The sequence below is a fragment of the Doryrhamphus excisus genome, chromosome 2 (genome assembly GCF_030265055.1).
Source record: "Doryrhamphus excisus isolate RoL2022-K1 chromosome 2, RoL_Dexc_1.0, whole genome shotgun sequence".
Classification (NCBI taxonomy): domain Eukaryota; kingdom Metazoa; phylum Chordata; class Actinopteri; order Syngnathiformes; family Syngnathidae; genus Doryrhamphus; species Doryrhamphus excisus.
Window position 1 is genome coordinate 19,781,251 of NC_080467.1, and position 59,319 is coordinate 19,840,569.

Below are 59,319 nucleotides of genomic sequence, written 5' to 3' on the forward strand. Positions count from 1 at the left end.
TTCAATAACCAGACTTCTGTTGATCAAAAAACATGAACTGAATCTTTATCATTCATCAGGGTGCTTTCTTTAAAGTTAAAACAATTCCAAGTTTCCGTAGGATCAATTCAAGGAGGAAGGATGCACTAGAAGGGTAGATGATGCCTCAGAGATTCATTTCAGGGTTCTTTTCCAATGCTTTTCCTCAACTTTTGCTCTCAAATTGATTTGGGCAGCAAAACCAGCAGAGTCCCTTATCCCCCCTCCAAAAGTGTTATCTCCAAGTTGCCTGACAGAACCTCAGGTGAAGATGACAAACCACAGGCAGCAGTACAATGGGTCGGTACTGGGTACAATGGTACTGGGTTATTTGTTTCCAACACATGAAGGAACATTATTTTCTGAGATTGAGTTCCTTGGTCAATCCGTTCTATAATTTTACTCCATATAGCAGGGGTCTCAAACACGCGACCCGCGGGCCAAATGTGGCCCGCAGGACACTAGTTTGAGGCCCCCGCCTTGATATGAAAGTTTGTTAGTGCGGCCCGTGCAAGTTTGATATGGATGCTGTATGGTATCATGTACCCAGAAAAAAATATTACGTTTGATTAATGTTCATGTTAAAGGTTAAATAACTGTTAATAGTTATCCTCCCTATCCGTGTGGAAGTGGTAAGTTTTTGGCTATTTAAGTTGAAAGGAAATAACTTGAAGGCTACCGTTTAGGTTGCTAGATCTCTAGTATGCGAGTTAGCATGTGTCTTAAGACCCTGCAGTTGCGCAATATGTTGTAAATAAAAAGTATAAATGTGACTATAGTCGTGTTTTGTCATGTCTACAGGGCTCTAATAATGCTTTGTTCATTTTAATCTGAAAAAAATCATTTGTCTACCCACCAACTATATGTGGTTTCTTATATATTTATTTATATATACTTATATTTATTTATTACTGATTGATTGATTTTCTTTATTCTTGATTTGTTTATTTATTTTTCATCTTATTTTGTGTAGAAAAATAAAAATTAAGATATTTGAGAACAGTGGAATGTTTTATCAGAGCTTTTCTTGTAGAAAATCTGAACCAAAGCACTGAAAAAGTTTGTATATTTTTCAGTTTTTAATAAATGCGTTTTTTGTTTTGTTTTGTTTTTGTAAAACCTGATGTGGCCCAGTCTCACCCAGACCCTAGCTCCAGTGGCCCCCAAGTAAATTGAGTTTGAGACCCCTGCCATATAGTGATGTTGGTGACTCTTGTTATGCAATTAATACACTATTTATCCTGCTTATCCTGGTTCCAGTCCCCGACCACCTCCCCCACTTCCACCGGAAGGACACTGAGGCATTCCCAGGGCAGCTGTGAGACATGATCCCCTCGGCGTGCCCGAGGTCTGCCCTGGGGCACCCTTCTGGCTGGGCATGCCCGGAACACCTCACCAGGGAGACATTTAAGAGGCATCAGGACTGGATGCCCGAGCCACTTCATCTGACGGGGGCTTTACTCTGAGCTCCTTCCGGATGACTGAGCTCCTCACCCTCGCTCTTAGTGCGAGTCCATCCGCTCTGCAAAGGAAACTCATTTCCAGAGCTCATGACCATAGATGAGGGTGGGGACATAGATGGACCGGTAAATTAGCTCTCTCTTCACCGTGAGGGTCTAGGACAGCAACCGCAATACTGCAGATGCCGTCTGTGGCTCTCAGACTCCAGCCTTCCATCGTACTCCCAACCCAAAGGTGGTTTGCACATGCATTGTTTTTCACATGTAAAACTGTTTTAAGCTAACATATTTTGAGTATAATTCACACAATTCGGTTTTAGACAATGGCGAAAATCAAGGCAGCGCTGTATGCTAATCCAACATCTGACCAGAAGGTCAACAAGGAAGCATTTTGGCCCAGAAGTCAAATCATAGTTCAGCTCCATTGCTTCTCTCGTAGGGATTTCACTCATTAATTTGTGCGAGTGGATAAACAATGACAGCGAACAAGACTGTGGTTGACAGCAGAGTGTCTGGAAGATGAAAGATGTGGAGGAAAATAATCCTTTAATGAGGAACCGTGATTTATAATCCCTCCACTCAAAGTGGCATGAGTGATTCTGATCTAATGACATCATAACAAAAACAACACAGCTCGTGGTCCACTTTGGATTATATACTGCTCATTTGCAGTCAAACTTTTCTTCTTTAACAACAACAACAAAGCAAGATGTATCGTTTGGGTAGCTATTTGTTGGAACGATTATATCAAAACTACCAAAACAACAGAAATCAATGCATAATAATTATAAGCGATTACTGGAAAGAGGACAAGTTAATTGGCAGTCGCATTAGTTTGTTAGGTGCAATACTGTACAAAAACCAGGGCAAAACGTTGGAGAAAATGTTCAATGTAAATCAAATCATGAAAACTGGGGCAGATGAAAACCAAGTTTTGACTTGTCTCTTACTTTTGTGTACATATAAACGATACAGCGGTGAGAATAACCGTGTACAACCGTGAACGGCAGTTATTTTATTCCAGACAACAATTCTTATGTACAGTAATGCCTCACTTAACACAATTATTTGGTTCCAGACACGACAGTGATAAGTGAATTTCTGGGAAGTAGGATTCCTTATTTATCAATTGAATAGTTTTATAAATGGGGCATAAAAAACCTGTTTACAACCTTCTAAATACCCATACATCCATTCATTTTCGATGCCGCTTATCCTCACTGGGGTCACGGGTATGCTGGAGCCTATCCCAGCTGTCTTCGGGCGAGAGGCGGGGTATACCGTGAATTGGTCGAACCTTCTAAATGCATTTTTTTGTGTATTATTAGGAACCTCTATACATGAAATAACACCCCTATAGTCACCTTTACGCCCGTATTACCCGAAAAAGTAGATATAATAACATAAAATAAGACATTTAAGACATAAATAAGACAGAATATTGAGTCATAGGTTAGCATTGGGAGAGTTCTTTGTTGCTATTACTTCCTATAGCGGCTACTGTCTCATTAGTGTAACATTACTGACACCAAGAGACCAGTGTAGAAGACTACACATCATCACTGTAGTGGCTATTTGTCCTTCTCCAAAACAATAAACGTAACCTATAATCAAACGGCCACTGATGCACCATGGGTTTGTTTCACGCAGGCAAAAGAGTCAGTCCAAACAATCCTGTTCCGTTTCTTCTTTCCTTTTATTACCAAGCAAGCAAACGAATAAAAAAGGAACAAGGGCCTTTTCCTATTGCCTCTCTTGCTCTGGTACAAAACCATAGGCCCACCCCGGTGCATGCTGGTCCCGTGAGCACCGCCCACCCAAATATATTGCAGGTGCCCAGGGTGCCATCCAATGAAACAAACCCACAAATCAACCACCAATTAACCCCAACAAAATATGATAGACAAACAAAATAAATAAATAACCAACAAGAAAATACCATCAAGGAATCCAAACAAAACAACAACAACAAAAAATAAATCAACAGATATCAAAAACCTAGGAACACACCAATAAATAGCTCCTACAATCACAATGTCCTTGAATGTGTCTTCTGAATGCCTTGTATTAGTATTATATGCTTGAAAATGCTTATTAGTGAAAAAAATTCAAACAATTAGCTTGCGTATGTATACTTTTTGACTCATAAGGCCGCATTCAACAAAGAAACAGCATGATTTTAATTTGGATACTTTTTAAAAAGCTGTGATAGAGTGAAGCCAACGCAAAGTTTAAAATGCATTGTGGTTTTATTAATAATTGCGAGCATAGTAGGATGGTAGGATGCAGATAGTGCAGGTAAGAAGCCTTTAATGAGCTCAGACAGGGTGTCTGTGCAAAGCAGAGTAACATAAACACCGAGGTCAAAATGCAAAAAAGTTCTGTGGGAGTACTAGTCACATAAATCACAAGGCCCATAAACATAACACCATGCAATGCATGCAATGAACCGATGTCAGTTAAACGACGAGACCTCCAATGCTAAACACCAAGTGGGATACTTCCTGCTTCTTACATGGACAAACATTTTTGCTAACAGTTTGCTAACCTTGGAGTTGTGCTATTCTACAAGATCCTAAAGTCACCTTGGCAATCCTGCATCATACACACCAGCACATTAAAGTAAGACTTACTGAAATGATGTCCTCTTCCTCAACCATTTCATATTATTTGAAGATGAGGTATCTTGTTGAAACGTGTTGCCAAACAAACATATTGGACAGTGCACTACTGCCCCTGAGTGGTCAGAAGCGGCATTGCAGTTATCGTGTGCCATTACAAGCAGTCTGTTTGCGACAGAATTAAGACAATTTGTATGTTCGTTTTAATTATGAATATAATTTAACAAGAAAACAAAACATAAATCAACAAAATTGGAAAATTAGCAGTCATTTTAGTAATTAGTTTTACATTAGTGTTATCTATCCAGATTGATGTTACACGTGTGTAAATAATGAATTTTCCCATAAACTGCTTTACTGCTGGGAACTCCATCACGCCCCATTTCGTTTATGGACGTTTTCATTGATGCTCATTTCAAATCACCGCACCAGCAGATCTGGAAGGATTTGTGGTGTTTGCGGTTTGGATTTGCTGGAATGAAACCGCGATATGATGTAACATCCGCGTTGGTTCCACAAATCCACAGCGAAATGACAGCAAGGCAGGTACAAATCCATTTGGAAGTTATTTTCAGGTGAAGTCATTCATTTCACGCTTGACCGCGACAGCGAATCCAATGCTTCCTCAAGCTGCCAAATCCTCCTTTAAACCTCAAGTCCACTGGAGGTGACATAGTGTACGTTTCTAGCAAGCTAATGGTTAGCAAAAGTTAGGAAGATAGTCACACTTTCAGGTTGTTACATAGCAATTCATACCACTTTGCAACCATGCTAACAGACAGCCCAGGGACCGTCTACAAAGGTTTTCTTCTTCTTCGGTATTATTTTGATAAAAGCTGGTGTTGTAGCTGTTTGTGTTGCCGTGTTTGGAAAGAGGTACGATGCTATGTAATAACCATTTATTTGGGAGCTAAGTTCGAATTTGTGAACATGTTTCTAACTACTGGGTAGTGTGTCCTAAAAGAGGTCAATATTGACGATATATCATTTTACCTGTTGTTGTCAGAGCAGCTTGTGTTTATCAGATAATCTGTAATGATAAAACGAAATTATAAAGCAGAATTATATACATACGTATAGAACAGAATTTTCTGCCATTAACGTCAACGTCATTAAAGTTAATGATCAGAGGAATGGCGTCTGCTAACTAAAGCAGTACCTCCAGTGGCGGCCAGAGGGCAGCATTTCACACAATTGAACACAACAGTTTCACCATTAAAGGTAGATAAGATTTATTAATATTTAAAAAAGGAATAATTTACAGATGTTATAATTGTTGTGGCCAAATTTGTAAGTACATACAAGTTTGATTTACGTAGCAGTGTCTTTTGAGAAGAAATACTGTTGGAAAAAAATGTTGCTGAAGACCCTTAAGTGGATTTTAAAGGTTAAAAGGTTGCAAATACTTGCCTTATTTCATGTACCCTGTAGCTGTATTATCTTGTATTGAGGTTAAGTCCCAAAATAATTTTGCTGTAACTTTTTAAACCATACCCCCAGTCGTAAAACAAGGTATTCGTAATATTTTCAACGACTCTTCCTTTAAAGTCTATAAATGCTTTGAACTCTGTAAGAGTGTTCCTGTTGTTTTGAGTGTAAGGAGTAGTTTTTCACCGAGGAGGAGGCTTTGTGGGCACCCTACCATTTCTTTGGGGCACCCAGCAGGACTCGACTTACCCTTAAACTTTCCCGACACATAAAACGTGATATAGGGCTCATTTAATTGTGTGTAGAAAGAATGAAAGGCATGTCAAATATTGGTGTCGGGTAGAGTTCACAGCCCAGATTTGACTTAAGATGGAAGAAAAATAATAACCTGGATGGTCCTGACGGCTTCCAGCATTGACAAGGAGATCCTTCAATGGAACAATGGCTTATCAGATTGTGCAGGGGCGTCAAATGGCAGGTGGATCTGTGGAGTTGTTGCAGGGGTTTTGCAACACTGCAGGCTGAGAAAGGACTTCTTCCAGAGGAATAACCTCACTCTTCCCCTGATGTTATACCAATTTAGAACATTTGGGGATGGATGGGGGGCGGCACGGCAGTCTAGTGGTTAGCGCGCAGACCTCACAGCTAGGAGACCAGGGTTCAATTCCACCCTCGGCCATCTCTGTGTGGCGTTTGCATGTTCTCCCCGTGCATGTGTGGGTTTTCTCCGGGTACTCCGGTTTCCTCCCACATTCCAAAAACATGCTAGGTTAATTAGCGACTCCAAATTGTCCATAGGTATGAATGTGAGTGTGAATGGTTGTTTGTCTATATGTGCCCTGTGATTGGCTGGCCACCAGTCCAGGGTGTACCCTGCCTCTCGCCCAAAGAGCACCCCTCACGACCCTTATGAGGAAAAAGCAGTAGAAAATGAATGAATGAATGGGGATGGATGGGAAGGGAAGTTTTACAAAAATGGACATGAGTTCCAAACAGTGGACATGAAGCCATCTTAATAAGGGAAAGTATAAAATAATCAAGTGTAAAATAATCAAGTATGCACAAAACGATCCTTGAAATTTTTCACTTCATTTTAACTGGTCTTAAAATTTTGATCAGGAGTGTATAAAACCCGAGAACATAAGAGATCTTCAGACAAATCAACAGCTCCCTCTGGTAAAGCTGGAAGGCGGGCTGCTAATATATCTAACCCCTAGGAGATCTCCTATGTAAATATACGGAGCAGCACTTATTACATGGGTCTCAGTGACTGATGTACTGATAATAGCCATGCTTCGACACACACTGAGCAGAGCTACACTTTGAAAAATAAACCAAAGTCATTTTAACAGTGTGCCTCTACCAGCCGGAGGGACTGGATCTTTAAGGTGCTGTACTAAATCACATGTTGGAGTAGATTAGCAATCATCAGCAAAAACAAAATCCATCCACGTGAGGATGGAATTAATAACAGGAAATCATTAAAGTTGTTAAAAGCAGAAACAGTCAATGTATTACCGACTCTATCTTCCTATAAATGAAGCCATTCATTCTTAGGGAGGTTTTTAACCAGGGTGACAAAGCATAGCAATATTTTTGGAAAGACTCCAGCATCATTAAGAGATCACATTCCCCCCCCCGAAATGAAGAATTGTAATATGCACTATTAGATGCCACGTCTTGGTTAAAGCCACCCCACAGGAAACAGACGTCTGAGGGGACATCTGCTTTCGATTCCTGCAGGTTGACGTTGTCCACTCCTCTACTCTTTCTCCAATCCCATTTTCAGATATTTCTCATATTGTGCTTTCAATGGAGTAGTTTTGTTTTGGAATATAAAAAATATGGACAAAATGCTTTTTTAAAAAAAACAAACATTTTTTTATGCATACTGTATGCCGGAGCCTATCGCAGGTGACTTTGGGCGAAGGTGGGGTAGACCCTGGACTGGTCGCCACCCAATTACAGGGCACATATAGACAAACAACCATTCACACTCACATTCATACAGATTTAGATTTGCCAGTTCGTCATCATGAGAAATGTCTCCATATCGGAATGATACGTTGACTGTGTTTAAGTTCATTCATTCATTTTGTACCACTTATCGGTCGCGGGGGTGCTGGAGCCTATCCCAGCTGTCTTTGAGAAGCGGGGTACACCCTGGACTGGTGGCCAGCCAATCACAGGGCACATATAGACAAACAACCATTCCCACTCACATTCATACCTATGGACAATTTGGAGTGGCCAATTAACCTAGCATGTTTTTGGAATGTGGGAGGAAACCGGAGTACCCGGAGAAAACCCACGCATGCACGGGGAGAACATGCAAACTCCACACAGAGATGGCCGAGGGTGGAATTGAACTCTGGTCACCTAGCTGTGAGACCTGCGCACTAACCACTCGACCGCCGTGGAAAAAAAGTGAAACATAAGCAAGCTGGAGTACAATACAGTACAATACATGTATTTACTGTACAGGTTTTCCTTGCAACATTGACTAGCTTCAGGTCTCTTGAATGGACTTGATTAGAAAAGAAGTGAGAGGAGATGCAGGAAAGAGGAAGCAATTAGACGAGTGGACGCCATTGATTTCTTTGTTGGTTCTTGCCCGAGTGACACACAAGGCATGTTTCTGCACAGCGTTGTATTACAGCACACACAGTCACACCGTTATTAATGCTTTTGGAGGATACGTATTGATCACGTCACTGTCAGCACCCTTAAGGCTTGGCCTATTCATGACCAGGTGTGAAGAGTTGCAGGCAAAGCCAACCTTTGGAGACGTCCCCTTGAGGAATCGTTCCAAAACAGTAAGCCTCTTGCAGACACTGAAAAATAATCTCCATGTCCTCCAGCAGAAAGCCACCGTGAAATCAAAGACCAAAATAAAAATCGGCTTTCTTTTCCTGTTGATATAACAAACCAATTAACGTTCATTTCCTGCCCGTGTAAGTGTGGCTTGAGCTCCGGTTTCCTGTTTGTTTCCCGCAGGACGGACACGCTGGCAGCAGAGCGGCTTGCCTCGTTTGTGGCCGACCGCATGCACGCATCACTCCCTTCTTAATAGCTGCCTTATCACACCACATTAACCTCACGGAAACACTGGCATGAACCCGGGTCAGGACGTGGCGGTGGCGGTGGCAGTGGCGGTGGCGTGCAGATGCATGGACAAATTGGAAGAATGGACAGAATCTGTCGAGATAGTAAGGATTTTATTGCTGCCATGGAAATACTAGGAATCATCTTATCCTGTAATGTGAAAGCTTTTGGAACACATTATGGTTATTATTATTAATTTATCTCTGTCCAATCAAAAGCATGTTTCCTTATTGCTTCTAGTGTTGGGAGTAATGACGTTGAAAATCTAATTAACTTAAATGTTACAACTATGAAATGTGGTCACTGATATCAACTACGCTTCAGTCTCGACTGCAACCCAGGAAGCTAAATAGCTAGTCAACAAGAGTTGCTGCCTCCTAGTGTTTTGGTAGAGGAATGCAATTCATAAGCATAATCAAATTATATGAATCAAATTAGTACATGCAAAACCTAAAGCCGAAAAAAATTACATACTTTAAGGTTTTTCAGGAAATTACTGCAATAATGACTTTCCCGGGTAACTAATTCCATTCATGAAGGAATAATTTTGTTATCAAGTAATTCTTTTTCTGGGAAAATAACTAATAATTTTAACTAATTTACTTTTTAAAAGTATTTTTTATTATAATTTTATTTTTTTATTTTAATTTTTTTGTGTCCCGTCCAGCCATTGCGACAGATATTGTTGATATAGTATAGTATTGTTGATCTAAATGCCCTTACATGCTAAACAGATTTACTCTGTCAGGAAAGGTGTTGGCTACAACTTCCCTGTACTATGACATTTTATTTGCCGTTATTTGATGTTTTTGTTATGCGAATTTGGAGCGGCCGGACCGGAGCAAGAAGAAACACAGAAAAAGATAAATAATTAATTAAATAATTAACTTTAAGCAATTTGCCCAACACTGGCCAAAATTGGAAATACATGCTTTCCATTGGAGAGTGATGATATGCATTTTGTGTGTATGTAAAAAGGGATTAAACAAAATGCATATTAAAAAAAAAAACGGGACTGTCATCTAACGTAAAGCAAAACTAATGTAGTTAAATAAATTAAACAAATACTTGGAAAAAAAGACAATGCACTATCATTTTTTAAGTGGACACACACATTAGCACTGATACACAAAGTCAAATATTATTTTATGATCATTAAAAAAACATTTCAGTGACACTTTATAGACAATGGTGGTTAGTTCCTGCCTTTCTGTTAAAAAAAATACTGCATATCTATTTATATCATCATATAAACATGTGTGTTGTGTTTTTTTTAATAATTCTAAAATACATCTATAATATTTAAACACAATATATACAAATGTCCCCTGGTAGCATAAGCTATTCTGTAGCATTAAACGCTAATTAGAATTCTTCTAATGTGGAAGAATAAATTAAAAGTCTGGAAACACTGCGGTTGGCAAGGCCGTGGGGCTTAAGAGCTGATAGATAATGCACACAAACACACAAACACACACACTTACACACTTACACACTCACACCTCCTGCTCTTGAGGTTTTATGCTTGACGGAAACCGTTGAAAAAAATTGAGAATCACAAAGCATTCCCTGACATGCTGTTCTCACTTTATACGAGAGATGCTCCGCCGGCTTTGGCATAGTCCCAAATACTTCGACTGGAGGAGTTGTGTGTACAACAAATACTCTACTGGAGTAACATCGCCCATGCCTGATGGACGACTGTCAGAGACACACACAGGAGGACGAGTGAGGACGACGGGAACGATGAGGCAGATGGTGGGTCATAATAGTTGTAGTGGTTGAAGGCCCGGCTAGGAGGCTTCACTGTGATGTAACCGTTGATAATGCGAACCACCGGGGGAGGCGGGGACTGGGGCATGGCACTGGGAAGACAACAAAGTAGAAAGGGAGACAGTTAGGATTTTAAAACATTTGTACTATTTAGTAACCCATGCAAAGCATCATCTCCCAACAGAAGAGCATTGACACCGGCAGATTACTATCACTGTATTTGACTACATTTGTCTGATCAACTATGGGGAAAATTATCGGGACGGCAGAATCGCCCTCTGAATATCCTAAACTTTTGTTTGAATACCAGTGTCCAATGTTACTTCTTCAGACAAACTAGTAGGCTGAATCGACAGCGCCTCTGCTGGTTGCTACCAAGTAATACACTCTATTCATCGATATTTTGAGCTGTTCTCAAATAAAAGTTGAACTGTCTCCTAATTTGATGTAGATAATTAATAATGCTCGACATCTCATAAAACGACAAAGGGCGGTTCCACTTGGTCAGTCATTCCTACAAACAGCTGGAGAAAATGCTTGTTGATTTTTCGTCAGAATTACCGCCAGATTGACAAACAGCAGAGATGACTTGCAGGCACCATTGGCCGGTGCACAAGGCTGTATCGTGTGCTAATACTTGCCCAAGGTGTACAGCACACCCAGGCGATTGGACAGCAAAAGGTGCCTTACTTCTCCATTCGCGATGGGCGCCAAGCAAGGTCGAGCCACTTCTCAAGAGTATAGACACGCATGAAAACACCACAGGCAACTGGGACTGTTGCTTCTAAGCTTCTGACAACATCTTCCTTTTTCACTCGGGCATCTGGTCAGACATTAAAATATACAAAGATGTGAACCATGTAGGCTTTGGGACGTGTATAAACAGTCTGTTTCCTTCCCGCCGAAGATACAAGGTCTCTCAGAAAATGAGAAAACAGACCTGATGAACAGAAACACTGACAAACGTTCTCTGTTTCCGTGATTAACAAACCGGATTATTCTTCCCTCTAATATAAATGATGTATTCAGAATATGGGAGGTGGCCAGGCATGTATTTTGTTACGATTTCATAACTCGGTCGTGCCATACAACCCACCCAATGGAAACAATACAAGTATTTATCCTGGAAATGAACCATCACGAAGTACCTAAAAAAAGCCAAATTGAAACATAAATGATTACATACAACCTCGGGTATGTTTGCATCTGACCTTAAACATTGTGTAGCCTTACAGTAGCCTATGCCAGGACTAGGAGTTTATGTTCCAATGCAAACTGTGTGTACTTAAATTATACTCGAAAAAAAGAAAGTCGAAATTATGAGATAAGAAAGTTGAAATCCTGAGAAAGTCATGATAATGAGATGAAAAGTCAAAATAACAAGATAAAAAGTTGAAATTATGAGATAAAAAGTCAAAATTTTCAGATAAGAAAGTCGAAATTATGAGATTGAAATAATGAGATAAAAAGTAAAAATTACGAGATAAAAAAATCAAAATTACAAGATAAAAAGTCAATTTTCAGATAAGAAAGTCGAAATTTTGATAGAAAGAATGAGAAGGATAATGAAATAGAAAGTCGAAATAACAAGATAAAAAGCCAAAATAACGAGATAAAAAGTCAAAATTACAAAATAAAATTCAAAATTTTCAGATAAGAAAGCCCAAACTTTCAGATAAGAAAGTCGAAATTATGATAGAAGGTCATAATAATGAGCTAGAAAGTCGAAATAAGGAGATAAAAAGTCAAAATAACGAGATAAAAAATCTAAATTATGAGAAAAAAGTCGAAATTACAAGATAAAAAGTCGAAATTCTGAGAGAAAAAGTCGAAATTACAAGATAAAATTAGAAATTTTCAGATAAGAAAGTCGAAATTTTCAGATAAGAAAGTTGAAATTATGATAGAAGGTCATAATAATGAGCTAGAAAGTCGAAATAACGAGATAAAAAGTCAAAATTACGAGATAAATGGTCAAACTTTTCAGATAAGAAAGTTGAAATTATGAGACAGAAAGTCCTAATAATGAGATAATGAGTGTAAATAATGAGCTAGCTTTGTAGAAGAGTCACAGGTTCTGTTCAGACATGGATTGTGAGTACATTGAGGAGTACTTTAAGTGTGGCTTTCCAAGTGATGAAATACTTCATTTGCTGGTAAATTCACATGGAATTGTACTACGCAAACGCACATTGGAAAGAATTTTGAGGCATGGAAATAATAAAAGGGATGTGGCTGTTCATAATTGTCCAGTCATTTTGCCAAGCGACAAAGACGACGGTGAAAAAGACGGCACCTGCGGCACATGCGCAGTTGGTATCTCATAATTTACACTTTCTTATCTCAAGATTTCGACTTTTTATCTTGGAATTTCGACTTTTTATCTCATAATTTCAACTTTCTAATCTCGTAATTTCAATTTACCATTGGGATATTTTTTTGGAAACGGGTTTCCATAAAATAGTGGCGAAAAAATCGGTTTTAATTTCTCCAGAAAATGTAACATTTCTTTTCCGTGCCACTGGCTCCCTTCCCATGGTTATTCCCTCCCACAAATGGATAGATGGATGGATCGAATATCACCAAATTAACCTGGTGCCCTCTTGCCTAATCACTTTCAGCAAAACACCAGTAGACCACACCTGTGCGGTGGTCTTAGTTTCCATCTGAAAGGTGAGTTTCTTCAGTTGTCCGCTTAGTCCCTGCCTGAAGCTACTAATAGAACCAAAACTGGATTCTTCCGAGGAATTCCCAGGCTGCTGTTTCCACCTTTAAGCCACCGATACCAGCGAGGAACTCGTCAGGACTCATTCGTCACTGCGGGGCATGTGTGTGTTTACAGCTAGAGTGTGCATAAAGGATGTGGCCATTTGATATGTTGGCTGTTTCAGCCTCGCAGCATCCCAAGCAGGAAGTGTCAGTCTTGTTCAAAAGGCTAACGGGAGACTCTGATATCAAATCTCCCATCGTACTTCCTTGACGAGGATTACTTCTGCCAAGGAGGTTGCGTGAGTTCATCCCATTTTTGTCCAATTTCCTGGCTACAGATGTTGACACATCAACGTGATCTAGATCCTTCCATGGATGTTGATCTTGATCTTTGAATGGCTGGAGAATCAATGCATTTATAGCATTAAAAAAAATAAACTTTTGAAAAAGTCCCAATTGTTATTAAGGCGTGAAAGGAGCTACTGAGTTGGGGTCCACACATTAAGGACCTTTCCAAGTTCATATTGTGGTTGCCAGTTTTGTAGGTGACGGATGTTTAAAGCTTGCTGGTCTTTTATGGTCTAACTCAGGGGTGGGCGAACTACGGCCTGGGGGCCACATACGGCCCGCCGATTGTTTGAATCCGGCCTGCCAGTTGCTTTCTAAGTATTTCAACTTTTAACATACAAACTGGCAACATGACTTACAAGTCGGATGTGTTATTTAGTTTTTAAAAAAAAACTGTAAAATGAAATGACATAGTTTGATGTGGTCTGATGTTTAAAGTGCTCCTGAGAACATACAGCTGATAGCATTACAATTTTACAGATAAAATTAGACAAATAATTCAAGGAAAATTCTAACTCAATCGTCAGCCTCTTACCTCTCTTCTATGCGGACCCAGAGATCGTTAAAATGCCTGTGTCGCTCTTTCTTCTGCTTGTTTCTTCTCCTCTTCTTCAGCATCTTCTTCTCCGCTTTCTCCAACAGTTCCAGGCTGTCCGAAGGCAGGAGCATGTGGGTCAACCTGTCGTCCTCCAGGGGACGGCCGTCATCCTCATGTCTGTCTGGAAGTTCATGGAGGAAAGGCTCCAGGAGAGGGGATTCAACTTCTTGGTCCTCTGACTCCATTAAGTCGGGTCTGGATGATCTCCTTAAACAGAAAAAATAGGTTTACTACGGGAGTTATCGAAAGCTGAAGATCTGGAGTGATAGCTATGCTCTACCACCATTTCTTCCTAAACATGACTTCTCTATTATGGTGAATTTACTCATCCATGCATTTCCACATGCTGTAGATCTTTGCTGTGATAGCTACCTGCATGAGATGTTACGCTACACTGCATAACATGCTTCACTTGCTATGCTAAGTCCATCTTTTCCACAACACTTCATGGGTGGTCAGTCAGGGCATAATGGTGGTACGGTCGTTGAGGTGGAAACTGCAAAAAGTGTGGGAAGCCACAAGGGCTAAAAATATCAAAGAAGCCATTTTCCATCAACCCTAAGTATCCTCCTAGGCACAAGCTAGCTCGATACAAGCTGGCTTGACCTGGTCTCAATCTACAGTATGAATGCATGCATATAATCCATGACATAACTAGATTCAAGGTCTAAATAGTCAATTCCATCCTTGGCATTGTTTGCAATTTGGAAACACTTTATTATAATTAGAAACCGTAGTTCCAATCAGAGTTTGCATCTGAGACGCCAAAATGTCAAAGAAAAATGTATTTGACTTATTAACATCGCTTACTTGCTAACTCAACAACAGCATCCCGATACAGCAGTAATGTTACATGGATGAGACATCCATCCTTATTCCATTACCCAACCTTGCACGCGATGGATGCAGATTGAAAAAGGTTCTCCTCCCTTTCTGTGGGGAAGTGGTAAGTTTGTGGTTAACTGGTTAGCTCACTAGCTTGCCAGCTGGTGGACGTCTAGATTCCCTGTAGCATGATAGTTGTGTCCGGTGAAAACAATGAATAATAGGAGTGTAATGGTGACCAGAAACATGTTATTTCATGTCTATTGGGCTGTAATAATATTAGAAACCATATTTAGCAAGTCATAGAAAATGTCAAAGAAAAATGTATTTGACTTATTAACATCACTTACTTAACAACAACAGCATCCCAATACAGCAGTAATTGTAATGGTAATGTGATGGTAATGGTAATGGTTTCATTTCATTGCATGCATCACATTACAATTGAGTGCATCACATAATCAGTTCCCAGTTCCACATGTCCAAAAGGAGTAGGAAGAAGCAAAGCTTATTCAATCCTACCCCTCCATCTGGTACTTTTACAATCACTGTTACATTTGTTCACTTCCTGTAATGTTACATGGATGAGACATCCATCCTTATTCCATCACCCGACCTTGCACTCGATGCGACTAGCCATGGATGCAGAGTGAAATATAGGTTCTCCTCCCTTTCTGTGGGGAAGTGGTAAGTTTGTGGTGTCTTACTTTGTCCTTCTTCCCTGCTCTCTTTGAAACCCTTTCTTAAATTTCGAAGAAATAACATTGAGTCATCACTAGCTTGCCAACAATGCTTGAGAACAGTGAATAATAGGAGTGTAATGGTGACGAGATATTATTTCATGTGGATTGTGCTCTAATAATGTTAGAACTCATATTTAGGAAGTCATAAACAGGTTTTCTATACTCAATTTAACAAAATATTACATTTTTTAACAGATTGGAACCGATTAACCGCGATAAACGAGGGACTTGGGTATATTAACAAGTAAAACAGCATCAATAGTACTTCATGCTGACATTGATAACTACCATTCATTGCCATATTGACACAGTAGTTTGTCCCACTCCTACCATACATCTGCAGACCAACATAAGCCCCAACTCCTACGCTTGTATTTGTGTCACTTCGCCTTTTTCCAAAGCATAGATTTACGATCCACTCAACGTAAACTCTCCAGAGCAGACAAATTACGACCTGAGAAAAGCCATGACACAACTACTCATGTTTTGGGACATATGGAAGGAAGTGAAAAAATGAGAATGAATCAAGTGGATAACAGCCCACGGCTATTGTTGATTATTTGCAGGCTACACATTTTGAAGCATTACAGGAACATCTGGTTCACGTCAACAGATGAGCACATACCAGCTATGAAGCTGCATTAACTTTGAAAATGATTTTCCATTTGGAATCCAGTCAGCAGAAAAAAAAAAACAATTTTACTGTCAGGAACCTTTAAGTGATAAAATATGAGCTTGTACACACGCTCGTTGTGTCTTTTCTGGTACCGACCAGTCGGAAGACTGTCTTCTCTTAAATTTGGATAAATGATGAGAAGTCCTGCTATGTGAAATCTTAACTATGAAATCTTATAAATCTTAACTATAAGTGTGTGAATGTGTGTTTATTTGCACAGAACATACCTGCTTATGGGCTCCCCAGCAGGGGTGTGCTCCACCTCATATCCTTGGCGGCGAAGCACATCAATGACCGTATTGTTGCCCAGGAAGTGACCTGCAATTAAAAGAGGATTTTTTTGTTAGTTTTTTTTAATTAACCAACCCCATGGCTGTCATGCTATAACAATATCATTATCAATATCAATAACATTCATTCATTCATTTTCTACCGCTTATCCTCACAAGGGTTGCAGGGGTGCTGGAGCCTATCCCAGCTGTCTTCAGGCGAGAGGCGGGGTACACCCTGGACTGGTGGCCAGCCAATCACAGGGCACATATAGACAAACAACCATTCACACTCACATTCATACCTATGGACAATTTGGAGTGGCCAATTAACCTAGCATGTTTTTGGAATGTGGGAGGAAACCGGAGTACCCGGAGAAAACCCACGCATGCACGGGGAGAACATGCAAACTCCACACAGAGACGGCCGAGGGTGGAATTGAACTCAGGTCTCCTAGCTGTGTGGCTTGCATGCTAACCACTCATTCGCCGTGCAGCCAATATTAATTAAATACAATTTAATGTATTAATACTATTGTAAAGAAACACAGGGCCACACACCCATTGGTTCAGCCTGGCGCGTTCACGGCTTCAGAGATAGTCGGACAACACAAACCTCTTAACATCGCCCATAACTTGTATGCCAGGGCTTTAGTTATAAGGGTTGCAAAATGCAAAAGGAAAAAATGTATTTGCAAACAAGCATTAAAGTGAAATGGGCTGTTCATCTATTGATCAAAAGCTCAAGAACATAGCTTAAATAACCCCCCCCAAATAGAAATCAAATGTTCAAAAAAAGGACTTGGTAATTCTTTTTAATCAGCTGAAAAATTGCTTTGGATGGATGGAATCCACTGTCTGGAATTGATGTCCATTTTTTAAATAAATTTCCCTTTGCCATCCATCCCCAGATGTTCTCAATTGGATCTAGATCAGGAGAACATGCAGGATGGTTCGAAAGGGTGAGGTTACTCCTATGGTAGAAATCCTTTTTTTCAGGCAGGCCAGTCATTACACACATATGAGCAACATAGCCAGCTGCCGTTTGACACCCCTGCACAACGAAAAAGCAGCCCAGATCATGCCAGTGTGAATACCTGACACAAAATGACACTGAATCCAGCTTTTTTATGATTTTTTTTTTACAGATATTAGAGGTATTAGGACTTGGAGATATCATATTTCAGGTGTGTGCCTTCATTCATTCATTCATTCATTTTCTACCGCTTATCCTCACAAGGGTGGCGGGGGTGCTGGAGCCTATCCCAGCTGTCTTCAGGCGAGAGGCGGGGTACACCCTGGACTGGTGGCCAGCCAATCACAGGGCACATATAGACAAACAACCATTCACACTCACATTCATACCTATGGACAATTTGGAGTGGCCAATTAACCTAGCATGTTTTTGGAATGTGGGAGGAAACCGGAGTACCCAAAAACCCATGGGGGAACATGCAACTCCACACAGAGATGGCCGAGGGTGGAATTGAACTCGGGTCTCCTAGCTGTGAGGTGTGTGCGCTAACCACTCGTCCACCGTGCAGCCGTGTGTGATTTAAAATAATTTAAAATAAGTGGTTTCTCTTAATATTATGACTTGATTCTAATATTTCATCATATTACTCCTCTTTTCCTGACTTTTGTTGTCGTTTTTTGCTAGTTTTCTAGTTTCATTGTATCTTTAGAATGTGTCGAACTCTGGTGGAACTCATCTTATGTCGTACAAGTCCATTCATCCTCGTCTTCATTCTCCCTTTATATCATTTTCCCTTCCTCTACCAATGCTTTACCGCGGCCGCCATATTGGTTATGGCTCGCCTCCCCTGCTCTGTCTCTCTCTGACCCTCTCAGCTAGGTGAAGTGGGGCCATTGAGGCTTCAGGTTGCCGTGTCAAGGGGTCTCCATTCTTACCCTTTACTCTGACAAAGGGGAGCAGGGAGCCATTGTCTGGACCTGCTCAGCCGTGGCACCATAGAGCTGCATGAACAATGAGACCCGCCACTTTAATCTGGCCCAGAGCTATCGCTACAGAGCGGCTGGCTAAAATGCACCACCGGTGCCATGATACAATCTGGCAACTCTAGATCAACTTTTTGGACATTTTCAAACTCTTGTTGGACTTCCGGAACGTTTAGTTACATGGTCCTCGTTGGTTTTGGATGCACTTAGAATTCCCGGACTACAACATCCCTCGATTTTTGTTTCTGGACAGCGTTCGGTGAGCTTATTAATTCCAATTTGACAGTACATGGTCGGCTAAGTGAATGACCAGAAGACCGTTAAAAGTCTTTGGAACTTGGAACGCGAGCGAGACGGCGAGATGAAGTTCTCCAGCATTCTCAAGCCCACGTTTAGAAACAACTCAATGTGATTTATGTGCGTTTACGTCAGGGGATTAAGGTGGGACAAATGGAGCTGTTCAGCTTCAGAAGAGTGGGCGGATTTCCAAACTTCAAAGGCGCACACGCTCTCACAGAAATGTATATACATGCAAATTCTTCCAGATTGTAAACCATCAATTCTGTCACGTCCCCCAAGGCTTCAATGTGTATTTCAGTACTGGTGAGTTGGCCCAAGAGGGCATCGTTGACTATTGTGAATATCCAAGCCAAAAAACATAAGATTTGCAATATTGTGGTACGAGTAAAAGGTTGAAAAAACAAGGAAAGGTTTTGTCTTTAACGTGTTTACCTGTCGGTAGTCACCAAACTAATAAAAAATCATCGTACATCAGCGACACCGCATGGGGTCAAGGATCGAAGCAGCTTCACTTCTTTTATGGGGTGATAAAGCGGAACAATTCACTTTATTTGAAAGGAAACATTCCTTTTTTTATGTTTCCACAATGGAATTTCAAGTGAATGTCACGTCATGTCATTTTGCTATTTTACGAGCAGCGGTCCACCGAAACAAGAACATATTTCACCAGAAAAAAGGGGTCTGACGTGCTGCCTGCCAGTGCACCAAAGTCATGGAATTAAAAACAAAAGTTAGACGTCTTTGACTCGAAATGATTGATGACCCTGAAATTAGCAGAATGCAAGCACCAAAAGGTATGTCCGTTTTTTTAAAAAACAATCAATGGGTTGAAAAGAAGCCATTGGACAGGTGGACTTTCCTTTGCTTTCCATTTTGATGGATAGGAATCCCTCGCCGTGGCGCTCCCTGGCAAAGGAAACGCCCAAGAAGCTACACATGGCACATTACCGGGTAGGGGTCACCAGTGATGGGAATAACCGCGTTTCAAATAACTAACGCTGTTACTTTTTTCAGTAACGGGTAATTTAATTAATTTTACTGTCAGCATAACGCCGTTACCATTTTCGACACCCCGTTACAGCACGTTACTGAAGCCGCCTAAAAAATATATCACCGACTTCATAACTAATCTGCAACGCAGTGAGAGTGTTGCAGAGTGACAAGGGAGGGGGTGAGATAACCACATAAGCAATGAGGATTGGCTAAGGTTTAGTAAAATGGCGTCTTCGCCCAATCAGAGAACTTGGGTGGACGGGTGTTTAGAGCACGTCCAAAGTGCGATAGCGAGAGATGGCAAGTGAGGAGGACAGCGTTTGCCAAATGGAAGTACAGACGCTACTTTAACCTCGTTGAGGTCAAAGGTAAAAATGTACATGTTGGATGTACGTTATGACAGACAACCCATAATGCACACCTGGACTGAACAGAACAGGACCGGTGTCTGGCGTTGTACAGAAAGCCACTCCAATTATTAGAACATATGGTAAGCCTTAAATAGTATTCATTTTCCATTCCATACACATCAATATTTACATTAGAGCTTGTAACCAGTGCTCAAGCAGCACTTCTCATAACATGACGACATGTTGGATAAACAAACGCTACAGCTCATTCAGCCCTGCTTTTCAAGCAATGGAGGTCCACATGTTCCGAGCTTGTCAGCTGCTTCCAGCGGCCCATTATCACCATCGCTAAGCACCCAATGAAGCTTTCTATTCCATTAGACGAGAATGAGGTGTCAGGTACTTTCTTCCTTGAGTCTTTAGTCAGATGGATCGTGTGTTTTGCCGCAGGCTTTTGGTCAAGGATGTAAAAGTACAAACATTTGGACTGAAGACTTCACACAGACGTTCCCACGTTTATTTAACCTAGCTAAGTGAGGCATTGCCGGTATTGGACATACGCTTTCACACAGGTGAGGCTCGGATTCTACCTTGTGTTTTATTTTAAGGGCAATGGACTCGTTTTTATTCTTATGTTGATATTTATGTTAGCATAGCAAGACAAAGCTAGAATGGCATTCCAAACTTTTAACTGAACCAGTGTGAGGTGGACCTCCAGGGTAGGCAAAGCAGCTTGAGAAAAATAAGGAAAAACATATTTTTCCAACATGTTAAGCTAACTCCAGTCAATCTTTAGGGATGTCCAATAAAAATGAGATATCCAAAATGTGCAGTACGGGACTTATGTGAAAAAGATTCATTCATGCAAGTGAAATTCGGGTACAATTTGTGCAATACTACCTTTTGTTTACTGCAATTCCACATTTTGGTTTTGGTTATTGTTTTTGATGTACATATATTTACATTTATTCTGAACAGCAGCTGCCACTTTTTATATTTATATTCTTATTCCTTATTTTATTTTTTTCCTTATTTTTTTTTTTTTACTTTCTACAAAATGCACTGTGGAGTTGCACTCAAATATCGTTGTATGCAATACAATGACAATAAAGCGTGATTCTGATTCTGATATCGGTACTGACTCCCGCGAGTGAGGACGTGCTTTACACAGCAAGAGGCTCGCTAGCTTGGAGTGACCACATACTCCACACCTCTTGATGACCAATGTTTTATTCATGCTGAGGAATACACTGATATCTATGAGAAAACAATGGCAAGCATTGCTAGTATGTTTACTGTTCAGAGCCTACAGTGAACAGTAAATATCACAAATTCTGCACCAGAAAATCAGTTTCTCCGGGAGCGGGGGGGCGCAACCCGTACTGATGCACAGAACATCAACACTCAAGCAGTGTTTATACATCCATGGTACTAGACCCAAAATTCGATATTAATATCTCCAAATCGCATTACTAATTGTAACTGAAATCCTTCCAGTTGCTATTATTCCCACCACTACACGATTCCAAAGTTTGGGACGCATAATGGAATATATTAGATGACGTACAGTATATCGAAGTCGGCAGCAGAGAACTGAGTGGTTCTTGTTAAGTGGTCTTAACCACAATTCAATTACTCCAGAGTAGCAGTAAATATTATTTCAAGTACTGCAAGACTTTCATAACTTGCGGTGCAGATTTTTCAGTCTCTTAATGCTAATCTTATAATCATCCTGACAGAAACCACCAGATGTAAAAAAAAAAAAAAAGACTATTGGATTCAATGTGATGGACTACTTTCCAGCGTTTCAGTCATGGATATCTGATAAAAGCGAGTACACTAAGAGACGGAACCAGCAATATTACATATACAATATACGCCATGTTTGATGTGACTCATCACTTGGAGTACAGTTTGGAAACGACAAGGGAAAATTAACAGCAGTGGAGGATAGAGAATGCAAATGGGCCAAATTTGGATTTTTTTTGGCATTATTCTGTTTTTTTTCTTCTCTTTTATAACTATCTTCTTATAATATTTTTTTTATTCAACTGAATTTTCCAAAATACACAACTTTATTTGTTGTCTTGTTTCTCATCATATAATCATCATACAAATTTTGTATTATTTTTCTTAGTGCTACTAAAATGATGTTATTTTTTTCAAGGGAAAATGAACAGCAGTTGAGAATAGAGAATACAAATGGGCCAAATTTGGATTTTTTTTTGCATTATTCATTTTTCTTCTTTTATAACTCTCTTCTCATAATATATGTTTTTTATTCAACTGAATTTTCCAAAATATACAACTTTATTTGGTGTCTTGTTTGTCATCATATTATGGCTTTTAGCAAATACAAATTTTGTATTCTTTTGTGACTAAAATTATGTTTTTTTTTCATAATAACAACATTACTCGTGCCAAATGATGGCTTGGTAGATTATAACTCTTTTTCTTAATATTTTGACTTATTTCTTGTAAAGTTACTCTCCTGAATTTTCCATTTTTTTTTAGTTTTCTTGTTAAATTCTATTTTCAGAGTGGGCCACGGGCCACACTTTGTTATATTATTATAATGTGTTGCTATGACTTTTATTTGAAACCAATCAACTTTCCACTCTCCCTCTTATGCTCGTCTAATAAAAAGAGAAAACGTCTTCTGACTTGGTCCACTTCTTGTTCCAGTGGAAGAACATAAAACATAAAAGCCTGCAGGTTGACGTCAAGTCAGTCCAAACAGGGTGAAGGCGAAGACGCAGCCAAAGCAAACGTCCTGGTGTTGTGGTAGCTAGCACACACGGCTGCTACAGCGGCTAAAAAGTCGACTGCGTGAGCCTCGTTTCATGAAGTGATGTCAGAATTTACTCACAGATTTTGGCAAAACTGGTGGAATTTTCGGATCTTGTATCCCAGCCGGGCGTGGGATGGGACTTGTTTTGTTTTGACTCCTTAACTCACCCCAAAAGATCTCCTTCTCAGTATCGGCCATTCGTGATGATTTTGACTCATTTTTCAAGGCTAACTTTCTCTTTTTTCAGTTCTTTAATAATCAGCAGTCGGACATAGGTAGCTTTAGCAAAATGACAATTTAACTTTCACTTTGACACAAATGTAGCCATATATATTTAGCCAAAATGTCTAAACAATTAATTTAATACAATTTGCGTAACGGCTGTACGGTGGAAGAGTGGCTAGTGCGCAGTCCTCACAGCTAGGAGACCCGAGTTCAATCCCACCCTCGGCCATCTCTGTGTGGAGTTTGCATGTTCTCCCCGTGCATGTGTGGGTTTTCTCCGGGTACTCCGGTTTCCTCCCACATTCCAAAAACATGCTAGGTTAATTAGCCACTCCAAATTGTCCATAGGTATGAATGTGAGTGTGAATGGTTGTTTGTCTATATGTGCCCTGTGATTGGTGATTAGTGCGGCCCGATATGGATGCTGTATGGCAGGGGTCTCAAACACGTGGCCCGCGGGCCAAATGTGGCCCGCAGGACACTAGTTTGAGGCCCCCGCCTTGATATGAAAGTTTAATGTTAATGCGGCCCGCGCAAGTTTGATATGGATGCTGTATGATTGATTGATTTTCCTTATTCTTGATTTGTTTATTTATTTTTCATCTTATTTTGTGCAGAAAAATAAAAAGTAAGATATTTGAGAACAGTGGAATGTTTTATCAGAGCTTTTATTGTAGAAAATCGGAACCAAAGCACTGAAAAAGTGTATATTTTTCTGTTGCGTTTTTTTTTTTTTTTTTTTGAAAAACTGATGCGGCCCAGCCTTGCCCAGACCCTAGCTCCAGTGGCCCCCAGGTAAATTGAGTTTGAGACCCCTGCTCTAGATCTTTGGGATCAAGCGTCCAGGTTGGAAAAAAAGAAACACATAGCGAACGAGTTAAGATCCAACGGTGCAAAATGTGTCAAAGTGAAGACTGAAGGATTCTACCGCTTTATGGACTTCTTATTTTCAAATCTATCTAAATACCAAGAAGACATTTTAATACCGTCGAGAAGACGGACCAATCCCAATGGACGGCACGCCAAAGCCACAGGATTACTCTTCCTTGGGGGAGCCAAAGAAGTACGCATTTCAGTATATTCATTCTCTCACAGGAGACTTAAATGTCCAAAACATCAACGCAGCAAGGTCACCCGTCTACATTTTAGTAGTTTACGTGAATTACGTTTAACGGCCACCAGTGTGACAACGCCGACTTAGCCGGCGGATGCTTTCACGCCATCGACTCCTTCTCCTTTGGATTTATGACGGGAATAAATAAGAGGTGGCGGCTCGCACAAGAGGTCTGTGGTGTGAGAGTGTTTTCGAAATAAACTCTCACCCCGAATTTGTGGCAGCTCTTGAGAGCCGTGTGAGGAATGACGCGCGTCAAGCGGCTACAGTTCGTTCTGCTCTCTTTCTCTCCCACGGCTCTGCTCTCTTCGCCAGCGACTTTAAGTCCGGCCGTGGCGGCCACACGAAAGGGTGAGCGAACATGGACATTTCTGTACAAGTGGGCCGTTAAATGTAATTATTGTCAGGGGGAATATTCTGTGCAGCTAAAATAGATTTTATAAGTGCATAAGCTAACGTTTTGGCCCTAAAATAAATACACTTATGTATTTCATTTGTGTCATTGCACTTTGAAGCATTGATTAACTGCTCACATCAATCCTCACAAGATTGTTAACAAATCAATTGAATGGGGTGCACTACCTAGCTCTAACCAGCAGAGGTGCTGTTGGGCCACACATGTAAATATGCTCCTTTTCCCCTGTTTTTGGTGAGGGGTGGGGGGTTGTTTTCCCAATTCTTCAACTTTCTTCTTAAATATTTCTTTTTGCGACTTTATACCTCGTTAGACTATGACTTTTTTATTTGAATATTTTTACTTTATACTCATAAAAGATCATTTTTCTATTTCAACTCTTTTCGCGTATATTTTGTTGTCATCGTTATGACTTACTATCCCATGCTATTTTACCTTCATTGTCATAACATTAGAACCTTTTCGGCAAGCTAATGCCCCCCCCCCCCCCCCCCCCCCCAAACTCCAGCTTCATTTATTGTTGTGTTTCAAATATTTCAATTTTATTCTACTAAACTGACTTCATTTTTCCTCATCGTATGAAAAATTATTCTCATAAAATTCAAACTTTTTCTTGTTAGATTAAAAAAATTTCTCAGAATATTTTGACTTCATTGTTGCCACTGATTTTAAAAAAGTGTTATTAATTTGTTGCAAAAAAATCAGATAAAAATCAAAACATGCATAAAACATCCATAACACCACAAGTTGGCTCCAAACGCCCAAAAGTAAAGACAATAATCTTCATATACGTATGTCTTCATATATTTACAAAATCTACTTTTAGTTCCCGCACCTCTAAATGAAAGGGGGCAGCGATTCCAACTCATAATCATTCTTGAATGAACGGCTCCTCTCCAACTACTTGTCTAATTTTCCCTTCCTTTTTGCTTTTTATAGACACACGGCGTCTCTGGCGTCCAAATAAGACGATAGCCGCCGGGCAGGCACGTAAAGCACTGGTTCCAGGTGCAAAAGGAAGCACCGCTGGGTTTGAATGGTGTCACGGGTGAGGAGTTCAAGCCTGTCAATGAATCATCCAAAGCTGTTATGACAAGCATTCTGCTTCTATAACTGCGAGAGAAGTGTGCGCTACATAAAATATGTCTTTCAAGTCCCAGAGTGCAGGAAAATGTACACGTTAAGGTGCCATTAATGACACATTTATTCGTCAGAAGGGGCCGACAGGCGTGCTCAACATGACACATCACAGATGCGCCATGTTTTTTTTTTCTTCATTTCAGCATCGTTAACTCTTGGGAAAACACACCTCAATGGAGGTAAAAGCAACCTGAGATGTTCCTTTATCATCTTAGAAATCATTGATGGGCAACTTTACTGACTTAGCATCCTGTTAGCAAGCTAAAAAAAATAGCTTGCTAACAGGACGCTAACAAAGAAGGATGTTCTGTAAAGAAGCTATGCTGTGTAGCGAAATGACCACTAAATACATTCCCTGTCAGGTATTATTTAGTATAAATACCAGTATAAAAACCTGTTTTGTTTGTGGCGTACTCACTCATGCCACATTTGAACACGCTGTAGCTGAGCTCCAGACTTTATTTTAAGTTGCGTAGCGAAGCCTGTTTTTCCACAAAGCTCTCCTCCATGACGTGGAATTGGTTATATATTCAAGTTATATTATGTTCCAATAGAATATAATGAGGTTACATTATTTCCCTCAGGGAATTCATCTGAAATTAAGTAGTAGTAGTAGTAGTATTTCTGGTACTCCTCAGCCGAACGGCGTCGCTGCCCAGTGTGTGGTAGGTCGGGTCTGGATTTTAACGGCGCTGTATGACATGTGTGTACTCATGTCAACGACTATCCCAAACAGTTGTAAACTAGCTGTTTATGAGGGGGAGTTGCTGCGAAAAAAAAAAAGCTCCGTTTTTGCCTTTCACACCATCTGGGGAAAGAGCGAAAAAAATGCGGGGGACGTGTGGTGCTCGGTGTGAAATCACACTGGAGAGATATTTGGCTCACGGATGTGTAAGGTTTGGCCTCGGGATTCAGGATTAGGGAATGTTTGGAAAGGAATTTGATAAACAATAAACAATATTTTAAATTCAGGTAGGAGCATGGGAACTTTGAATTCACATTTTTAATCATCAGAATCAGTCGGTTCTCAATGACCCCCAAGGGACAGAAATGTTTTCACCCCCCACCGATTCTAAATGCTATGATGAGAAACCGAGAATATCTATTTCATTATCTGTACTGTACAGAGTGAACTTGAAACTGAAAGCAAGTAAATGCAACACAATGGAGAGCTGTGAAGTTTATTTTCATAATCTTACCACTTTCTTCTCATAAATGTACGACTTTATTCTATTACTATTACGACTTTTTTTCCTCCGAAATTTACACGTTCTTTTCTCGAAAACTCCATTTTTTTTCATACACTACAGCAAAAATGTCTCACTAACAGCAGTAACTCATTTATTTAATTAATTACGGTAAAATATTTTGCATAATTAATACACATACATACGGTGGGCAAGTGGTTAGCACACAGGCCTCACAGCTAGGAGGCCTGAGTTCAATCCCATCCTTGGCCCTCTCTGTGTGGAGTTCTCGTGAGTTTTCTCCAGGTACTCGGGTTTCATCCCACATTCCAAAAACATGCTAGGTTGTTTGTCTATATGTGCCCTGTGATTGGCTGGCCACCAGTCCAGGGTGTACCCCGCCTCTCTCGCCCGAAGACAGCTGGGATAGGCTCCAGCACCCCCGCGACTCTCGTGAGGATAAGCGGTATAGAAAATGAACAAATGTATGAATACATACAGTGAAAATGAAAATGATTAATCATGATTAATTAACTTAAGTGTGGTTAATTTGATGGATAACGTTAATCTTTGACTTCTGAGCCGATCTGGTGTTAAGAAGGTCAGGAAAAAGGCTAATGGAAAACAGCTACATAAGACAACACCAGGTACGTTTAGTTACTCTTGGGTATCTGCACTGCGAGACTGAGGCGAGCCATCCACTGGTGATTAAGGACGGCGTACATGTTATGAGGTCATGTCAACCATCTTTATTATTTTTAATAGCCTCCTAAGTGCATGTGCATGAGAGGCATCCTTCTAATCTACATGACAAACTCTCTGAAGGTTAATTATTAGTGACGTTCAGTTAGACCGAGTTCTGTGGTGAATCCTGATGTGCTGCCATCAGCATTCAGTGATATGTAAACACATCACTTTATTAAAGTCAGGAGTGCCAGGGTATGGCCGACATTAGGAAGGGGACACGGGTTCAGGTTGTATACAAGGATTGGGTTACTGTACCTACAGAGTGCGAGCAATAACCGCTTCCATATGCCGTTCCGGAACATATGGCACCTTTTCAACATCGTCATTTATCGTGAGTGATGACTGCAGAAGTTCGGACAAACGGAGAGGAACGACACATTGCAGGCCTGACAATACCTTAATATAAAACATTGGTGGGTAGAGACCGAAAATAATCAAAACCTTTTCTTTGTCTACTCTTAAAGTCAAGTATTTGTAACACAACCTGACACAGTGAAGAACAGGCACATTTCGCCAGAAGTCGGGGTTATTGTAGGTTACTTAACAAAAATAAACAGAGTCAGGTTTGCCGTATTTTGAAAATCCTCGAACCTGAATATCAAAATAACTAAAGGGAGTGATACGTATACCAGTCAAGACCATTAGCCATCCAGCTTAAACCCACGGCTGTCAATGTAGCATCCAGCAGGTCACAAAGGAACGTCTACCAACGTACTTTTACTTCACAAACAGGCATCCATCCATCCATTGTATCACCCACGGTACCGCTTGTCCTTACTAGGGCGTCCCGACCGTCTTCGAACAGGACTTGGGGTTCACCCTGGACTGGTCGAGCATGCATATATTGTTGGTGTATATTTGTGGAACGTGGTAGGGATAATCAGCATAGATCAGGGGTCAGCAACCCGCGGCTCCAGAGCCGCATGTGGCTCTTCAGCCTCTTTGTTGTGGCTCCCTTTGCAATGCTTGAATATTTTTTAACACCACCGTGGGGAAAAAGCATGTCTTTGTAATGAGTTTAAAAAAATCCAACTTTGTGTGAGTCCATGAATGCATCCTGACTGAGTTCTGACTGGTGATTGGATGAGTACAAGGATGAGCAGACAGGATGCTATTCAGTTCTCTCTCACAGGTAAACATTAAGGAAAATACTTTATAAATACTTTTCATACTTTCCCAAAGCTATTTGACAATTCTAAAAAATAAATTAGAGATCATATAAAACAGCGACATTGGAACTTCAGGTATCAGGTAAGTTTACAGTAATTTACACATATATTTATGTAAGTTTATATTTAATATAATACTAGCAAGAGTACTCCAACTTGTTTTTTTTTCTTATCTGAACTACTTTGATAGCCCCAAATTCCCTCCAATTTTGTTTTAAACATACTATGTTTTGCGGCTCCAGGCTATTTTTCTTTAGTGAGCAAGGGGGTGAAATGGCTCTTTTCATAATAAAGGTTGCCGACCCCTGGCATAGATGATAAACGGAAGGATAAGCACATCTCATACCTCACTTTTTCCCCTTCTAGAAGTAAAACTGACACCTGATGTGGTTTCAGTCAAGTGTTGTTGACGGAACTCTCCAACATTCTCGGTGCAGTAAAAACACCCGGAGATGTAAAAGCAATGATTAGGGATGTGACTGAGCATGTGCGTCAGGAATAAGACACATTGGTTCCGCTTAAGTAAGATATGACGGAGTACCATTAATCCCGTTTCCATAAACAATCTCCGCAATTGAATATTTCTTTCCAGTGGACACGGATAACATCTTAGAACAGCAACATGCGTCTACTTCCCTCCATTGCCGCATCAGTCATCGTGTAGCGTGGTGATTTTGCTGCAACTGAAGCGTGACGACCAAGTTGTAAGATTGCGGTTCTCCGAGGAGCAAATATATTTCATTTGTTACTTTTCACTGTTTGTTGTAGCACCTTATTGGGACACGTTCCCACTCCCGCTTGACTAACACAAATAGAAGTTGACACAACCCAAAAATGGCTGCAGGGTGGGTGAGTGGTTAGCACGGAGGGCTCACAGCTAGGAGACCCGAGTTCAATCCCAACCTCAGTGTGGAGTTTGCATGTTCTCCCCGTGCATGCGTGGGTTTTCTCCGGGTACTCCGGTTTCCTCCCACATTCCAAAAACATGCTAGGTTAATTGGCCACTCCAAATTGTCCATAGGTATGAATGTGAGTGTGAATGGTTGTTTGTCTATATGTGCCCTGGGATTGGCTGGCCACCAGTCCAGGGTGTACCCCGCCTCTCACCCAAAGACAGCTGGGATAGGCTCCAGCACCACCCCCCAACCCTCGTGAGGATAAGCGATAGAAAATGAATGAATGAATGAATGAAAACCAGAAGCTATTGGAGGATTCATTCATTCATTTTCTACTGCTTATCCTCATGAGGGTCGCGGGGGTGCTGGAGCCTATCCCAGCTGTCTTCGGGCGAGAGGCAGGGTACACCCTGGACTGGTGGCCAGCCAATCACAGGGCTATTGAAGGCTATTTATACTTATCCTTGCCTTGAATGCCCTACATTTACAAACATAAAATTGTCTAAACGAACTAAAGCAAGAAGAAGCATTCTGATTGTGAATGTAGTATTCTACATCGGCCACTAGGTGTCAGTAATTGTTAAGTGAGCACCAGACTTCAGTGCCAGAACAGAACAAGCACCCACTGGTATCAGACTCCGACGGCTGCCTTTATAGGCAGAATAAAAACGAATGGACTTTTCATTCCTATCCACAGTTGTAACACAGTCTGAGAAAAACGTCCAGCACTTCCCAGTGCATGGCTAACTGAATAAATATGAATGAAATGAGATCATCAATGAAGTGCCATAGTGACGGCGAGGGACATGGTGGCTGATAACTGATTGGAACAGGGAAGTTAAGTAAGCCTGTATAATGAGCTCCATTGTGGTGTATGTGCATGTGTGTGTGCGTGTCCTTTGACCCCTCCAGGGATAATTAAGGACACATTTACCCTGGTTTGGCTTCAGTGTGGCTTGGGGGGCTGGGGTCCAAATGTGTGTGTGTGTGTGTGTGTGTGTGTGTGTGTGTGTGTGTGTGTGAAAGAGAGACAGAATGCACCTTAATGCCCTCCATCCAGTTCCTTGTACACACTGACCCAGGCTGCCCTCCATTTGTCTAAAACTAGTGCTTCTGGGCTGATTGGTCATATCACTTTCACTCAGCAGCTCACACACACACAAATACACATGCACCTTTTTAGGTGCCTCCTTGGGGACTCGTCGTGAAATGTACTCCTTGTTAGTGTGTGTGTGTGTGTGTGTGTGCGTCTGCTTTTCCTCAGCTGTTTCCTGCCACTGCTAGGAGTCCAGCGCCATGCGACGGCTTCTCTCTCATTCTCTAGCGATGTGTAAAGCCGATTTTTCTACTGTGAAATGACCGACTGAGAAACTGTGGCTGTGGACGATGTCATCAGATGGGGGAAAAAAAAAGACAGCAAAATGGATGGCACGAAAATCTGATCCTCTCCCCACCAAATGTACACTAATCGTGAGAAACAAAACATGTTGAAACATTCTTTCCAATGTTTGGGTACTAACTTAATTGGCCTTTAAGTGTAAAAACGTCCAAGCACAATTGAATTGAATGTAGAATAAACATGACTCTTACACATCTGATAATGTCTTTTCCATGTGTCTTGTTACTCTCTCAATGCTGTCTTTCATAATGCTTATTTCCACAAGTATGAATAAGGCCACCTTTTTCTTATTTATGCAAGTAAATAAGATATTGGAGCAATGCTTCTCAACTGGTTTGTATGCGGGCCTGCCATCGCTACTCAATGACAATTTTACAAGTCTTAAATATCATATTTAAAGGGTATGTCTCCAGCAGATATCTACAGCTGTGTGTCGTACCCACTCCATGTCCTTACCCAGTCGCCCACACTGCAAAATGAATAATCTAATCTATACCATAATTTAATATTTACACTTTTAATGTGTATGGTGTGCAGCTTTGCATATAAAGAAGTTGTCCATCTTGTCGCAGACAGACACACAGCAGAGTACCTGACTTCAGACAGACTGAAAATACGCCTTAGTAAATGATTACAACACAGGCCGGACCACTTCACACTACGTGATCAATCATTTTGCAACCAAAGGCCAAACAAAGCAGCAAAAAAACTCCCAACAGGACAAAGGCTGTCTGTCTACCCCAGATAGACATCACCCAATCAAGAAACACGGACAGAAACCCAAATCTCTCCTATTATCTTGTGTTTTTATCCACCCTGCTTAACGTCTTTGTCCCTTATCAGACTTAGTCAGACTTAACTACGCTTGTTGCGTAGTTACCCAGGAATTCAGAGTATTAAAGTGACATTTTGGAAACCTTGCAAGTACTTCAAACAGCCCACGAGCATGACTCTGGTTGGCCTCCAGCTGATAAAAAGGATGCTTTATTGTGCTTCTGCTTACTTGAAAGATCAACTCCAATTGGCCCTAAACTTATATGGAGCATCAGCTGTTGGTCAGTGGTTCCGTCAAAGTGGTTCATCTCTGGGTTCTGTCTCTATCAAATGTGCAGTTGGGATGTCGCTAATGAATATTTTGGTCATTGGGTCCTCTATGACGTGAGAGTTGATTTTAACTGATGTTGGTAGGATTGGTGAGACTTGGTAAAAATTCATGTACAAACCAAACCAGCCTGCTCCAAAGGCGAAGAAGAAGCTCTTGTCTGGGTGCTCTTCCAGTGGGACTTTGACCCGTTATCACACTCGGATTCCCACATGTGGAGTTTTGGAGTGTTCGACCACTCGGTTCAGGAGAATTCCCTCTTGCCATTCTGTTTCTGGAGTGTTATGATTTGCTTTGAAACTGTAGAAATTAAAGGCAATAACGTATTATCTGAGAAAGTAAAACCGGCGGGTATTTCGCTGTATTCCGACCAGCGGTTGTTAGGACCTGACCTCTTTGCCGGGTAGAGTCCACCCAGATTATTTTATTCCACCAGTTGTGAGTCTCAAGTAAGGGTTTGAGTTTAATATTACAAGAAGTAGATACAAGCAATTGAGTTGATTTTAACTGATGTTGGTAGGATTGGTGAGACTTGGTAAGAATTCATGTAAAAACCAAACCAACCTGCTCCAAAGGCAAAGAAGAAGCTCTTGTCTGGGTGCTCTTCCAGTAGGGCTTTGACCCGTTTGCCCATTCGCTCATTCCTCTTGTAGATGAGCTCCTGTCGGAAGTAGGTATCTATTTCCTGGGCGGTCACCTTCTCACTGGGGGGCAGTGTTACATTGTTGAAGTTTGGGACCTGCAATTGACAAGATGAAAACAGTAGATAGTATTAGCTTATCTACTGTGACTGTCGCAGATTAGGAATCTCCAAAATAAAAGCTTGAGCGTAAACTATGCTCCGTGAAACTCGTTGCTCACGCTGGCTTCCCTGTTTCTCCATTTTCTAGCAGGAGGCGTAATCCTTGTGACGTAATGACACGAATCCCCAGGACAATGGAAAGTGAAACTGCTGTAGCGTCAGTTCACGACCAACACCGGTTCAACTCCAGCTCTGAACAAAATCTGCACCAGCCCCAAAGTTCGCTACAGTGAAAAAGGGGGTCTATGGTATTTTTTTTACTTCCACACAAAATGTCGAAATTTAGAGGATAAGTTCCAAAAGAACAGTGACGAAATTAGGAGGCGTCTTCAGAAGGGGGAGGGGGTCAAGGAGGGGGTTCGGTGGCTTGGAAAGGTCGGGCAAAGGAGGTTAGGGGTTACTCCAAAAGGTCAAGGGCCGTGTCATTGCAACACTCCATGGGGTCAAAGGGTCAAAATGAGTCTTAGCTTATCAACTGAAAAAAAGTAGCTGACAAGTTTATATAACATCCGTTTGATAAAATGGTGGATCTGTATCAAAATCCAATGGCTTCTTTCTTCACGGCGTTAAATTGAGGTCTTGGTTATTAAAATGGGATAAAACTCACCTGTGAGGTGTCATGGTTAAAGATGATGGAGTTGAGGTCTCCACAGTTGTAGTGCCTGATCAGGTCTTCCGTCGTGTACGGGACCTGGAGGCTTCCTGCCCGTAAAGACTCTTGCTGTAATAAAGTCTGGTTGAGGGCAAAGATCACCTAAAATGAAAAAATATAAGCAATATTTTTAGTCAAGGGGATCACGCAGTGACCCCCCCCCCCCCCCCCCAAAAAAAAACATTTGAATCTGTTCCCTAGAAATATAAGTCTGAAAAATACTGGTCGTCTTCTATTTCAAGACTTATACACGTGGACCAACAGGTGGCACCAAACAATTTTACCCAGAGTTTTTCTTCCTGTCACTCACACACACCATTTGAAAACCATATTGAAAAAGAGAAGTTAAGTTATATTCAGGGTCGTCTTATATTCGACACAACTTGGAATTAGACCAAAATTTCAAATGAAATCACACAAAATGTCAGAGTTCGAAATAATGCCAGGCATGATGTCAGCTGAGACCTCAGATTAATTACTTTACACAAAGTCCAAAAACTGGACCCGCCTAAACAGGGGGTGGTAAGAACTGTTGTTTCATTGATGATATCAATAAAAACCCGAATGAATCTTGGGCGGGGCTGCACAGAGGTCGAGTGGTTAGCGCGCAGACCTCACAGCTAGGAGACCCGAGTTCAATCCCACCCTCGGCCATTTTTGTGTGGAGTTTGCATGTTCTTCCCGTGCATGCGTGGGTTTTCTCCGGGTACTCCGGTTTCCTCCCACATTCCAAAAACATGCTAGGTTAATTAGCGACTCCAAATTGTCCATAGGTATGAATGTGAGTGTGAATGGTTGTTTGTCTATATGTGCCCTGTGATTGGCTGGCCACCAATCCAGGGTGTACCCCGCCTCTCGCCCGAAGACAGCTGGGATAGGCTCCAGCACCCCAAGCGACCCTTGTGAGGATAAGCAGTAGAAAATGAATGAATGAATGAATGAATCTTGGGCATATCATATCGGCATATCAGGCATGCTATGAGAACCAGATACAGGATGTGGAAGCGAAAAACTGAGTGGAGTGTACTGTAAGGGGTCAACAAAAACAGAAGGATTATGTACCCAGAACCAGGAATGATGAGGTATTCTGAACCTGTGCCAAGAAAAAGACACCTTATACCCTTGATACATCCATCTCCGCTGGTGTCTTTAAAGTGACGCAGTGAAACAGGTGATTCGCATAAACCCTGAAGATTTATTCAACAACTTCTTAAGACGAAAGGGGCACTTTGTCCTTTGAACGCCTCTCAGCTCTGTTGCTGCCGAAATTCGGCTTTTGTGTTAGCGTGAAATCGGCCAGTGTTTGGTGAGAGGACCCTGTTGAGCCCGCCGCCTATGATCAGCACCGCAGGGAAACACACACTCTTGCACAAAAACAGGCGCACACTGAAGGTCTGCGGGTGTGCGCTCGGCCTCAGCTTAGAAAGAGGCGAAACCACCACTCACCTCTCTCTCTCTGATCTCATCGCTGCACACACACACACACACACACACACACACTCACAAAGACGACGAAAGTGAAGCTGGTGAGAACGGCTCTCCAGAGTGAAGATGTGTGTTGACAGCTGTGGAATTAAGTCGATGTGTCCACAATATAAATGAATGCTTATGCAATTCACGGTGCATACCCGTACTCTAAGCAGGTCGACCCAAGCGGCTGTTTTTGTTCATGTTCTGTCCTCTTTGGTCCTCCGATGACACTTTTCCCTCTCGGTTGCCCTATTGTGCTAGCCTCGGTATAGCGGCGTAGAGGAGGGCAGCATGGAGCAGATGCCGTCTTGTCACGGGACAAAGAACCCCTCCGTCACCCTGTCCTCTCCTTTCCTTTTGCGCTCCCTCCAGCTTTCATCAGCCGCGCATCAAAGTGGCGCTCTGCATATGAAAAGGGCCCCCGTCTTTATGCCACACAAATTAGCCTATCGCCGCCCCTCCCCGACTTCATTGCACAAAAAAAACACCCTCACATCTGTGCCACGTCCGTGAAGGAAGGCCCTCATCTGCACCGTCTCCACTGTTTTTCTCAGCTCTTGTCTCTTTCTCCACTTGCCGTGCCTTTCAGCCCCTTAAATTATGGCTGTGAAGGGAGAGAAAGGGGGGAACGAGGGGGCCCAGTCTTCCCCAGATAAAAAGGATGGGGGCTAAAAACAGAGGGGGGAAGGTTGAGAGAAGGACTGAGATGGAGTGGACGAAAACAAACATGAACATGGAGAAGGAGAAGGATACAGAATCAGAAAGAAAACTCAAGCCAATGATTTCTTTGTTTCCACACCAGAGTCTTTGCTTGTTTTGATGCACTCGGAGTCAGCGGTGCACTTTCCCACTCCCGTTCCTTTCATCAGGTCCCTTCTTCTCATCCACAGCTGCCCCCTCCGAGCATGCACACACAGACACACCCCTTGCTGATATCAAAGCAAACGGAGCCAATGAAAGTCAATAATTGTCCATTGTCATGGAAATGCTCGGCTCTTGTTGAGATGGAGTGGGGTGGGAGTGTGCATGCACGGCAAACATTATCACACTCGGATTCCCACATGTGGAGTTTTGGAGTGTTCGGCCACTCGGTTCAGGAGAAATCCCCCTTGCCATTCTGTTTCTAGAGTGTTATGATTAGCTTTGAAACTAGAAATTAAAGGCAATCACGTACTATCTGAGGTACTAACCGGCGGATATTCCGCCGTATTCCGACCAGCGGTTGTTAGGTCCTGCCCTCTTTCCCGGGTAGAGTCCACCCAGATTCTTTGGTTCTACCAGTTGTGAGTCTCGATTAAGGGTTACAGTTTAATATTACAAGAAGTAGATACAAGCAATTACAATGCCAGCACTGGAGAGAACGGTCAGCTCCCCCAGCCAAGGTCAAGCTATCTCTAAAGTGTCTGAAAGGTTCCGCTTCCTCATATGTCTGATGTGGAGGTGATCCGTGGAGGTGATCCCAATGATCCGGAAACATCCCCACGGATTAGTTGACAACGGAGCCATTCCTAACACAGTCATTCCTATTCCATTCCTAACACAGTCGTAAACCAATTGGGACATTGGGCAGTATTCCTTTCCTCTGAAAACCGGATACTTGTGTCTTTCTTAGATTTTATTCAGGCCAACAACTATAGCAATCCTTTAAAAACTGCACCAAGGATTACAGACAAAAATGCCGATATCAGTCCAATATGTGTCAGATATCTGATACACGGTATGGTCGTTTGTTTCTACTCTCCACACCACAGAATGGAAGTATTAGTCTGTATATTTGTCTTGGATTGATGCCTCCCTAATTGTATTACAACTGCATCCAGAATCAAGCATTTTTATGTTATGGTCCAAGATGGAACATAATACCTCACCTGACGGACCCTCCTCGGGCCATGTGGTTAAGATGTGATCTGTCCAGGGTCCTAAAACAGCTGGGATGGGATCCAGGTCGATCAGAAAATGGATGGATGGTCTATCTTTGGAGATTGTAGAGTCATTTTTTACTATAGTCGCACACTGTATAACATAATGGAAGGTGCTGATTTTTAGAGCTGTCCTATCTCGTCTGACTGGTGTGTGTCCCAGCTAGCATGAACTGCTTGAATGACAACAGTCCAGTTGCAACCGATTGAATGCACTGAGTATATAATGATGTGGATGAATGAAAATATTCACGGGCATATTAGTAACAGAAAGTTGAAAAAGTTGAGGTTGAAGTGGTCGTTCTTAAGCTTGCTACGTTTCAATAATAATAATAATAATACATTTTGTTTGTATAGCGCTCTTTGGAGTACTCAAAGACGTTTTACAGTGAAAAAAATAAAAAGTTGAGTAAAAAACAGAGTAAACGATGCATTAAAATACAAGAATCCATACATTCATTCAGAGCTAAAAACAAGGCTAAAAGCGGGGTGGGGCACGGCAGTCAGGTATAATATATAGTATAATAGGTATAATATATATAAGATAGTATAATTGGACATTGAAGGCATTTTCAGCTTTGTCTAACATAAAATATCCCTCTACTTTTTGAGATGTTGGTTTTTTTCATTTTAAACTTGGTGCATGCTTGAGTATGTATTAGTATACCTGACTGTTAAGTTGCTGTGCGATGAGTTTAGTAACCTTTCTAAGAGGACATTGTGATTCAGACTGTTGTATGGAGTATAAACTCCTGCAATTTTTTTTATAGCTTATGATTGGCTCCTGTCAAATAAACAGCTGCCTGCGCATTTACTCTACACACCCAACAATCCTGTTTGGTGTAACCCTGAAGCATGATTGCTTTGGTGTCTTGTGGGGTACTTGCTCTGGCTTTGCCTTGAATGATGTCATTCAGTCCCTGTGTTCCAGTGTCCCCATTTTCTAATTGAGAGGGAAAAGAATAGAGAAGATATACTAACAAAAGATAATATATAACGTTTATCCATCATAAGTACATCTGCAGTTTCCACACTTGTGATGCATTAAGGTGAATATACGGTCTCTTTTTTTCACATTAATTGCGGTTCGTGGATGGATGACTGTGTGAAGACAAGCTAATGGCTATCATGCTCCAAGTGTCATTCAGCAGGTATTTATTGACACTCGTAAACCTGTCACCATTGCACAGCTTGGCTTTCTGGCCGAAACTACAGCTTTTAATCACACCCACACTTGTCTCTTTACGTTAGCTATACCGCTTCCACGCTGTGTCCTACATTGTTTCTAATCTTCCTGCCTTGTCTCCACCCAAACCCCCCCCCGCCCAACACACGTTCATGCTATGATTTAATTCCTGCCCTCCTGTCCTGCTTTGATGGTGCACGTTCCCTCTCCTGATATGCCGCTTCCCATCCATCTCTCCCTCTCCCGTCCCTCCCCTCCTCTGTGCTTTGATCCTAAACATCCCCTCTATCAGCCAGGTCTTTTAAGACGTGACCCCTGCATTCCGAGGGTCACTAATGACCTCCTCGCCGCGCGCACGTCTGTGTATTTGTACGTGCGAGTGTGTATACACCTGCGTGAGATTAGCTCTTTTTCCCCCATGTGTACATGTCGTATGCACACATGTATGTTGTTCCGTGTGTGTGTGTTTAAATGTTTCATCATTGTGGATTATTGCTGCCCCCACGGAGATAAAGGTGGACCTTTTCTAGCTTTATTAACTTTCCACCAAGGCTTAAAAGAAAAGGAAATAATAAGAAGAATTTCATGAGACAGAAGGACAACAAAACAAGTTTGATGCCGTTGATGACCACAATGTAACTCTTTAAGATACAGTACCATGATAGTTTGAACAATTAACATATTTTAAAGCACTTTAAATGGAGACATTGAATCCACAGAAAGTCATGCGTACGCCCTGAAATAAGTTTGGAATGGGTCTGAACGCTCAGTTTCAGAAAACATTTTTCAATACTCACTGTGGCATCACAGGGAGCCAGACTGCCTTGTATGGGCACGCCCAGGTAAAAGCTGTGCGAGCTGTTAGCTGTGCAAATTAAGTGGGACCAATCACAGTGCAGTGGGAGTGCCCGGAGGCGGGCCGTGGGTGGATAAATTAAAACAGTTTTGGAAATGGCTATGAACACAATGGCTTTTCTAATACTGGCTCTATGTGATGTCACAATGAGCCTTGTGAGAATTCACCGGCTCCATCCAGCCAGTGACTTCCTTATATGGGCGTGCCTGGGCACAAATGTTAGGTGGGACCAATCACAGGTGGGCCGTGGGTGGAATAAATTTAAACAGACTGTTTCAAGGAAATACAAATGGAATAGGTGCAGATTCTGGAAGATCTAGAAAGCTTTCTGTGTGGGTTATTGGGTGTAGCTTCTCTATAGGAGTCCACAATTCAATACAAAGGGCTAAAATTAAGCATAACAGGTCCCCTCTAAGCTCTCATATAAAGTATCAAAATGGTCCCTGCATCCGTAGACGTTTAATTTTTCTGCCCTTGGTGGAAAAAGTTTGGACACCCCTAATGTTGTGTGTTCAATACTCCTGGATTTCTGGGTTTCCTTCTAAAACTGTTGAATGCTCCTAATGCGTCAGCTAATCTTTGTTTACTTTGCCGAGCCGTTGTCAGGCTTTGGCGACTGTGTAGTTTCTTTCACATTACTGACAAAGAGACACTGTATACATATACTGTAACTTAACGAGAAAAATAAAATTAAAAAAAACAACAGCAAAAATGGGCAAAGCAGCAGCAACTTTACAAGGAGCTAAGATATTCAGAGAAAAAAGTTCTACAAGAATAGGTTGCGAAAACGGTTATGAAAATAAAGTGAATAATGATGGGAATAAAGTCATGATAATGAGAAAAAAATGGCAGGAAAAAACAGCTGCAATTTTATGAGGGGGAAAAAGCCATTATAACTATAGGAAAAAAATCATAATTTTACAAAAATAAACTCATAATATTATGAGGAACAAATGTCATTTTAGTGGCATAAATTAAAAAATGAAAGAATATCTAATATTATGAAATATTGAAAACATTAAAATAACAGTAAACATTAACATTGAAACATTAAAATAGCTATAATTTAAATAATTTAAATATGTTTAATAAGTTTAATAAGTTTTATAATTTAAAATTTTAGTGGCATAAATTAAAAATGAAAGAATATCTAATATTATGAAATATTAAAAGCATTAAAATAATATTAAACATTAACATTAAAACAAAAATAAAGATATAATCTTTTGAAAAAGTCATAATATTATGGAAATAAAGTAATAATATTACAATAAAAATGAATGCCCTAAGATGTACAGTATTCAAGCGGATGCCAGCTGGTGTGGCTGTGCTAAAGTATGTTGGTAAACCTCACACCCTGATGCCCCTGAAGCCGTGCTGGACGTTCAGCGCGTCGACTATTGCTGGGGAGTTGGAGACCCAGCAGGGTCGGATTGCACGTGTGCCCACCATTAAAGGGGTGACTGACCCCTTCATGTAACCAAGGATCACCGCAGCCACCATCACTGGTGATGTACTGTGAAACATTTTGGCAACTCTTGAATAAAGTGACCACTGAGCACGCTGTCCAATACACAAACCACATTTAATAAGAAGCTCCCACACTCTGCCTGCGTGTGTTCTCTCTGTTACCATCTTCCAAAACCTCTCTCTTTCTGTCTTTGCTGTCTCTCGCCCTGGAAAAACATTCTTGCGGGGTGCATTTACCTTGGTGCCCGGACGCAGCCAAAATATTTAGGCTGTCAAAGGGAATCAGCGTCAAACCAAATGGCTTGGAGGTCTGTGTGTGTGTGTGTGTGTGTGTGTGTGTGTGTGTGTGTGCGCATTGGGGTTTGTGTTGATTGAAATGTCAACCCCTCAACCCCCTCCTAATGCCAACACTATCCTACCTCACTACACCCCAACGAGCTGTGCGAGCGCGACACCGATGAATAGCCACACACACCATCAGCTTTTACATTTACACACAATTACTGATGACAAAATTAATGAATGGGCAAAAAATGATTTAGCTACATTTTACTGCTTTACAGTCAACAGTAATTTACTTCAGGATTTGTTCTGGATTGGGAAGAACATTTTCAAAGTGTCGCCATCAATAGGGGTTTTAGTCGTACACGTCATTTTCAAGTCACGTTTTAACACTCGGTCTCATACAAGTGTAAAACTTTATTAACCACTCCAGTGGAACCTTGGTGAGCATCATTAGTCCGTTTCAGAATGTCTGACTCAAACGTGCTGTGACACTTTCTGGCAAAAACGTGGCATAACTGCGCTGGTTAGCACATTATATTTCCTTAACACTGCATGATAGAGTGAAAAAAAAGTTCCCATTCCGTGTGGAAGTGGTTAATTTTTGGCATCTTACTTTGTCCTTCTTCCCCACTTTGTTTCAAACTCTTGACGTTTAGATTAAACAAATTGGAATCTAAGTAGCTAACTTGTGACCCTGTAGCCTGTGCATTAGTGTTGACTGTAGTGTAAACAAAGAATAATAAGAGTGTATATGGGTGTTATTTTAGGTCTCTGAAAAAAAGCATCATGTCGCAGATGGAGAAGGGTCTTAACATTCTTAATTGTCACCCAACGGTCACTTTAAGTTGATAAAAGTGAAGAAACAGAACGATCTCCCTTCATTTTAATGCACTTATGGTAATACTGGCGTCTTACTGCTTTCAAAGTATCCAAAAAGCCAAAAAAATAGCTTAAATTTTAAGAAAATGATGCTGAAATTGGAAGGTTTTTTGTGTATGACCTTTAGAGTGGAATATTTGTGCCTTCTTATTTTTATTTTGTTAAATAGCTTTCAGATGTGCATCGGTACAAGTTCCGATTTTTAGTCCCGCACACCAAAAAATGTTGAATAAGCCACTTTTTGGCTACAGTGAACACTTTTCTGACGTCCTAGACTAAACAACTGATGACTGACAAGTTAATGACAGGGACACTAATAGTTATGGCTCGGCTCATACTGTGGTCTCCTGATATAGCACTGAGGTCCCTTTTTGCACTCAGTTTGACCATGGTGTGAAGATTTGGTATGAAAATAGCAGTGACACACACACACGTTCTCCTTACATCCATAAAGGTGGCACCTTTCATCACTCAAGCGACATGAGGGAGGAGAGTTGGTGATAAACCACAGACACAAATCCCACAGTCCCACAAGACACAGTGGAACCTTGGTTATCATCATTAAGCAGTTCCAGAAGGTGCGACTCTAACCAAAACGGATATTAACCAAATCAAATGTTCTTATAAGAAATCATTAATTCATTCATTTTCTACCGCTTATCCTCACAAGGGTTGCGGGGGTGCTGGAGCCTATCCCAGCTGTCTTAGGGCGAGAGGCAGGGTACACCCTGGACTGGTGGCCAGCCAATCACAGGGCACATATAGACAAACAACCATTCACACTCACATTCATACCTATGGACAATTTGGAGTCGCCAATTAACCAGAGTACCTGGAGAAAACCCACGCATGCACAGGGAGAACATGCAAACTCCACACAGAGATGGCCGAGGGTGGAATTGAACCCTGGTCTCCTAGCTGTGAGGCCTGCGCGCTAACCGCTCGACCGCTCTGCAGTTATTAATGAATTAAAAGCCGGAAATTTTAGCATGAAGCATCTTAGCATGAATAATTTTATAGGGTATGTTAAAACTAGCCCCATGTGAGAAAGTTTGGTTGAGGAGTCGATCAATGAGCGTCAATCACATGCATGATTTTGCTTCATGCCCTCTAGTGGTCGTAGTGACCATGGCAGCACAAAAGACAAACTCTACTCTGAGCCATTTGTGTGGCCTAAATTTCACGAGTTGTGAATTATAGTTATTGAGATTTTACCGGTTTAAAATAGAAAAAAACTGTCATCAGTTTTATAATGACATATTATAAAAGGGAAAGATGCGCCTTTTTAGATCATATTAAAAATATGCATCTCTCACTGAACTCCACGGTCGGTATAACGTATTGTGCAAGATGTTTTCAGAACAAGACAACACAAACAGCATACAAAGTCCCAAAAATAAAAGTCCAACCTTTGCCTTTGTGGATAAGATAGAGACAGCAGTGATCACAACACCAACCCACACACAAACCACCGACCCACACTTGGAACTAAAGTGGCTGCTGGCAAACCAAACTTAATTAACTTCGTACACACCAAAGCACATCTCAGTGAAACATGCATGCAAACATTCCCCACCAGCTTGCTTTATACAAAAAAATAAACACACCGAATGATGGTTGTTGATGCACAGTTTTCCCGCCAACAGCCGCAACCTCATAACCGCACACTAACAAAAATAAAAGGAACACCCAAATATGCTGAATTTGTCAGGAACCAAATGTCTCGGTAATGCGGGAAGATGGCCAAAAGCACGTCAGAACTAGTACATGAGCACTATCGGATCGCTCTAAAAGTGGTCCGCCAGTTCCGATCATCACAGTTAGTTGTGTGGGAAAAACAGAAGTGAGTGAAAGACACCGAGAGAACGGTTTGAACTCAGTGTCGACATTGAGGAATGTAGTTGTAAATTATTCTTGGGATTCCAGCCAGAGAATTCACACTTGTTTTGGAAGAGCGGCAGTCCCCGAAAACATTGTTCTATGATGCAATATGTTAAATATGAAAGCATGTCTCAAAAAAAGTGCTAATGTCCATATTTGTCCAGGCTGGTACTGGTGGTTGGTGGGTCTGTATTCGATTTGTGATTTAATTCGATGTTAGTCCTGTCATAGTTTTAGAAAATACATAATAAATGAGTTAAATTGGATTGCTATAATGTACGTATGTTTTTTATTCAGTCCATTCACTGAAAATATTAAAGTATTTTCAAGTCATCAGACTAAAGTCCGAGTCAAGTCCAGAGTTATTGATGTCAAATTCTGAGCCGAGTTGCAATTCTTTGGTATTGCTATTTTCTAGTCGAGTCCAAAGTCATCAACATTGTGACTCAAGTCGTGTGAATTGACACCCGACACCTTACTGCGATGAACTCTAATGACGGCAGCGACCACTAGTAAACTAACCGACCAGCAATCGTGTGACTCATCCAAGGCAACTTTGCTGTTATGGTTAAAAAACATCACCTCGACGGAAGAAATTCCCGTTGATGCTTAAGGCAAGTGCTGGATTTTACTCTTGCCGATACGTAGCCCTGTGCAAACACTTCCCTGTCTGCTCTAAACATCTGTGGAGAGGAGCAACCTAGCAACAGACGCCTCCTGTGTGGTGCTCCCCTGTGAAATTCCACTAAAACCACCAAAATATGTGCAGTGAACACACAGGAGGTTTATGGTCGGATTTAGTTCAAATACTAGTGAAACGTATTTACATATACTCAGCTGATGTAATATGAGGCGCAACAGTCATAGCCACTAGAAAAATAAAAAAATAAAACAGCTTGTATTTTTGGGTAACTAAAAAAAAATAAATAAATCAACAATTTCCCAAGATAAATGCAACATTTTCTTGATTAAACAAATGACCACAAAGTCATTGAAAAAATAATAACAACAGCAGGTGAGTTTGTGCTCGGCAGCAGAAACTGTTAGCCGACTGTGTTTGTGGACTGGACAACTTTGGCTCAGCGTCCCTCGGCTGAGGTCCAACGAGGTTTGGCTCATTTCTGCTAAGTGCTGAAGAAGCTGGATTTAGACCAGACCAGTAACAAACATGGCCAGTATGAGGGGTTCCAAGCAGACACGGGGACATTTTGATATGTATATATAAACCGCATATCAGGTTAACTCTCATTTGAAAACTACAGTATGTCATAAAACAATCCCAAATGAATATTTTCCAAACGTTTTGAGCATTTGCTTATCTAAAAACTAAAACCGTTGTGGTTAGAGCAGGTTCTTATTCAGGAATCTGCGGTTGACCTTTTGTCTTTTGAAAAATGGCTGGGATTGAATGAGCCGCCTTACAGCAGAAACAAAATTGGCTTACATCTCTGTACTAGCATGCTAGCTAACAAAACAAAATAGTATACAAACATGGCGTGTCACTAGTTTTCATTTTACTGACATAAATGTATGAAATATTTTTTCCATTTAAGTTAGATTGGAACAGTTTTCCTTGCTACAGAATAGATGGTACAATCCTGTATTTTATGTTATCTTACGTGAACCAGGAAGTAGCTTGTTAGCTAACAAATGGGTGGGAAAAAACAAAATAAGCTCTCTACAGTTTTGCTTTTATTAGTTATTGTATTTTTTTTTTTTATCTTTTTAGTCAAGGGACTAAAACTAATAGTTTTAAATGTTGTTTTTAGCATTTTCCTTATATGGCGCGTGTAATTTCTATCTGTTCCATGGTAATTGCAGCCTGATTAGTGTTAGCTTTGTCATAACAAAAGCCACACCGACCTTAACCTACACAACAATGGAGGGAATGATGGCCACCAAACATTAAAATTAGCATCGCAATGACTCTAATGGTCTCTTACGTCATTACCAACATTAGCTTACATTAAATTAAATAGTTGTTAGTGACTTTTAAGCCCATTTGTAGATGCTTGGTTTTTCTTATTTAAACAACAGAGCCTCTAATGTGTTTCTCCCTGCAGCTTTTTGCCCCCAGAAAGGCGTCCTTATAGGATTTTTGGAAAATAAAGTCTTTATGTTGATGTTTGTTTTGTCATCCATTTTCCTTAATTAGTTAGCTTAGCGATTTAACGTGAGGCTTAGCATGCTTCCCAACTGACGCGTCATATTTGGTTCAAACAGAAGACATCAATTCCCAACATGAGGAGTATTTACTGTAACGTACAGGAAAACCTTCACTGAACATGCAAACCTTGCCACACTGGAGGGAAAATCTCCACTAATCTCAAAACAAACACACGCAAAGAGTTTGTTCCCTGCTCTATTTCAACATAAACAGACGTTTATTTATATAGTATCATGTATAAAGTGTATGGATTTCTTGTGTTTGCTTTACTGAAATGCCATAACGACGCCAAAGCCAGGGAGGTTCATTGGTTGACTGCCAGCTGCTTGTAAAGCTTCAGCATCAGTTTGGGTCCTCTTACAGGGTGAACATGTATTCAGGACACAGAGGAAGCTTCAGAATAATCTGAAAATCATTTTTATACTGCTGTTGCCCATACAGTGAAATTAAAATTACAGTAACTTATACAATATTTATATTACATAATGCAAAAATCAATAACGCATGGTAATTCAGGCACATTATGCATAAAAAGTGTATTAACCTCGGTTGGCGTATCTAACAAAGACAATGTAAGAACCAAAAAGCGTACCACTTCCACATGGAATGGGAAGAGAACTTTTTTCACTCTATCCTGTCGGACATGCCATACATAATATGATGTTGTGTCTCATCAATGTAACATTACTGATGCAGAGTGACCAACACACTACATATAATGTGTCTTTTAATATTTTTTTTTTACAAATAATAGGCCCAATATGACATTCCAAATAAATTGCTCTCATGTTTTAAATGCCTTGAGTAAACCTTTTCAACTGTGTAATCATTGACGACTTCACCAGAAACCAAGAACCAATGATCGCCAACACCCAATAATCCTGAGAACCAGGAAGAAAAGCCAAAGAAAATAACTTTTACAGAATCATGCCAATCATTCTACCTCAATTTAATTATATTCATCTAGAAAGCTAAGAATATTTACTTTTTCAACCTAGTATATAACGTCGTGTTTATATCAGTTCTAAATAGCTTTAAATTGCATTGTTTAATGTGGGCGGGGAATACAGCACAGTAAACAAATCACATTGACTGTATTACGTTTAAGTGCAGGGCTTTTGGGGGAAAATGTTTTTTTTTTAAGAGAGGAGCTTGGTGTCATGTGTCCCGACAGACGGGAAGATAATGTCAGAGGAAGTGGCCGACATCTAATATGTGACTGTTTGGTCAACAGAAGGGATGAAATCAAGCACCTCCATGCGACATGACACCGGCGGCTCCAAGCAAATTGAGAGGACACTACGGCAAATCAGCCAAAGAGCTGAACATTTACTAGCACAAACCCACCCATGTAATTACCCATGCAGAGATGAAAAAGCGCACACGTGAACAAACATCCAAGCATAGCCAGACACAAACAATAATAAACACGTACGAGCAATTACGGGCCCAGTGGACAAACACAGCCTGTGCTGTAATTAAAGATGGAAAGTTTATACTTCCTTTTATCAAAGCTCGGTGGAATACTTGAGGAGGAAAATATGACATCCAAACATAGAATCATATGAAACAAACATTGTTTTTGCGCTATACAACATTAAAGCCAGCTAAGAACATAGTCTTTCAAAGCTAGACAATAACAATACTACCAAGGAAGGGTAATAATTATATTGATGGTACACTGCCTAATAATAGAGAGTAGTATTGTCTATCATTGTCATGGTAACATAATTTATTCAATAACAAATACGTAAATATATGTTTTTATAAACCCAAATGCCCGAGCTTTCAATTTTTAGATTGATGTACAACTACCACTTTTGTGTTATGTTCATGTATTCCACAAAAAGTATTTCAGTCAAAATGAAAGTTATGCTTGAAATGTGCCTCCACAAAAAGCATTTTCTTTTTAGTGGGGAACTGACTTTTTCCTGAAACGTATGTATTTTATACTGCTGATTACTAAAGAATGGAAAAAGGTAAGTAAAAAAAAAATTCTGATGAAAGACGAGAGTCTAATCTTTGTTTTAGTAGGGTCTATGTTTATATACGTGGCCATAAAACACAATAATCTGTGTTCCTTGAAAGATCAGTTGACATCACCTAAAATGTCCGGTACTGGAGGGGTTGACCACCCATGGAAATGTTCCTTTTGCTGCCACAATCATCATCACGATCATGTGATCATGCTGTTTTGTTAAATGAGGGGGAGCCAAGGAGCAACAATACTGCAATTATTCCTTGCTGTTGTTTTAAGTAGTTGCAAAAAAGCACAGCGGTAGTCCAACATCAGCATGTTGAAATATTTTGCCGTAGTTCATCATGCATTGAAAACAAGCTACCTCAAATGAGTGTCCCCATTAAAACAGTAGAGACAATGGTTTGGCGGTTAAAAAGCTTTGAGCACAGCTTCCATCGGATGGTGTTTGGTTGCGTGTACAAATAGGAACCATTGTGCCATGAATGAATGGAACAGGATGTGATTCTTTCCAGTGAGACAACTGAGATGTAATCAGTTGTGCGTTACAGGCAGATACTGTCATCACGCCAGCATCACTTTAGCGCCGTATAGCTAGCTCTGACACATGCATGCATGAGTACACACATTCGCCGTGTGCTGAAAGACGGTTCCCGCTCTCAGGAAGCGACCGTGTAAAGATCACAACTCTTTTACGCTTTCATTAATCTTAATATTATTGGTGTTTCATGTGGTGAATGACTGCATATAAACACGGCCATGGCAGGTGCTATATTTTGGTTATGGACCAACGACTTGCATGACGTTGCATTTAGAGCTTGATGTCGGAGCTTCAATGTTCCATCGTACAGTAGAAATATTCAGTCGTGGTGATGTTCAACTTTGTACTTTGTCTCGGAACCGCTACCATGTTAGTGTTACATTTATGAATGAAGCATTATTTTCATGCGGATTACCAAACTTTGCTCTTTGGTTATGACTATGGCTTTTGTTTGGGTTTCTTCAGGCCAAAGATTCAAAGATCTGAGGCATGACTTCCAGTTAGAAGCAAGCAGGTAACACCACCATGTCTTTAAAAACGATGATGGAGTCACGCCTTGCTTCCTTAAAGACTCTTCTACTGATCCAAGACCACGTTTCGGCTTCCCAATGTGCCAATCCCTACTGGTCATGAATGGACCAAACGGGCTTCAAACATTCCTCATAGACCAGCATTCATCCCGGCGCCATGCACCATTACACCTAATGATGGGAGGAAAGAAACAACACTTTCATTAGCAGGTCTGCTCCAGCGAGACGCGGAATGTTCCGTGGCTTTCCAACAACACGGACACAGAAAGGAGGCCTTCATGCGGCCCATTGTTGTCGTCAACAAGCTCACTTAGTGTAATGGGCTCGGTGGAGCCTGCCCTTCAAAAGACAAGGGGGCACCGTGCACGAATAAGAGCAGTCATGCTTGGACAGATTGGAGATTGGGGCAAAGACAGGACCATTGGTTGCGTTCAATGAGCCTCATTTAGTCCAACTCCAAAATAGACATCATAAACACCATGCAATTCAAAAAATAGCACTGGGACTAATTTGAGCCTGAAACAACACCATAGCCTTTTTAAGACCTGAACAACACCTGAAAATCAACCGTGATTATATGAAATTTCCGAACTTATGGTCATAACCAAAGACTAAATCGTGTTTGTTGTGTTCTTTGATATAAGATATATAAGATACCTTCTCAACATATTTGATGACACCCTGATGTATCATCCATTCATTCGATTCAGATTATCCGATCAATCTCAGCTAAGACTTTCCAGTCTTGACTCCTCCAGATCCACTGGGGAGCCTCCTTCCGGTTTCCCCGAACACCTCCCCAGGGATTCGTCTTCACTAGATGCCTGAGCCACCTCAACTGACCTCTTTTGATAATTCAGCAGCTCTACGATGAGTTCCTTCCAGATAACCAGATTTGGCAAACCAAGACCAGGTCACTCCCGCTCTCGACTGTTATTTGTTTGACTTTGAATAAAATGTAGTAAATCTTTATTCTGCAGCATCTGTCTTGCAGACTCCATCTTTTGTGGTGAAGAGAGAGCTAAGCCGAATTACTGTCGTTCTGACCCTCACCTAAGGATAGTGATCAAGAGGACAGGACAAAAACGTGATCCGAAATGAGTTTTCTCCACAGGGTGGCTGGGTTCTCCCTTCGAGATAAAGTGAAGAGCTCTCTCATCCGTGAGAATCTCGATGGGGAGGCTCGGGCATTAGTCGGAATGGCTCCCGTGCACCATCACGGGGAGGTGTTGAGGGCACGTCCGACTGGTCCGATTCCTCAGGAAAGACACATTGAGGAGACTATGTCTCCCAGCTGGTCTAGGAATGCCTCAGGCTGATACCTCAGGGGGAGCTGGACAAAGCGGAGGAAAACCTTGGCTTCTCGTCTGCCCGACTTTGGATAAGGAGAAGAAGATGGATGGGGTTGTTTGTCTATATGTGCCCTGTGATTGGCTGGTGCCCTGTGATTGGCTGGCGACCTGTCCAGGGTGTACCCCGCCTCTCGCCCCAAGACAGCTGGGATGGGCTCCAGCACCCTCGTGACCCTTGTGAGGAAAAAGCGGTGGAAATGAATGAATGAATGAATGAATGAATGAATGAATGAATGAATGAAGAAGATGGATGGATGGTAATATGATCCTAAGGCACAACACCCCTGACAAGATTTATTCATGTGAACATGTTAAATGTGATTTTTCCATGTTTGGTTTCTGTGATCTGAGCGTGTAATCACACTCAGCCAATCGTGCGGTGCAGATTTCCTACGTACGGACCATTTCGCAAGTACGAATACCCAGAGTGCGCAAACTAGTCTGCTGCTTTACTCTTTCAAATGATATTCAAATTTGACAGTTAAAAATGAAAATGTCTTGGAGGGAAAAAATCTTGATCTTTTCCATTCCGTCTTCAAAGCGTTCAAATTTCCGATATTTCCCGTACAGGTATGACAAATTGTACCTGATGTACAACCAAATAACGGCGACTGGAGCAACGCTGAGTCCATTGAAGCAAGCGCTGCCCTAATGAATGAGGGCTTTGTTTATATCTTACATTAAGAGCTAAAATTATCGTTTCTACTAGAAAAACATTAATTTGTGTATTTTTAGAACCGGAGCGCACTTTCAAGTGGGACTGAATTCCTTTCTTTTCTTTCAGCTCGGTTTAACGCTCGATGTAATTTAGTTGTGAAAACATTAGAGAGCTTATTAAGAGCTTATGAATATGGCTCTTCAGTCCCAGCCTGATAAAAGTGAAAGGCAGTGGAGGGGAATATAATGGTCCCTTTCGGAATGCATTTCACTGGTCACACTCTATCTACACATCTTACAGTTGATTTGAGCTTAAAGGCTTTAAGAAGAGGAGATTGGCCCTTTAAACTACACGGCTGAGCCGTGACCAGGAAAGGGGAAAAAATGTTTATTGAAATAAGTCAGACAGATCTGGGCGGACATCAAACCGTTGTTGATTAGCTTTAAAGCTGAGAGTGAAAGGGACTGCCAAGTTTTGTGTGTGGTATGGTAGTTAGCGTATTGTCAGCGTGGAGTTTATTTAAGGGACAGCACAATTCATTGTTTACGTGTGTGGACTTTGTGGGCTTAAACGCAATGAAGGCTGTGATTACACGAGGTTTCCAGTACGCTTGTACGGCGTATTACTGAAAAAAATAATTACTGGCAGAGGATTTTATAGTCATGTAATCAGGGTTTTGCAGTTTGTTAATCAGATTTATATGTGAAATTGGGTTTGAAAATGCACACATGTTTTTTTGCACAAGTTGTTATGACTTATAGCAATAATTAGTACAGTAATAATCGTAATAAGTCAAGAATAAAAGCAATATATTTACAGACAACCCTAAACACACAAAGCGTATTTTATATTATATATATAATATATAATATAAATATATATATAATATTATATATATTTTTATATATATATATATATATGTATGTATATATATAATTGTATATTTTACATTATTTTATATTATATTATTATTTATATTATTTTATAAATAACATTTTATACAAATTATTTTGGCATTATTTTTTATGTATTCCTATTAAATTTTTGTGAAATAAGGTATAGTCACTCATGCTGCGATGAGGGTTTACTTATCTGGTCCTGTTATTATATGGGAGCCAGGCAACGACATTTCGTTGGCAATTTCACTACTGTGTTTTTGTGCAATGACAATAAAGGGAGTATATCTATCTATCCATCTATCTATCTATCTATCTATCTATCTATCTATCTATCTATCTATCTATCTATCTATCTATCTATCTATCTATCTATCTATCTATCTATCTATCTATCTATCTATCTATCTATCTATAAGGCAATATAAGCAAATGTCAGGGGCGGCGTAACCTCCAGGGGGCGCCAAAAATTATATTAACTCTTAAAAAGGAACAGCTCATATTGATTCTAAAGTAATGTCCAATTAATATTTCTACAAATTATATCAAATAATCATTTTGGTACATAGGTATATAGGAATTTTATATCATATTTTCATGTTATTTGTGTGTAAATGTACCTTATATGTAGTGTTTCTTGCATTGCAATTATTTATTCCCGTATTTACAGTATTTTTATTTTGTGTTAAGAGTATTTGTATTGCATTTCTGATTTTTTTTTAAATGAGTTAACCATGTTCATGCCCTAATTTGTGTATTGTCCGTATGTCCATGAAACAAGCTTCTCATGTTACCAAAATAATGAAAATGATCTTAAAGCAAAGATCCCAGAGCTTGGAGTGCATCTCCTCCACAATGGAAATGCAAGCAGGCGCCACATGTTGACCACGAGTGCTGTCACTGGCTGCTTCTGCTTTCTCTCACAAGTTCTTGAGATTGTTGTGGAGATTGTTCATGAAAACAAAGTCCAGGCAGTGAACGGGAGACCAAACATTCGCTGTATTTGTATTTCTTACCTAGTAGTCCCATTTTCATGAAACAATGACAACACTGGTGGATCTCACAGTCGAAATGGCTGCTCTGTTACTCCAGTGTCCCCACAAACTCACACCTAATTCAACTATAAGGAAAAAAACATTCCTTTAAAGCAGGGGTGAGCAAACTACGGCCCGGGGGCCACATCCGGCCCGCCAAGTGTTTAAATACGGCTCGCCCGTTCTTTCCAAAATATTCATTTGAACTAAACATACAACCTGGCATCATGGCTTGAGCCAACCTTTCGATTGTTGAAGTAGCTGTTTTGTCCATTTCGTTATTTGATGTGGTCTGCTGTTTACAAAATGCTCCTGAAAAAAGGGACACAAGCACATAATAATAATAATAATCATAATCATAATAATATAAATAATAAATTATTATTATAATATTTCCTATTATTATTATTATTATTATTAAAGGGACACAAGCACATACATTAATAATAATAATAATAATAATACACTTAAGTTATTTATAATAATAATAATAGTATGATTATTGTTATTATTATGAGTACTTATTATTATTATTATTATTATTATAATGTTATTATAATAAATAATAAATTATTATTATTATAATTCATAATAATAATAATATCAATAATAAATTATTATTATTACTATAATTCCTATTATTAGTAGTATGTACTCATAATAATAACAATAATCATACTATTATTATTATTATTACAAATAAATTAACTGTATTATTATTATTATTATTTTATGTGCTTGTGTCCTTTTTTCAGTAATAATAATAATAATAATAATAATAATAATAATAATAATAATAATAATAATAATAATAATAATAATAATAATAATAATAATACATTTAATTTACAACACACTTTACATCAAATAAATGATCTCAAAGGGCACATATAGCAGAGTGCATGACACTTTTACGTGTAAAATGTGTGTAAAAATCTATGTGTAAAAATTGACTGTTACGTGTAAAATACTGGTCTAAAATACTAGTCTGGCCCCCCCGTCAATTTTATTAAATCAATGCGGCCCGCGAGTCAAAAAGTTTGCCCACCCCTGCTTTAAAGGATGCCCTTCAGTTGCAAACTACAAAAATTGTGTAATATACAGTATTTTGTTAACATACTATACTCAGCGGTTACGGCATCCAGGATGAGGAATAAAATGCTGCTGGGTGGTTTCGGGAAGAGAATTATAGTGTGAGGGACCAGCAAGGCCGGCTTTAAAATAACAACACTTAAAGCTTCTGGGTGTTAGAGTAAATGGTGGCATATAATCCCCTCCGCTCCCGAGCAGCATTAGCCAAAATTCCTCAATAATAGGCAACATGAGTCTGTAGGGACTCCCGCTTTCGTGAGATGTTTGTAATACTGGAAGGGTCAGCGAAGGTCACAGACAGACAGCCCGGCCGACAAGGAGGCTCAAGTGTGCCGCCCGTTTCAGAAACAAGGTGCCTCTTTTCAGTATTGAGTCATTAAGATCCATTTTTCCATCATAACAAAGGACGTGGCGGAGCCGGGCCGAGTGTTTGCACAGCTGATTATTAACACCACACCTTGCCCACCCGCTCAACCAAGCCATGGAAGGAAGAGGGAAAAGTGGCAGCTGCAGGCTGGTTGGAGCTTAATCCATGTTATGTATTTGGCCTTTGTCAATTATATTGAAAGTCTTTTGAGTGGAATCAATTTGTACAAGTCAGGCCCGAAGACATGACGTCACGTGGGGAAAGCCAACGAATGGAAGACGTACGAATAGGCAGAAACACATGTTACACGGCAATACATCAGGTGACACTCATTAAGCGGACATGCCATCGAGACTTTCATGCATTTGTGGTCATTCAGCACAATACATACCATGAGTGCATCATCATTGCTTGTCACGCTATGAATAATGACTAACGATATCCAGCAGGTCCGCTTATTGGTGCGCTAACGACACCGGCTTGCGCTTTAAGCTGATGAGCTGCTAAACCACAGCAAAGACCTTTTGGTTCTTGAAATGCATGCTATACCGCCTGGGAAGTGAAATCCTTGCATGGCAGGGGTCGGCAACCTTTTTAGTTTAGTAAAAAAAAATGAAAAGGGTCATTGGGAACCTGTATCATAATTAATGGTGTTTTCTAAATGATGCCTGGTTTCATATGAAAATACACTATTTTGGTAGAAAGTATCTAGCATCATCCTTTAGGTAGAATATTACTATTTAACTGAGGTGGGGAAAGTCAGTGTTTTTAAAGTTTCAAGTAAGTCGTGCATAGACGTGCAAGTCCAAGTCAGGTCTTTTAAGTGAAGACAAGACAAGTCGAATCCCGTCCAAAGTCATAGGTTTGGAATTTTCCACTCCTCAAAGTCCATAAGTACTATTTATTTATTCATTCATTCATTCATTCATCAGAAGGGTCGCAGGGAGGGGTTGCTGGAGCCTATCCCAGCTGTCTTGGGGCAAGAGGTGGGGTACACCCTGGACTGGTCGCCAGCCAATCGCAGGGCACATATAGACAAACAACCATTCACACTCACATTCATACCTATGGACAATTAGCTTTGAGGTCTGCGCACCAACCACTTGACCGCCGTGCAGCCCTGCACTATTTATTGTCTCCTGAAATAAAATGCCATTTTAACAATGTAATGTCAATTCTGGTCGGGTCTATTTGACAATTGGTTGTCATAGACCAGCAATCCTCATTCTTTTTTGGCCACAAACTGTATGAGGTTCTCGAAGAGGTGGGAGCAAGTCCGTGTTTTGCAAATCTCAGTTTTCTGACCTATAAATGTTGTTACAATGTTTTTTCTAACACTGAGTGTGACCAAACACAGCAGAGTGGGCATACTTGGAGGTGGGCTATGGGTGGAATAAATTAAACAGACCGTTTGGGTGGGAAGCAGGAGACACTGCAGGAAGAGGTGCAGAATCTGGAAGATCTAGAAAGCTTTCTGTGCAGATGATCACATGTAGCTGCTCTACAGTAGTCCACAACTCAACACAAGAGGTCGAAAATGACAACAATAGGTTCCATTTACGTCTGGAGTCAGGTCTGAACGACACATTGGGACTAGTTCCAAGTCATAAGGCTGAAAATCTGAGTCCTTACAAGTCAGGACTGCAAGGACTGCAAGTGTCCTATTAAATTTGACAGATTCAACGAATGCTGCATCATAAACGTAAACAGTATGACATCATTGCAGTGCTGCATACTGACATACATTAGCGTAAACAAGCGACACAAATAGCATAAATTCCTCTCTCCGTTGTTGCACGGAGGTGACAATTCCCTGAATAGCAGCACCTTCCCCCAACCAAAGCGCCCCATTCTGTAGTACTTCAACCAGTAGCAAATATTTTGGACCCCCTTCCTAAAATGATTCAATCAGTATCCACTCAAACAGTTTCCCACTCACCTGGGAGAAGTTGAGGCCATTGAGAGGATGACACTGTTCCTCCACCTTCTCGACAGCTCCCGTCCTCTTCCTCATCCTCTCCGCCTCCTGCGCCAGGTAGAGGTCCAGCACCGGCACGCCTCTTGTCTTAATGTCCGCCTCGGTCAGCGAGTTCACCATCAACATGACCCAAACCGGTCGTTTCCTTTCCCAGTTCCCGGCGATGGCATTGAAGAGGTAGTCCGCATAAAGTCCTTTCCCTCGCTGATCTGGCGTCATCCACGAAGGCATCATGAGTTTCACGTACTCCAGGTGCCTCTTAAGTCTGCGATAGATGTCTCTGGGTAGAACGTCCTGCAGGTTCTCGCCCTGGGGGAGCAGCTGACAGCTGGTCAAAGCGGAGATGGTGAACGGATCTGTCAGGTCCAGCTCAAAGTAGACTATGTTGCTCTCCTGGAAGGCCTGCTTGGAGTTCTCAGGGATGAAGTCCCAAACACGGGTGTAGGGAACGTGGATTGTACCGTAGAAATACGAGGGGGGGTCCCGTTTGATCGTCCATAAGAAGGAGTTTAAGTCTGTTTGCTGGAGAAAGAAAACAAGTGTTATTTGTAGTTTTGAGGGTTGTGATTGGCTACGGCAGAAACCGTTGGTCTGGTGTTCTGGTTTCAAGCCAGGATTTAAAAAAAATGATGAGAGTTATTTAAAATTGTCAAAAATGTGTACAATATAGGACCTGTAAGTTTGATATCAATGCATCCCACTGCAATGTAACTTCACTGACGCTTTGGTAAGCAAAATAAGCATTTAAGCAATCTCGAATTGCAAAAAAGAGAAGCTAATGATGTTATTTTCTGCCTTCACTGGCCTGTCTGACACTTACCCGAGAGACTGTTTATTAGCCGTGTGCTAACAGAGTGCTAATGACTTATTAACAGGCCACTTAGGAGCAAAGTGTCAAACAAACAATACACATGATGTCACGTCATCAGACTGCGGATTAGCTGCCTTCATGTTTTCCACACGGATCGGACCTGGAATCCTGGAATACTCAACTAGCACGGACAACACTTTATTGGCTGTAGATCTCGAAAACATGAGTCAGTATCTCACAATTCAAATCTGATGTATTTTTCTGAAATATTTGGTGACTTAAATGAAGTAAGTGAATAACACAAAATGACCGTCTCTTGCAAAACTTTGGACTACATGAATTAGAATTTTACTTGTTTATTAGTATCGTGGTGAGTCCATGTTCACCCTCAAGGTATGCCTGGCTTCTCAACTGGGACACATAAAATTATGAGCAAATCTAATAAGCAAAAAATAAAATAAAATTACAGTTCGATTATGGCTCCCTCACTACTATATCAGTTTTGTGCTACATTATGGTGTATTAAATTCCTACATACTGGTGTAGTATTCTGGTCACTAGATGTCAGGAATGACACAAAACATTAAGCTATTACCTTATATTACATTACCTTAACACTGCATGGTCGACATGAGTGAAAAAAAATTCCTCTCCCATTCCGTGTGGAAGTGGTACGTTTTGGGCTGAAGAAATAAATTTGATGCTGACTGGTTAGCTTGTTAGCTCGCTTGCTAGTGGCCGTCTTGGTTGTCGCAGGTCTAATTAATACCCACATTTCCAAATCTGCCAAAATAATTTCCACGTAAACATTGCATGCACAATGTGGCACCTGTTGACAATCCGTGATGTTGTCAACTCCAAGCCTTTACTGAGCCAAGGCAGACATTCAAATTAAAATAGACAAATCTCACCAAGCATGGGGTGACTTACTGTATTCTGTATTCCTTCTGACATCTAGTGGAAGACTGATAAATTGTTTAATTGTGTCACTGTGGGAATTTTGGAGTAAATAAATCATGTTTAATTAAGCAGAATGGGACAATCCAAAGGCACATTTGATGATTTCTCATCACGGCACACTACTGTATGTGCGGCGGAACAGTGGTTGGGAATCAGATCTTTTTTGGAACACATTAGAGTATTTTTTATGTATTTTTTTTTTCAAAAAATAAAAAATGTCACCAGAAAATTCAGTTACATTGAATTACAACACGAGGTGACTATGACTTATTACTTTTGTAAAATAAAAATAAGTACACAAAAAGTGTATAGAAGTATAAAAAAAGTGTACAATTAAGACAATTAAGAGTGATTTACTACATGGGATGCAGATGCACATCTATCTATCTATCTATCTATCTGTCTGTCTTACTTACTTTCTTGTGGAGCTCACAGTTGCTTGAGTCAGATCTGATCCTCCACTGGTCACTTTTGACCAGAAGAACCAGGCAGGACTGGATCAATGCGCCCAGGGTTCCGCGCATCGTGACTCTGTCCTCTCAGACACACACACGCGCACACGCACACACACACTCACACACACACAAAGTAATCCAAACTATGTTTTCTTAGAATGCATGGATGAGTTAATGCTTCCACGGATCCACGCGTCCACGCTAAACAAACCAGTCATGCTCAGGCTTTGCGCACAGGCGTAATAGCAGCAGCAGAAGTGGTGGTGGTGATGGGAGATGTTGGTGGTCATTTGGTGGAGTTTCTCTTTCCCTTCCACCGGCGTCACATCGTCAGCTTGTCACGGAGATGTCTGCGTGCCTGCTCCTCTGTCCGGTGATCACTTTGTTGGAGGTGCTCCAAAGTTGTTGCGTAAAATCCACGCGCGTCTGAATGAATGGAAGCAGCAGGAAAAAAAAGTTCGCTCCTCACTTCTTCTTCACTATTTGCATCTCTGTGCGTCCGCCTCGCTGCTGCGTGTGTATGTGTCCTACCCCCTGTGTCGCCTGCACCCCCCCCCCCCCCCCACAAACTCACACACCCTCTAACCTCACTTTAACCTTACACCAATTCTCAACCCCCTAACATTTAATGATTACCGTAATGGGGACAGTCTGACCGTGCAAGGAGATTTATGACTCATCACAATCTCAAACTTTCCCCATCGTTCATTCCAATATGTACAAAGTAGCAGCAAAAAATA

General features: G+C 40.8%; 1 protein-coding gene across 1 annotated transcript; it reads right to left on the reverse strand.

Annotated features, from left to right (window-relative positions):
• Window positions 1-8,674: 8,674 nt before the first annotated feature.
• On the reverse strand, window positions 8,675-59,100 carry trabd2a (TraB domain containing 2A). The gene is made up of 7 exons (XM_058064202.1): window positions 58,541-59,100; window positions 56,315-56,875; window positions 33,770-33,916; window positions 32,925-33,099; window positions 16,532-16,622; window positions 13,998-14,267; window positions 8,675-10,497 (listed from the first exon to the last, which is right to left on the reverse strand). The coding sequence occupies exons 1-7, from the start codon at window positions 58,646-58,648 to the stop codon at window positions 10,299-10,301; spliced, it is 1,551 nt and encodes a 516-aa protein (XP_057920185.1). The 5' UTR covers window positions 58,649-59,100; the 3' UTR covers window positions 8,675-10,298.
• Between the last annotated feature and the right edge of the window lie 219 nt (window positions 59,101-59,319).

Coding starts and splice junctions, on each gene's coding strand:
- trabd2a (XM_058064202.1), bottom strand. CDS start 58,648: ATGCGCGGAACCCTGGGCGCATTGATCCAGTCCTGCCTGGTTCTTCTG. Junction 14,268..16,531: donor GCTGGGGAGCCCATAAGCAG/GTATGTTCTGTG, acceptor TTTCTGTTTAAG/GAGATCATCCAGACCCGACT. Junction 10,498..13,997: donor TGGGTCCGCATAGAAGAGAG/GTAAGAGGCTGA, acceptor TTGTCTTCCCAG/TGCCATGCCCCAGTCCCCGC.